Source organism: Lathyrus oleraceus, chromosome 5 (assembly GCF_024323335.1).
Source record: "Lathyrus oleraceus cultivar Zhongwan6 chromosome 5, CAAS_Psat_ZW6_1.0, whole genome shotgun sequence".
Lineage (NCBI taxonomy): Eukaryota > Viridiplantae > Streptophyta > Magnoliopsida > Fabales > Fabaceae > Lathyrus > Lathyrus oleraceus.
Genome location: NC_066583.1, coordinates 510684626 through 510756714, shown reverse-complemented (window position 1 = coordinate 510756714; position 72089 = coordinate 510684626). Strand labels below are relative to the sequence as shown.

Below are 72089 nucleotides of genomic sequence, written 5' to 3'. Positions count from 1 at the left end.
TCCTCATGCATCGCAATGGCTTATTTTCACTCAAATATGGTCTATGAAGCATGTTGAATTAAAGCCTTGCCTTGATTCTTTATGAATTTTGATTTGTAGCATGATATCATCCTTAAGACAAATGAGAAATAATGTGACGTTTGGCCATAATTCCTTGAAGCTTAGCTTGCACAATGGAGCCAAATAATGTCAATTTTAGGTGCCTTGAACATGAGAAGCATTTTGCAAAAAGAATGAACTAATTTGAAGCATTACATCAAAAGTTATGCCATTTTGAATTTCCATGCACACCTTGTGATCAAATGATCATAACTTCTCAACCATTCATCATATGGACATAAATTAGGACTATTTGGAAAGGGGAGACAAAAATCTACAACTTTCATGTTCACAAAAAATCCATTTGAAACTTCTTTGACATTGACAAGTCAAGTTGAAAGTGGACCAAAAACTTGCCAAATTTGGAAACTTTGAATTATAGGTCATTTTCCATTTTTAGTAACTTTTGCCATGACCTTTGAATCTTCAAGATGGATGTTTAGAATGATGAATAGACCCCATTTGAACATGATTGAGGTGTCTCAACTCATTTCCCCACCTCATAGCCCTCAGTTGACTGCATAGTTGACTTTTGGTCCTCAGATGACCTTGAAATGTCTTGATTAACTTAAGCCTCTACCACTTGGTGAAATTGCTTCAAAATGAAACCCTAGCTCATGTAAGCTCCTTATAATAATCATGTGATCCTCATCCCAAGAAAATACCTTATCTCTTGCACAAAGGATCTTCTTGAAGCTCTTGACCTGGTGATTGCTTAAGCTACAAACAAAAGATGTTAGTGACATATTTTTGTGCTTTTGGTTAGTAAATAAAACAAGAAAAGCAATGATATACAATTCAAGCATGCTTGGTGATCTCAAACCACTCACAAGAGATCCCTACCCAAAGGGAAAGGGAGCCAAGATGCTCAATGATCCTTGAGGCTATGCAATGCAATGTTATGATGCCATGAGGGATCTTAGAGACAAAATTGGGGTCTTACACATGACATTCAGCGAGGAACTTGTGTCTACTAACAACCTTGACAATATAGTATCTATGCATTTCAAGGAGATATGTAGGGCCTTGTTCTGGTTCTTTCCCTCGATCGGCAGTTCATCATCATTAAAACCCAAAAAATTCCCAGTGGTCACACAAGCTATCACATCGTCAAACTGTTCTATCGTTATGTCTTTCATGATATGAGCGGCGCTCAATACTTTCAACAACAAATTCCTGTGTGCTTCTGAGTTGACCATTAAAGATAACATGGAGATTTTTGAAGGTGTTTGATTCAGTTGATTCACCACTTTATTATCACTCTTCTCGATTATCCTCAGAAACTCTTCAGCCTCTTCACGAGTGACTGCAGCTTTAGGAGACAGGTGCATGTCTTGCATTTCTTGATTAGGGATAGGGATCTGGACAACAACCTCCTTCCCTTTAGTTTTTGCAGAAGTATCAGCAGCTCTTGGCGCGAACACTCAGCCACTATGTGTCATTCCTGCCGGCCCCATAATTGAGGTAACGTTTGGTTCGTTGATCATCAAAGGTTGGTCTTCTTGCCCCTGCTTAAAAGCTCTGAGCTAATATATCCACGGGACTTCATTCTCATCTTCATATGCGAATGGTGCTGGAAACTCTATCACCAATGGGCTTATAGGTATTTCTACTTTAACCTCGTCATAGGGGATGTCCACCACGACTATCTCTTCCTGGCGCTTTCTTTTGACATGGCAATTTGTCTGTAACTCGCCTCGATCCAGCATTTGTTGTATAAAATTCCTCAATTTTTTATTGTTCTCTTCAACCTTACGGATCAATTTGCCTTGATCACTCTCCTCAATGGCACTAACGGAAGCATCGTTATGCGTTGGCATATGATTGGTGTTCACGTTCGGGTCTCTTGGAGTGAAGAAGACGGCCTTTGCTTCGATAAAGTCTTGTACCCGATTTTGAAATGCGAAACAATTCTCTAAGGTATGACCAGGTGCTCCCATGTGAAAATCACAATGGGCGTTAACATCGTATCCGGGTGGATATGGAAAAATAGTTGGTTTTAACTCCCTCAATGTTAGAAGGCCCTCCTTTTGCAGATATGAGAATATCTGGCTATAAGGTACTGGTAAGGGATCGAGTTGCCTTCTTGGAGGTCTTGGCTTGAATTGTCTTGGTGGCACGGTGTTTTGCTGTTGATGATGCTGTTGGTGTTGTGGTTGATACACCTGTTGTTGCTGCATTGGTTGTTGGTAAGGTATGGGTACCACAGCGGCGACTTGGCCATATGAAGCCTGTTGCTTACCCTTATAGCCTCTGGATATAACTTTCGTTTCACCTTCTCTTTTCTTCGGGAAGCCTCTAGAATACTTTTTCGGTGCGCTAGGGGCTGCCACAACTCCTGGAATCTTTCCATCCCTCAACCCTTTTTCTATGCGATCTCCGATTGTGACTAGATGCGCAAAGTCGGATGCTGCATTACTCACCAATCTATCAAAGAATGGGTCCTTCAAGGTGTCCACAAATATTCCGGTAATTTCCTTTTCAAACAATGGTGGCTCTACCTGAGCAGCCAACTCTCTCCACCGTTGGGCGTATTCTTTAAATGACTCATTTTCTTTCATGGCCATCCCTTGTAACAACATTCGGTCGGGTGCCATATCCAAGTTATATTTGTACTGATGGAGAAATGGGTCAGCCAAATCCTCCCAGCTTTGAATCCACCCCTGCTCTAAACTCATGTACTATCTCAGAGATGCTCCACTTAGACTGTCTTGGAAACAGTGTACAAGTAGTTTGTCGTTTTCGGTATGAGAAGCCATTTTCCTGAAGTATATTACCAGGTGACTTCTTGGACAAGTTTGTCCTCTGTATTTCTCGAAATCAGGAATTTTAAATTTAGCCGGGATGACTAAATTTGATACCAAACGCATGTTTATGGCAGAAGCGCCGAAGATATTATTCCCTTCTATGGCTTTGATCTTCTTTTCCAGGGTACGGAGCCTATCTGCAGTAGCATCTGGAAGAATCTTAGGCCTTGGTTGATCAGGAACATAGAAAGCATCGTACTGGTCATCTCCCATTTCGGATCCATGATGAGTAGATGTATCAGAAGGCTCTGCACGATCCCTATCTCCTTTGCCTCCTACCGGTATCTGAACCAATCTCTTCTTGGTGGGGACGAAACCCTCATCTTGGGGGTTCAAACCTGGTGTGTTATCATTCCTTTTTTCCCTAGCTTCTTCCTCCTAAATCCTCTCTCTTTGAGCAATTGCGAGCATTGTCTCCAACAGTTGATCCATTTTCTCTTGGATCGTATTGATGTCTGTCCTCATGGTAATTTGGTTAGCCTCAACTTGCTCTAACGTCATCTTGTATCTGCTTCGCGTCTCGTATCGGTGTTGATTAGTCAGTGTGGCTGGATAAAGGGTAAAAAGGTTGGGTAAGTTTTTTTGAATTTTTATGAAGCGTGATGCATAATGAAGATGTGAATGTCATGCGTATTTTATTTTCAGGGAATCGTTCGAGTTTCATTAGTTTTTAGTAATTCGAAGAAATGATAAATACTTAGAATATTAATAATGGAGTAATTTTAAAACGTCATTCATTCAAGTACATAACATAGGAGTCCAAAAAGGGCCATAGTTCAAAATACATTGTTAAAGGAACAAAATATAAGACATAGGAAAATTAAACTGCAGGCTTTCTGGCTTTGAGCTCTTCTAGTTCTTCTTTGAATCTCTTTTGCAACCCTTTACAAAGTAGAATGAAACAGATTATGGCTGGAGGAGTGCTATCTTCCTTTAGCTCTTCAACTGCGTCTCTTAACTTCCATGGTAATTCTTTAGCCGCCCAATTACAGAACCCCACTAGCCCATCGAGCTTTGCACGAAACTTATCCCTATCTCCTTGCAAGAAGTCTATGGTCTTCTTAAAGGATTCACAATCTTTAATCACATTGTCTTGCTCCTTCAACCATATGGAGTTGTCTTGGTGTAATGACTCTAACTGGTTCTTGCAATAGCTGGAAGACTCTTTTGCGTCTCTTACTTCTCGACACTTCTCCTCCCATATCATGGGTGAAACCCTAGAAGCTTCGGTGGCTATATTCTTGAGTTGGCGCTCCTGATCTACTTTAGCCTTTGCATGACGAACATAATTGGTGAGTTCTTTTATCTGAGCCCCAAGTGTATCTCTTACCGTCTTGTTTTCCTTCGTGGCTAGATGCCACCAACGCTCATTGTCTTGACATTCTTTCTGAGCTCGTCGTAGTTTACCCTTAAGAGTATCTAGATAATGGTCAGCTTGTTCTAATCCCACGTTGATCTTTTTCCTCTTATGCTCCTCTTTGTTGAACTTTTCCACATGTGCTTGAAGTTCTGCATCCTTTCTCTCAAGCTCCCACTTCATGGTGTTTTTCTCATTGATTATTTGTTGGAGTTTTATCTTCAACTCTTCATTCTCTTTTTCTAGCTTTGCCATAGTGGTCTTGAGTTCCTCCATTTCTTCAATAGGGACGTGGGTGAGCTTAGGTTCAAGAAGAGGTACAGGTGTCCGAATGACGAATGGAATTTTGATCATCTCCACCCTTTCCTTTACCCAGTGAAAATATGGTTCTTTTGTAATCCCATTTGCTATCCCCAAATCAGCTTTCCCTTTTCGATTGCCATTCTTCCAAGCCTCTCTGATTCGTTGGAACAAGTTAGGATTCTCAACCCCAAAGTCAAGTAACAAGAAAGCTTTCAAAGACCTCTCCTCTAGAGGGCCTTCCATTGGGTAGCCAAGTTGTCTTAGTGATAGAATCGGGTTAGAATTTACGCATCCTTGAGTTCCAATAAGTCGTAGATTAGGGAAGTCTCCACAACTGAATATGACGTCCATGTTGATGTATTCTTTGGAATACCAAGAAAGATCTTCGGATTGGACCGATCCCAATCTCTGAGGCCAACTAACATCTGTCTGTTCATCCCAAACACTTGTCTTTAGAAGATGTTCTAGACCCCACTGATATAGTAAAGGAGCACAACAAGCAATCATCCCTTTATTCTTAGTGTATCTATGGCTCATGTAATAGTAAACATCAGCTAACAAGGTGGGCACTGGGTTTCCAATAAGGAAAATGCAAATAGCATCCATGTCTATGAAACCATCCATATTTGGGAAGAGGACGATGCCATAGATGGCCAGTGCAATAGTAGGGTAACAAGCGTCCCAACTTTCTGCTTTTAGGAGGGTATGAGCTCTTTCCAAGAGAAAACTTAGAGAAAATCATTTGGTATTTCCTTTGGTCTCAAGGTTGGGCTCTGCTTCCTTTTCATCCATGTGAAGCGTGCTAGCAATGATCTCAAGGGGCAAAGATTCATCTATCCCTTCAAATAGCGGCTTGTTCTTCATAGGAATCCTAACAAGAAACTCGAATTCTTCCAACGTTGGTGCTAGCTGGACGTTTGGGAATGTGAAGCATCTTAAAGGTAGGTCATAGAATTGGGCCAAAGTGATTAAAGTTGTATAGTCTACTCGTTGGTTGAGGATGTTGAGCAGATTGTCATAATTCTTCCCAAAGTTGATTCTGTACCCCGGGTGCATCTGAGAGACCAAGTCACGTAAGCTCTTTAGATCGGGATCTTTTAACTTGAAAGAGTAAATGTTTCTTTCGCTTGATTCATGTTTCTTGAATTCCTGCAACTTATGACACTCAGATTCCTTGGAAATAAAATAATATGAATGTTATGTTATGAATGATGTTATGTATGCCACAAGTAGGTCAATATACAGGCCATGAGAGTGGGTATCCTTGGTTACTAAAAAAACCCTTTTGGGAGGATGTTAAAGTTAAGAGGTTCCCAAAGTCATCAATCACTATTTAGGAAGGTTATTGTCATGACGAAAGCTCATCCGCCAATAACATCCCCAAAAAGAGTCTCTTTTGGGTGAGGCCTTCGTATGGTCCTAAAGAGGAAGACTCCTAGTGGGTCCATACTATACAACTCTCGAGTCCAAGGTTCTAATAAGGTTCTCAGAGTCATAGATCGAGGTTCGGAATACTATTGTAATGCAGTAATACGCTCAAGGGATCTCATTTGATTGGGGCTTTCGTATTAACCCAATAAGTCTGAGACTTTTCAGGTAAATACTACATAACCACCGGATATAATGGGTTAAAAGGTCCCTAGAGTCATTGATCCAACTTGAGAATACTATCATTGTGACGAAAACTCGTCGGGAAATAATATCTCAAGAGAATCTCCTCTAGGTGGGGTCTTCGTATCTTCCCACCAAGGAAGACTCCTTGTGGGTGCCCACTATGCAACCACCAACTTAATCTTATGGTTTTTCTCAGACTCGGGTGGAGAGCCTATATCACAAAGTATCACCAACCAGAGAACCCCAAATAAGACATAGCCAATAAATCACAAAACAATAATGATCATAGAATAATAATAACAAAATAAAGATAACAGACAGATAAACAAAATCAACACACAATACATCAACTGGACTAAATTAGGCTTCACTCTCTTTTGTTTGGAGCTAGTCCCCAGCAGAGTCGCCATCAGTCGTATCTCGAGAAATACGATTCCTCGTGATGGTTGCGGAAAAAATTATGTTCGAACAGAGTCGCCACCGAACTTTATTTATCCCAATAAAGGGATAGGAAAATATCGATAAAACCTCTTGAATAATAGAATAATGGTTGTCGCAACCATATTTAGGTTCGGGAGTTGATTACGCAAGGGGAAGGTATTAGCACCCCTTATGTCCGTTGTACTCAACGGGAACCTTCTAGTTCTAATTTGAGATTGAATGTTAGTTAATGTTGTTTGTTATCTTCGGGTTATAAATATATTGTAAATAGAAATTGATGGGATCCTTAGAAAGGGGAAAAGGGAGGTTTTTTATTAGTGTGCTCGCGAAGATATAACAATCTCCTGCCTATGTATCCTTATGGCGTAATAAGGAAATCAGAGCATTTGTAGTTCGGGGAACTACGGTTGGTTGACATCTTTTAGTGAACAACTGTTTAGATCGCGTTCTAAAGGCTAAACATCGGCTTGTCTACTCTCGGCGGAGGCTTAAGCATTGATTTTTTATGCGCATTAGAAGTGATTAAAAGGTGTTCCTTTTGAAAAGAGTTTTGGACACGCGAAGGTGACAAGTTGGATTGAGAATGATTTGACTTATGGTATGAGTTGGTGAAAAATGATAATCGTTTGACTGACCGAGTAAGAGAACTCGTATTCAAACAATTGGGGAGAGAAGTTGAAAGCTCAAAGTCATATCCTTTTTCATTTAGCTTATTATGAAGGTGTTTTGATTTAATCGGGGTTTGGAAGTTTGTAGAGGAATGACAATTATTTGACTAACCAAGTAAGAGAACTTGTATTCAAATAATCGAGGAGAAAAATTGAAGACTCAATGTTATCTCCCTTTTCGTTTCTTATTATAAAATGATTCGATTTGTTTGTGATTAGGTGGATTAGAAATTACGATTACTCGACTAACGGAGTAAAAGAATTTGTGTTCAAATAACCGAGGAGAGGAGTTGAAAACTCAAAACCATCTGCTTTTTATTCCTAAATGAAATAGTATTTAATTGTGATTAGGTATTTTAATTTAACTTTTATAGAGAATATTCAATGTGGGATTGAGGTTTAAAATTTGTATTTTGTGAATAAATTGAACTTATTTAGTGAATAGTTCATCTAATCGATTGATTAAAATCGAATATGTCTCATTGTAAGAAGGCCCAAGAGTAAGCCATGTGAGGTTGATAGCGACGCTTAAAAAGCGATCGACTTACAAAAGGTGTTTGGAAATGGGCTCGACTTTGAATCGAGAAATATGTGATTTATTTTTGAAATTGGTTTGAATGATTGTAAATTGGTGAAATTGACATAATCTTGTCACAATAATGCACACACATTCCACAAAAAAATAAGTAGTTATTTAAATTATAAATGATAGTAATAATAATATTATTAATTAATTAAATAATTAATGGAATATTTGAATTATAAATGATAGTAATAATAATATAATTAATCAATTAAACAATTAACGGACTATTTGATTTAAATAATAAGTAACTAAATAATAATGATACAACCAAATAATTGAATAATTACCATTAAGTATTATTAATAATAAAAACAATATATATATATATATATATATATATATATATATATATATATAGATATATATATATATATATATATATATATATATATATATATATAATCTTGAAAGAAAAGTAAATGAAATAAAATATTGTTTTTTATAGCTATAATATTCTAATATATATATATATATATATATATATATATATATATATATATATATATATATATATATATATATATATAAAACAATATTTTATTTCATTTACTTTTCTTTCAAGATTATCTGGTAGTTTCTACCTCAATGACGATGTGCTTTATAAGAGAAATTTTGACATGGTTTTGCTCAAATGCGTGGATAGACACGAAGCAGACTTGTTGATGACTGAAGTCCATGAGGGTTCATTTGGTATTCATTCCAATGGACATATCATGGCAAAGAGGATGTTGAGAGCAGGCTACTATTGGCTGACAATGGAGTCTGACTGCTGCAAATATGTGAAGAAATACCACAAGTGTCAGATTTATGCGGATAAGATTCATATTCCCCCGACACTTCTCAATGTGATTTAATCACCATGGCCTTTCTCCATGTGGGGAATTGACATGATTGGCATTATAGAGCCGAAAGCATCCAACGGTCACAGGTTTATTCTCGTAGCAATCGATTACTTCACCAAGTGGGTTGAAGCGGCGTCATATGCAAACGTGACCAGGCAGGTGGTTGTGAAGTTCATCAAGAATCAAATCATATGCCGTTATGGTGTGCCAGACAAGATCATTACTGATAATGGATCTAACTTGAACAACAAGATAAAAAAAGAGTTGTGTAGCGAGTTCAAGATTGCACATCATAATTCTTCCACTTATAGACCCAAGATTAATGGGGTTGTTGAAGCTGCTAATAAGAACATTAAGAAGATTATCCAGAAGATGGTTGTTACATACAAAGATTGGCATGAAATTCTCCCATTTGTTTTGCATGGCTATCGTACATCCGTCCATACTTCATTAGGGGCAACCCCTTTCTCTCTTGTTTATGGCATGGAGGTTGTACTCCGAGTCTTGATGGAAGCCAAGTTGACTGAGGATGAATGGGTTCAAAGTCGTTATGACCAGCTGAACTTAATTGAAGAGAATAGATTGGCTGCCATGTGCCATGGTCAGTTATATCAGCAAAGGATGAAGAAAGCCTTTGATAAGAAGGTCAAGCCTCGTGTGTTCCGAGAAGGTGACCTTGTGCTCAAGAAAGTCTTGTCTTTCGCGCCCGATTCCAAGGGCAAGTGGACTCTAAACTATGAAGGTCCATATGTTGTCAAGAGAGCCTTTACAGGCGGTACTTTGATACTTACAACTATGGATGGGGAGGATTTCACTCGTCCTGTGAATTCAGATGTAGTCAAGAAATACTTCGCCAAAAATAAAAGCAAAATAGCTCGCTAAGTTGAAAACCCGAAAGGGCGGCTTAGGCAAAAATGAGCGTCTCGGTGGATTGAAAACCCGAAAGGGCGATCCAAGCAAAAGTTAGAGACATGAATATATATATATATATTAGGGATTTGGCAAGTACCTCACCTTGGGGCAATCTAGGCAAAAATTAGGGATTTGGCAAGTAACTGCATCCTGACAAGACTTTGCTCTACAACTGTCATCTGTCAAAGATTCTCGCTCAGTCATCGTCAACTGAAGCTTCGAATACATTGGATTCAGAGTTGGTGGAGAAATGATCATTATGTTCAATGTACCCCTTTTCCAATATATATCACCAATTTCAAATTTGTAAAGATCCATGGAGTCTTGCCATTTGCAGACTACCATTCCATCAAATAAATTTGAGCCTTTATCCAATTCTTTGCACTCTTATTTGTTTCTATTCAACAAATATTTTACATGTTTTAATTGATAATTATCATTGTTTTAAATAAGTAAAATTTTCATAAATTGTTTTTAAAACAAAGTGAACATTCACAATGACAAAAAAGGATAATTGGGACATCTTCAGTGCTCTCCCAAGGATAGTATGAGCTCCAAAAGGGTAAGGCATTTGTTCATATTCCTAGCATACTTGTATCCTCTTCACTTTCTTTCAAGATGTCTCTTCCGTGAGCGCAGAAGAAGGTTAAGCATCACCAATTCCCCAGAGAGTCTGGAGCTTTGGTCCCATTTTATTCAGAAGAGTATATCTCTAATATCCCACCAAATCCCTAGAGAGTCTGGAGTTTGGTTATAGCTTTCTAGCTCCCCTGTTGAGGCTGGATCTAGCATTTGTGTTATCAGTTATATGGTTGTCATCCCTTGTGTGGATTGACCTAAAATCCCTTATAAACTGATAAATTGACATGCTATCCTTTTGAGGAATGTTGTCATTCCCCCCATTCAGATTGGAATTCCCCCAGTGAGTGAGCAGGGAACCCCCAGCATGAGTGGAATCCTCAACAATCTGGTTTGTAGCTTATCCCCTGTGGACTCGCCTACATTAATCTCCGACGGGTTTGCCTTTTCATCATCCTCATCAGGGTTGATCCCCCATTTTAACTCCCCAATACGGTCACTAGTAGGTTATCTACAGCTGATTGCCTACAGGTTGTTCCCAGTTCAGTCGTCAGCAGGGTTTCCTCAGTGGAGTTGTCTAATCAGAGCCTATTTGATTGATTCCTCCGGAGCAGAGTGGGTGTTGAAAATGTTTATTTTTCTATTCCCAGCGGAATGGTGTCCTTCTTCTCCTCGGTAGAGATTAATTCTCCAGCAGTGCGAGGAATTTGTTAGTTTCGGAACTTATGATTTGGTGGTTGTTCCCCCCATAGAGTTTCATCTCTCTCCTTGATAATTTCCCCAGTAGAGTTGCTTCTACGGAGGATTTTTATCCGTGTTTAGATTCCCCAGCCGAGACTTTGCCTGATTGCAGTTTGGCGTTGGAACTTCTGAGGAAGATGTGTTGATCCCTTCCCCAACGGAGTGACTGGTTCTCCTTCCCCTGCAGAGATTGGTATTTCCTAGTTTTGTTGTCCCCATCAGTTTGGGAGTTTCCCCAGTGGGCCTGGCTTTCTCTTTTGAGATGTAGTACCGGATGTCTGTCCATTGATTCCTGGACCTGTTTGTGTTAGATATGTCTGTTTGTCAGCATCAATCATACATAAACCACGCATATACTTTAACATTCAGATATTCATGTTGCATTTTTTGCCATATATCTTTGTTTGTTATATCCTACTATTTGGTGATATATATTTCCCCAAGCAAATGTTGGTGTTTGATCTCTCCATATAAAGTTAGCCCCATAGGCAGAAAGTGTCTACCCTTTCTTCCATATTCCCCACTGAGTTATGTCCTCGTGGATGATCATTATTTCTGTTTCCTCCCAAAATATGTATTGGAATGGAATCACTCCCCTGAGTTATATCCTCATTGGGTTGAGTCTTGCTTCTTTGTGTCTCTCTAGTTCGTTCCTAGAGTGACTCCTCTTGATTATTTCCCCTACACTCCCCATAGTTGAGATGAATGATTGCTCAAGTAACCAGTAATCATCCATCTTTTCCTCATCAGAGTCTGTGGCCTTCTACCTAGTAACCGGTAGTTATAAATCCTATCTTTGTTGTTTTCTACCCTCATACCGGTAGTTGTAAACCCCATTTTTTATCCCCTTTGCAGAGTTATCCTTTTTGTTCATCCTGACCGATGACGGTTATTCTCTTATGTGGTTTCCTACCTCATATCCGGTAGATGTAATCTCCTCTTTGTCGGTTATCTTTATCCAATATTCGGTATTGATATTCCTGCACCTTTTGAGTATATCTCCCAATAACCGGTGATATATCTCTTGGATAATTGCTCTGATAAAGCAATGTATCCCCGGCGAGTCACCTTTCATTTACCCCTTTGTTGGTAATGATCGTTTCTCCCCTTTGATTGGTCATCTTTTTATACGCATTATTTGGTATCCGATGTCCTTTCTTTTCGGTCGATTTATCTTTTATTAACCCAGTAACCGGTTGTGGATAATCTTCAATGCGAGTATGTTATCTACGTTCTGAGAATTTTTTTTTAAATATCCAGATTTTTAAAAAATCCAAAAATACACATTTTTTCAAAAAAATTACAAAAATGGGCATTTTTTGCCCTATTTTGCACTTGGGCGCCACCCTAGTTGGCGCCTACCCTTAAGGGTAGGGCAAGTCGCCACTAGGAGTGGCGCCTACACTCAAATTCTTTTTTTTTCTTTTTTTTTTTAATATGTTTTATTTTATTTTATTTTAATTTTATTTAATTTTTTTTAATTTATTAATTTATATTTATTATAAATTATATTAATTTATATTAATACATATATATAAATAAAATTATTTACAAGATATATATATATATATATATATATATATATATATTAATTTATATATATATATATATATATATTAATTTATATACATATATATATATATATATATTAATTTAATTTATAAGTAATTAATATTATTTATAAATTTTTGGAAAAAAAAATTAATTTATATACGTGTAAATAAATATTTATATACATGTAAATTAATATATATATATATATATATATATATATATATATATATATATATATATATATATATATATATATATATATATATATATATATATATATATATATATATATAAAGATATGATACACAATATCTTTAAAGATAAAGATAAAGATATAAAGATAATAAACAGAAAATATTTTTATTTAAATAATACACAAGACAAATATTATAAAGATATGATTAAAATGCATTATTAATTTGGGATTTATCACATATGATGCGGTCCCTGGTACGATCCGCACGGGGGAGGTCTAACTACTCGCCTAGACGATTCACGTGGTGGTGGTGCTTCCCTATTACCACCCCTAGTCCTAACGCGTCCCCTTTCCGTTTGCCGTTGTGGTTGGGTCGAAGTCCCTTCAGTGCTGTAGGAAAGACGGGTCCCCTCTGCGCCCTCAAAGCTTTGTCTCGGTGGGAAAAACTGACTACTGTTGGGTGCGCCCTCGAAATGTGGTCTTTGGTAATTTAGGGTTGAATCGGGTTGGCCAAAGAACAATGTTTGTTGTGGTGTGTAGTAGTCTTGTTGGTAATCCTCTTGTATACCCGTGTCGGGGCTAGGTGGAGGACTGGAAGAGCTCGGGACATTGTCGTGATGGAAGTATTGGGATTGGTGGATGTGGGGGGATTGATATTGTGGTAGGTGTTGGGACTGTTGATGGTGGTGGGAATGTTGAGGTTGGTGTTGGTAATCTTCATGGTATTGGGGTTGAGTTTATGGTATGTAGTGTTGATTTGGTTGGGGGGTGGACATGTGTTGTGGTGGTTGTTGTTGGTAATACGGTGGTGGTGGTTGTTGTTGGTAATAAGGTGGTGGTGGTTGTTGTTGGTAAAATGGTGGTGGTGGTTGTTGTTGGTAATACTGTGGTGGTTATTGTTGTTGGGAATATTGTGGTGGTTGTTGTTGTTGGAAATATGGTTGTTGCCTCCGGGGATCGTCCAAATAGAACGGGTCAGACACAATCATTTATGGATTTGTATTTGCTCTATAGCAATCCACATATTCCCTTGTCAGCTTCATTTCGTTGGGCGCCACCGGAAATTGTAGAACATAGTGGGCACGGTCTTTCCACATTTTACGAAACTCCTTAGCAAATTCCTTCCAATGTTGGGCATACCACTGGTGGCTGACTTTTTTTAGATGCCAAGGTTCCAAAGACATTGGGGGGCCTGGGATTTCTTGATGCATTCCGAATTGCAGCTTGACACGGTCACTTTGGTGCATCTCCACAGTGGTGAACCGCATTATGGTCGTTTTTGCTGTTCAAACAGCTGCATCTTCGGGGTTGGGTTGATGTTCCAATCCCAAATATGGCCTCCAAATAAACTGCAAAGAAAAATGAAAATATGTTATTTATTGAGAATGCATGATATTAATAAATTAGTTAGAAGATGAGTGATTTAGTGGTAATAAATCTTGTGCTCGGAGACGATCCAAGAGTTGAGGATAAAGTATAATTTTATTTTTGGGGGTAAGACTGTAATCCAGTCCGGTTGTAATGAACCTAAACAAAAAAAGATAAATAATATTATTTACAAATATTTATAGAATAAATATACAAAATGAAATAACATCATAAATTTACCTAGTTGCGTAGGGGAAGGAGTAGACGTTAGGATTTTCTGGGGCTAGCCTCGGCAATCTCCACCACCCCCATGTTTGGAGCAAAAAAGCACATCCAGAAAATGTACAGTGGTCATTTTGTGCATTTTTACACAAAGAGCTATATAGGAATGCCAATACAGCAGAACCCCAACTATACGTGCTTAATCTATCAATGTCCTCGAGCAAACTCAAGTACATAAAGTTTATGTTATTTCCCGTGCCTTCGGGAAATAGCAAGTTCCCAAACAATAACATAATGTAAACCTGGGTTTTTATGACTTTTTCTTGTTCGGACGAATCCTCAGTCAAAGTTATGGAGTCGTGGTACAATTGGAGGCTCGATAGTTTAATACCCTGACCCCTTGCTTTTGCAGATCCCTCACCCTTGACCAGATCTACCCCCAACATTTGGACACATATTTCATTGGGCTGTTGAACATTTCCAGTCACAGGCTTACCATATATTCTAAGACCCAAAAGCATGTACACGTCCTCTAGTGTGACGGTACATTCACCAGTTGGTAGGTGAAAAGTGTGTGTCTCTGGTCTCCAACGTTCACACAGAGCAATATAAACAATCATTAGATTGGACTTTTAAAAAACAAATTACAAACATACGAAAGAGGCAATGTTCAAGAAAAACTTACGAATGAGGCAATGTTTGCCCTAGTGCCTCTGTGTTCTTGTCCCATGGTAAGAAGAGACATGATTGCAATGTAGAACGAAGCTTAGTGGATGAGAAGTTTCGCCGGAGTTCTCTGAATAAAAGTGTTAGTGGTTGATGAAAACTTGCAAGAATGACCTTCTATTTATACTCGTTTTCAAGTAGATTGAATATGAAAAGGTTGGCATGCATTGGTACAGATTAGGTTGCACTTGTCTTGTCTTGGGGAAGACTTGGTGGAACCTGATGATGCAAAGGTGTGACATGTGTAAGGCATGCATGGGAATCTTGCAGAATAGGTGTAGGCTAGGTGCGGGCTAGGTGGATAGGTTGGCATGCATTGGTACAGATTAGGTTGCACTTGTCTTGTCTTGGGGAAGACTTGGTGGAACCTGATGATGCAAAGGTGTGACACGTGTAAGGCATACGTGGGAATCTTGCAGAATAGGTGCAGGCTAGGTGCAGGCTAGGTGGATAGGTTGGCATGCATTGGTACAGATTAGGTTGCACTTGTCTTGTCTTGGGGAAGACTTGGTGGAACCTGATGATATATCTCATGCGCTCTTCAGTCAAAGTCTTTTTTCTTCCCCAATCGAGTAAGATTCGCATTTCCTTATGGAATCGAATGCCCATCCTGTAATCGAGTCAGCTTTTTCAGCCCTCCTTTCGGATGATGAGTGTCTTGGAAATATTCCCCAATTCGCGCCTTGGTTGGTCACCTATTATATGCCCAGTAACCGGTATCCCTGGTGTTCCTTCCTTTCTGTTCCTTATTATGACTTTTTGTCCCCTGTGGAGTCAGATTTTCCTGAATTGAAATGTATCTTTTTAGGTCTTTCTCAGATGTTTTGGTTGATTGATATCTCTCACCCTGATACCGGACTTAGATATTCATTCTCCCCGAGCGTGTTGTTCTCTCACCCTTATACAGGTGTTTTGATCACATGTCTCCTTGAGCTTATTACCCAGTAACCGGTAATACCTCATTTTTACTGTTTCCTCAGCTGATTCCTTTGTGGACATCCCCGTCTGTGTCCGGGTTTTTATCCGAAGCATCCTTGTGGATAGTTTTGCTGTATTGGTGTATTCCCCAATACATGCATCTTTGCATCAGCTCGAGTCTTTCCATTGATTTATTTTCCTGGAATCCTTCGTGTCTCCCAACAAGTTTTAAGTCGTGACCTGCTCACGCATTTATCCCTTTTTATTCCCCATTAGAGTCCCCAGAGTCTCAGTCCCATTTGTGAGTGTATTACTCCTATGGTTTTTCAGTGTCCTCTGATTTCTTTTCCCTTTGTGGACATATATCTCCACAGAGTATTAACTTTTGCATACATATATTTGCATCATGAGGTCTCTTAGGGACCAAAATTCGTCTCTTTGTTATTATTTAAGCCCATTCTATCTCGTCGAGACGAAGATTTCAACCTTCATATCTCCGGCTAGAATGACCTTAAATAGGGGTATTTCTAAGATGCCAATTTTGACCCTAAGATCCCTCATGGCATCATATCATTGCATTTTTGCATTTGCCTCAAGGATCATAGCATCTTAGCTCCTAACCCTTGGGTAGGGATTTGTGTGAGTTGGTTTGAGATCACCAAGCATACCTAAATTGTATATCATTGCTTTTCTTCTTTTGTTTACTAACCAAAAGCACAAAAATATGTCACTAACATCTTTTGTTTTGTAGCTTGAGCAATCATAAGATCTAAGGCTCCTAGGAGACCTTATGCTCATTGATATGGCCAAATAAAGTGGAAAGCAAGCATGAAAATGGTTCATAAAGCTATCATTCATCATATATGCCTCCCAAGTATCTCAATGTGCCAATTTGATCAAAGAAAAACAAGGGGCTTGAGGATTGTTTCCCAAGGAAACCTTAATTCAACTGTACATCAACTGTACCTTGCTCATGAAGCAACCTCAACCCATGATTAAATAAAATCAAGGGAAGTTCTTTCATTCATCATTTTATGGATATATGAGCCTATGTGAGTATCCTCAATCATCAATTCATCAAGATTTGAAGTTTGGACTTGAGAAGTTGATTAGTCAATTCATCTAACTATTTTGAAATCCACTGAGACCTAACTTTTGATGTGTTTGTCAAATGGAGATGACCTCAAGAGAAAAAATGTTCTTAATAACCATATGGACAACTTTAATGTTCATCAAAAAATTGATTTGAAGCTTGGAAGGTCATCATCCATTTCAAAACATTATAGGTCATTTTGACTGAAACCCTAATTTTGGGTCAACTTACCAAGGACCTAACTCTCTCATTTTTTATGATTTTGAGGTGGGATCAAATTCATTGGAACTTTTGAAACGTCTGCTTCATTTTTTATGTTGAACAAATTTCCATAATCATAAAAGAAATACATGTGATAACGCAAAACATTATAGGTCAATTTGGACCAAAAGCATTAAAATGTAAAAAAGTCCAACTTCAAGTGCCCATAACTTTCTTATCAAAAATCCAAATTATGCAACATTTGAGTCCAAATTGATTTTCTTGAAAAGCTCTACAACTTTTATGTTGAAGGTTTTGTCCCTTGAGGCTTTCATCATTGAAAGAGAAGGGCTTGAAGTTAGTCCATTTTGGAAAATTTCACATGCACATGTTTTGCACCTTGAACTTTATGACCGATTTTCACTAATTTCCCAATTCCAAATGGAGTTTTGTTCAACATAACAATTAATCCTCATGTCAAGGCCTTTCCAACCATTACCCACAAGGCTATGTTTTATTTTTGGAAGAGGCATTTTCGAAGAGAAGATTTTGGTGCAATTATGGAAACTTGGTTGAAATTCATTGCACACTCCAAATCCTTTTCATCTGCATGTCCAAAACTAATATCCTGATGTTAAGCTTGCCAAGCCAATAGGATTTGGGCCCTCCATGCTCCTGTACAGGCCCATGCATGGAGGCCCTTATCATTCATGCACATGAAACTCTCATGCATTGCCTTGCCATTTGCTATAAATAAGCATGCTCAACTCCACTATTCTTCAACCTGAAGGCGCCTGATATGCTGCACAATTGAATCCAAACCTCACTTTAAAGGAATTTCTCTATTTCACTTTCAATTTTCAGATCCAATTTTCAATCTTCTTGATTGTTCTTTGGACTTAAATTCCTTAGCCTCATCTCCTCTCCATCTCCAGAGCAAACTGCAACAAGAGTGGTGAAGGATTATGCTCCATATATCTACATTTCAGAGGTGGATGTTCAAACTTTTCTTCTTCGAAACTCATTGATTATTGCTTGTTTCTTGTGTTTCTTGGCTTGGCTGAAGTCCTCTCATCAGAGGCATTGGAATTGTGCTTTTAATTTTGAAAATCCATCGACTTCAGAATGAACACCATTATTTTCCACCTCTGATTTCTCTTCCCATGGAGATCTAGAGTGAAAAGCAATGGTACAGGGGTGATGTACATCACCCCAGCTTTCCTATGATATGAGGATTGCCTATTTTTATTGAGTTTGCCGGAGAAGACGGTGGTGTACACCACCGTCTGGTTGCCAGATCAAATATGAGCCGTGTGATGTGTTTTCTAGATTTAATCTCGTCCTTCCTTCGTTGTGACTTTATTAAGTGCAAGGTGTTTCTCATTGACCTGGACTCATGGTGAGCACGTGCCTGTGGACCATTAGATGTGCCAGGTCAATTAATGAGATCTCATCCAACGCACGTGGTTTTTTCTATTTTCTGATTTAATCTATTTTATTTCTTTTATTTCATTTTATTTCAAAAAAATTATAACTCTTTCATTTTAATTCCCAAAAATATGGGACCAATTGAATTATTTCCCTTTTAATTTCTAGCTTCTAAAAATGATTTTTAATATTTTTTATTTTATCATTTGATATTCTTTTGGGAATTTTCTCTTTTCTGGTTATTTTTAATTCATTTTAAATAGTTTCCAATATTCAAAAAATGCAAAAATATTTTCTTAACCTCTTTGAATGATGATGGATCTATGAAAAATATTTTCATCAATTTATTAATTGATTTGAGATTTATTTGAGATTTTAGTTCAATTAGGTTATTTTTTATTCATTTTTTAATTGATTAAAAATAGTTTCTGGTTTCTAAAAATGCTGAAAAAAAAATTTCAAACTTTGTTTGACCTTGTTGAACTTAGGATGATCCATTTGGACTTTTCAAAGTTGATTTGATATGGATTTGAAGTTTCACCTTTAATTGATTATTTTAATTCAAGTATTATTTTAATTTTGAAAAATACCAAAAATATTTTATTTGTTTCTTGACTTCTAAGTTTCCATTCGCTTCTGTTTACTATTGTTTGACCTTGATTCCATCTATCTTTGGTCAATGTACTTTGATTACTTCATTTGAATTTCCATTAATGTGCATTCTCATTCATCTTCTTCTTCATCTTTTTCTTTTTGATCAATGAGTTAAAGATTGGTGGTTAGCCTTGATATATGGGAAGCTTAACCTTCCTTGATTCAAATCTAATTCATCTTGATCATAGATCAAGTGAATGGCTTTGTATTCGGGATAGGTTGCTTCTTGATCAAGCAAAGAAACTAAATCAATACAAGATCATTCCCATTTTCTTTTGGCATGGAAAGTTGTAGGAGATTGGTTCACTAATCAAGGTCACTAACTTGTGTTTGTTGCCTATATTTTTATTGACCAACCTCAGATAGGTGTGACTACTACATTAGTCCACTTACGATTGCTTAACATAGCGCTAAGTTGCCTTATAGCACACTAACACTAACTATTGACCATTGAATTTTAATTCAAGTCACTTAATTCTTGCAATTTACTTTATGCAATTTAATATCTTGTACATATAATTCATTTTCTTTTGCCCATTGCTCACTTGCGCTCATGTTTATGTTAATGCAATTTGCCTTTTGCTCACTTGAGCACATAATTGTGTATATACTATTGTGTTTTTGTTTTGTTTTGGTTGTTGTGAACCAAATGCAAACGGACAAAAGGAATTAGACTCTAGGACATTCCCTATGCAAAATGGAGTCAAAGAGCAACTAGGCTTCATGCCTTTAGAGTGCTCTAAATGTCAAAGAGAAACTAGGCCTCATGCCTTTAAAATGCTTAATGTTGAAGACTTTGAAAGGACCTAATATTTAATCTCACTCTTGTCCATTCTTTGTTTGCCTTGTGGAACTTTTTAATGTGTGTGTTCTTTTGCTAGGGATTCCAACTTGAGCCTAATTGAAGAACCATTGTCACAAGCATCCAAAATGAGAGATACAAAAGCCATTGGAATATTATTAGGATCTTGTTTAATTGTGTGCTTGATTGCTTGAGTATTTGCTTATTTGCTTGATATTCCAAAGGATGGGAGCTACTTGGATCATCACTATGATCTCAAGAAGGGAACTCCGCTTGTGGTTTTATTTCTCTTCCTTCATCTTTGTATGTTTAGGACTCAGCCATTCTTCTTCTTCCCTCCACTCTAACCCAAGCCAAAACTTTTGTGCAAACATTAACATTTGTTTTCAAAATTAGAAACCTAAGCACTATGCTTTTGATTTTCAAACTTTCTTTTCACAACACTCATTTTGAATTGAATCCTTAAGTTAACTTTGACCATATTTTGTAAATACTTTTCACTTGTAAATATAACTCACTCAAATGTTTTTTTATGGTTTCAATGACCATTTCTTGCCAAAGCTTTTCATAACCTTAGCTATTAGGTTTGAGTTATCCTTGAGGTTGATATAATACTCACCTATATCCTTAGTGATGGACAAGGAGTCTTCCATGCTTATTATAGGGTTAACCCCCTCACTAGCATGTTGAAGCTATCCTCACATGGTGGATTTGTGATTTTAGGTTGAGTTTTCTCCCTTGGATAACAAAAGACCTTAAGACTTTTGGACCAATCAATTCACTAACTTGTTTTGAGATTTTTACCCCAAACTACGAGGTTTTGATCCTAATCTTTTAAGATGGTACGTAGAAAATGGGTTTATCCATTCAAACACAAAATTATAAATAATTTGTACATTCTTCTCTCATCTCCCCAATCATGTTTGCACAAACAATTTTCACAAATACGAACCTACCTTACAATAAATTGTGAAAAGGGCTCCCTAGGAGTACCTAGGATGTTTTGGGTGCTTAAAACCTTCCCATTGCATAACCAACCCCCTTACCCCGATCTCTGACATTTTTATTAGTTTTTGATTCGATAAAACTTCTCGGTTTTTGTTCGCTTTCTAACCTTTCCTTTGGATAAATGGAAATACGGTGGCGACTCGAATTGTATGATTTACTTTTGATTTAGTCAATAAATCTAAAGGTAACGAATACCCCACTACAGATACCAATTGAAATTCTGTTATCAGATATGAGATGTTGAAGGTAATGTCGCGACACTAATATCTGAACAACAATATAAACAGGATAAAAAAAAAAGAAATAATTGAACAAGTGACACAAGCAATTGTTAACCCAGTTCGGTGCAAACTCACCTACGTCTGGGAGCTACCAAGCCAGGAAGGAAATCCACTAAGTAGAATTAGTTCAAATACTCTCAGTAAACAACTTCAAGTTACAGTCTTTTCACCTAATATCTACCTATGTGACTTCTATCTAAGAACTCTTTGATATGAGACCCTACCCACTCCCCCTCAATCACAGCAGTGATATAAAACCAAATATTACAAGAAAGAAGACATTCTTCAAGGACACATACTTGATCTTGCTTAAAAGCTTCAACCAAGTAAACACACACTCGTGCTTCAAAAGATAGAATGGACAAATTACAACACAAAATTCAGTTCAATTCAAACATCAATAAGATGAATGAATGGCTCACAATACACAATCTTACACAAGACTAAAACCCTAAAAACTCTCTCACTCTTTCATTCGTTTCTTGGTGTCTAAACCAGGTTTTACATGGCCTTTAAATAGAAGCTTTTGAATGGGCTTAGGCAGCATAAAACCCTAATTCTATTTTCCTTGCGTATCTTCTAAGAAACAGCAGCTAATCATCCCTTATTGGAAAATAGATCATTCTGGTTTTAAATCAAATTACTCCTTGAATAGCGCATTCAATCTTCACATAATCACACACAGATTTGCATGAAAAGCATAATCTCAAGATACATAACATTCAGACTGAATGTTCTGTGTACTCATGTCTTAACATCGAGTCTGACATCTTAGCTAAATCCTGTACAACCATATTTAAACATCCTGCAGGAAGCTGATATCACATGTCAAGACAACACGCGTGACAACTTGTGATAATTCTAAGTTTGACCCAAATTGATGCCGAAACATAGAACCAACATAATGAATGATTTTAATTTGATAAAAGTCCTCTCATGACCAATTTGTGTTGATCTCATCTCCCCTCCCTTTTCATCTTCAATCCCATTGTATCTCATCCCTTTCATTGACCAATGAAAACTCAATATCCTAAGGCTAATTGGTTCATCAATAACTTTGTGTTAGATGAACCAATACAAGTATGAATGAGATTAGGTCCACCTTATGATCATTTTCTTTTTGTGTGTGGTATGTTTTAGGAGTATGGTTCATTATACCATATATCGAACATGCATTACCACAAAAAAAATTATTTCCCGGCCACAGATAGTTGTGACTTCTACATAAGTCCAATCACGATTGCTTAACATAGCGCTAAATTTTGACCCAAAGGCATAGCATTCTAGTAAGTGAGATTGTAAGTGTCCCCCCTTTCATGGTATTGTGTGGAAACTTGGCCTTTTTTCCTTCCTTTGGAAGATGTCTTGGTTCAAGGATCCATGCTTGTGAATAGAGGGTTGAGTGTTCTCCAAAGAATGACTTAATCAAGTGAGAAGCAAAACATCAATAACATCTAATCAACTAACATTTGACTAACTCTTATTATTCTTGCTTATATTTTCAAGTAATTTACTTTATGCAATTTAAATTCAAGCCATTCACCAGCATTTAAATTGTTGTTTATGTTTATGCCATTTTCACTTTGCTCACTTGAGCCATATATTGTGATTGCATATATTTGTTTGTGTATTTTGTTTGTGCTTGTGGTCTTAGGACCTTAAAATACTTAATAAATAACAAAAACCCTAAAAAAATGTTTGTGTGGACTGTTGGATTTGATCTGAGCTTTGGACTTAGAATTAGGTAACATTCCCTATGCAAAAGGACTTGGCCAATGCTAACATTTCTGAAACCAAGTTATTGTGATTTGAGTCTCCATCGGATGCAAGTATTGGGATCCACATGAATTCATCTACTACATGGTCTTGATGCAAAAGTTACTTTGAACTTATGTCTGATGCCTTATTCTGAGCCAATCAAGGAGTAGTTCATCTGATACATGAGAAGATGAAGAAGAAGACTGTGAAGTTGCTTGCATGGATGTGGGTATCTTTTCAACTCTTAACTTTTAAATTTTTGCTTAGGATTAGTCTCTTCATCTCCTCCAATTCTCTTAAATTTCAAAATCTCTCCCCCTTTTCAAAATCTTCTTTTCTTGTGATTTCTAAACCTAGACTTTATTGCAAATTAGAAACTTTGGCTTATGCCATTGCATTTTAAAAATCTTTTCTTAAATCAAACTTGTAAATGAACTTAACCATATTAACTTAAAATTTCAAAAAGACAAAAAGAACTAACACTCATTAAAACTCTTTTGGCCCCTTTGTGCCTCTTTTAAATTTAAATTTTTGTTAAAAACAATCCACTCACTTTGAAATTAATACCACAAACTACGAGGTTTTGATCCCTCATTTTATATTGGTACGTAGGCATAAGTTCGAAGGTCTTGGCAAACACAAAAATATAATTAATAAACTCTTTTCTCATCCCCACACTCTATTTATTGCAAACATCTTTTATACCAAAAACACATACACACATAAAAAAGGGCTCCCTAGGAGTACCTAGGATACTTTGGGTGCTAACACCTTCCCTCTGTGTAACCAATCCCCTTACCTGTAATCTCTGGCATTTTATTAGTTTTGATTTGAAAACTTCTTATCTCTAGGTTTTGTTCGTACTTTTCCCTTTTCCTTTAGAAACAATAAAAGTGTGGTGGCGACTCTGATTTTATTGACGTTAAGTTTATCCATAGCTTAATGGTCATGAATTTACCACTACATGATACACAGATAGGACATCTGGCAAAATTAACCTGTTATGCAAATGATGCATGTAATGCAATATTTTTATTGTTTTTAATTTCAAGGAATATATGAAGTCTCATTTTCAAATATATATAACAATTAATACTAACAATTTTATCATAAAATCTCTTTTCATTCATAAAAATTGGAAGGATTACACTAAGTATAGTTGAAAGATATGTAGAATTGAAAATTGAGGAGTATGAACTGAGTTGCTTCAATTTAACCTCAAAGCAACTCAATCTTGTTCCCTACATTGGTAGGTCTTCAGACAACCAAAGATTAAGCAAAATGATGGAGAATTGAGGGAGAATAGGAGAAGAGAAAAATCTGAAAATTCACCTTCAATTTGCTTTAATTGAGCTCGATCTTCCTTTCAATTTGTCTTGGCTTGCTTCTATATACTTGCAGAAGATGATATTGATGATAAAAAGGCTTAGACTCATGGAGTTTCAATTCCAAAACAGAATGAGAATTAAAAGTCGATTTCTAAAGAAATCTTCAAGATTATCCTTTCAATGGGGTTTGGGGAAGAAGGGGGTTAAAGCTTGGGCCAGAGCATCCTCATTCTGAGCTCAAGGGAGCTGTATTTATAGCCATGTTCATTACTTTCCACACACTTCCAAACTTTGGCCAAAAATAGTAATGTTATGTGCATGCTTGTATGTGCGTGTGGTAGGCCCATGAAATGATGTAAACAAGTCCAAATTCCTTTTCAAATGATGTTGCAACTTTAACAAGGGACCATGCAATGTTGAAATGAAAATTAATCACAATCTATCCAAATGAGGCCATGCATTACACCCATGCACAAGTCCTTTAATCTCGGTCCAAATGAGGTGATCTTGGACTTTTTAGAAAGGTGACATCAAGGGGAACAACTTTAATGTTGAACACTTTTTCTAAGTACCAAGTCAAATATCCACTTATCCCACCTTGAATATCTTTTGCTATGAGCTTCAAATGGAAAACGCGTTCCTTCATCAAAGTTGTAGCTCTTTCATCCCTATTCTATTTGGTCACAAATTTGACCTTATTTGGATTTTGCATGAGGGAGTTATGCATTTTAGAAGTTGAGGAAAATTGTTTGTTCAATGATGATAGCCCAAAATGACCTATAATGTTTCCTCTTGGCACATGCCCTTGCAAGTTGATTTTTACATTTATAAAAGAATAAAAGCTGAATAAGACATCTTTAAATTAATCATGAAACTTGTATGGCCTTCATCTCATAAAGATTGAGCAAGTTATGGTCCTTGGAAGTTGACCTCGTAATTAGGGCACAAACAAAATATCCTATAATCTTTCACCACAAAAAATGACTTTCCAACAAAACTAGATCTTAATGCAAACATTAAATTTATTTGAAATGTAATAAGTAGTAACTTTTCTCTTTGACTCATTTTCATATGACAAAAATTGTAGGAGATATGGTCTAGGGAACCCCAGTTTTGACCAATCGTCTTTCTCTGGTCAACCACCTTGAACCTATTTGCAAACTAGAAGTTTTATTGATATTTGGGACTCATGGAGGATCATATATGTATAATATGATGCAATATGAAGTATCCCTTGAAATATTTGATCAAATGTTGAAGAAACTTGTTGAGGAAGTCACACAAGATACCCAGATGAATCAGAGTTTTCAAGGCAAAAAAGCTTCAAATTCTTGATGATTTCTTGATCCAAATGATAAATGAAGAACATAGGGATCCATATATGATGTATAAAACCATTGTGAGCCATCCCCTTATTGATATCCTTGTACTGAGGGCCTCAAACCCTAGTTGTGAGCTTGATGAGGCATTGGTGGATACACACACTACCTACAAAAGAAACACATCTATATATAGACATATTTTTGATATTTTGGTTAGTAAGCAAAGAAAAATAAAGTATGATGCAGTTAAATGTTCTTGGTGATCTCTCCCAATGCAAACCTAATGAATGATGGGTAAGGAGGATGCCAATGTGTGATCCCCCAAGCAAATGATGAGATAACATGAGGGATCTTAGGGTCAAAATTGGGGTCTTACATGTATACCCAAGAGATAGGCCTACTCCTCCAACGTAGGCATAAGCTGATAATCGAGAAAGATGAAGCATTAGTAAAGAGGATCATAGAACTGAACCAACACGCTCAAGAGTCCTTTAACAACCTTGGTAGACATCACAAACAGAAGCTTCCCATTATGTTATTTGAAATCCAAGGGATCAACTACAAAGAATGCTAGTTTCCTTAAGTTTTTCAAATTTGGACATCTGAAACCATATTCCTTAGTGTTCCTTCACCCATAATCCATGGTCTGGAAATATTTGCAAACACGACCTTAGTTCCTTGAATTTTATTTTTGTGATAAATGTTATGATGTGCATGTATGCATGAATGCAACAATCACACACAAGGGATCACACACAAGGCAAATAAAAAAAAGGTCAAGGGATGGATCAAGTTATCGTCAAGATCAATCAACCATTATGGTGGAATAAGGTTTTTCACCTTATTAACACCCTAGATCCATTGATATTTATGGTAACTGATCAGATCAACCAAGAATCAATGGGTTTATTACGAGTCACGAGCATGGAGTCGGGTTAATAACCATCTCAAAGGAGTGTACTAAGGATAACAACCTGTAGAGCATGTTCTAAAAAGTTCCCAGAGTCGTGATCCCATCTATCGTATACTATAGGTTTGGATGACTGACTCATCAACCCAAAGTATTCTCAAGAGAAACTCGTCTGAGTGTAGTATCACGTAACCACTGTTATCAAGTCTACACTTTAATAGTCTTTGCATTACGTCCTAAATAGGCCAATTAGGGTTAAATTCTCTACGGTTCTCAGCTTCTCAGAATCTCAGGTCGGAGAAAGTAGTACATATCCACGACCTACTCATTTGGCACCAGTAACTCAAAAGGGGTTTCCACTGAGTGGATGGATTCTCAAGCCAACTCGCTAAGGAACTACTTCACACGAGTTGAACATGACTATACCATCCTTCTATCTTATCTTGCACTCAAGTTTGGATATAGAACTTATCTCACCACACAGAGATCACGAAGCACAACACACAGAAAATACCATACAGACAATATATACAAACATATAAACATCAATAATAAACAAATATAATACACACAAAAAGCAGGCTAAACCCACTGAGGACAGTTCCCTAACAGAGTCGCCACTTTTTTTTCTGTAGCGGTAAATTCATGACCACTGAGCTATTGGTTAACTCAACGTCAATAAAACTAGAGTCGCCATCGCGCTTTTATTATTTCCAAAGGAAAAGGGGGAAATTACGAAGAAAAAAAACCCAAAGATAATAAGTTTTCAAATCAAAACTAATAAAATTCCATAGATTATAGGTAAGGAGGTTGGTTACAAGAGGGAAGGTATTAGCACCCAAAGTGTCCTAAGTACTCCTAAGGATCCCTTTTTGTGTGTACTTGTTTTGGTTGAAAAGATGTTTGTTTTAAAAATAGAATGATGGGGTGAGAAAAGAATTCATTATTTACATTTCATGTTTGATAAGACTTTTGGTTTTATGCCTACATACCAACATAAATGAGGGATCAAAACCTCGTAGTTCATGGTAAAAATTTCAAAGATGGGTGGATTGATTTTAACAAAAGCTTAAAGATCTTTTGTTATCAATGGGAGAATTATCAACCAAACATCCACCGATAATGAGGGTTTTATAATATTTAAGAGGGAGGGCTCCAACTTGGATTAAATCAACAAGTATGCCTCTAACCCCTAGTAAATGGAAAGTATTACACTCAACATATCAGGGAATGGGAGAATTACATATGAACTAAGGATAACTAAAATCTAAATGCTTTCTTTTTGAAAAGCTTAAAAGGAAAAAGGCACCAAGTGGCCAAAATGATTAGATGAGGTTATTAGTTCTTTTTGGTCTTTTTGAAAATAAAGTCAATATGATTAAGTCTTCTTACAAGTTTGATTAAGAAAATAGTTTGAAAATAAATGGCATAAGGCCAAGGTTTCTACTCATTAAAGCAAGTCTAAGTTTAAAAACAACAAGCAAAGAAGTTTTGAAATAGAGAAGGTGATTTTGAAATTAAAGAAGAAAGAGGTGGAGATGAATAGGCTATCTGAGACAAGTTTAAGAGTTCTGAGTTGAAAAGATCTAACCCATGGGAAGCATCCACAAGACAATATTTCCTAATAGAAAACCATTTCCTTTGGATTGTCAAGCAAACAACAAAGCCATAATCATCCAAGCAATTAATAATAAACCCAATGTTATCAAATAAAGATAATCAATCATCCAAGTTAGCACTCCAAAGCAAGCAATCTTCATTGCCCTTTATGTATATCAGATGAAAAATCCCTTGAAACATACTCAAAAAGAAAACATCAAATAATAAAAATAAGATCAAAATAACAATCTAGACAAAGAGAAAGAGTGTATTAGATAAACCCAAGGGAGTCTCTCAAGCTTGTGTTAGATGAATGACATTGCTCATGTTTTTGGTCTCAAATTAATGGCATTGGCCAAGTTTTTCTTTCATACCTCAGAAATGTTGCCTACTCTAAGTCCATAGGTCCATATCAAGTCACAGACAAAGGTCCAACAGTCCACCAATGTATTTTTTAGTGTTTTTGTTTTTATTAAGTGTTTTAAGGTCCTAAGACCACAAATAAAATATCATCACAAACACGAATATATCACAAGAACAAAATATAATGACTCAAGTGAGCAAAAATGAAAATAACTGAAGCACAAACATAGGCCCAAGTGGGAAAAAAGCAAATGAGTGAAGCATAAATAATTTTCATGAATGTAAATGATAAGGAATGACAAAGTGAAAGAATTTAAATTGAATTAGAGTAAATTACAAGAAAACTAAATGTTAGTTATCAAGTTAGTATGTTAGTTTGGGCCTTAAGGCAAATTTAGTGCTATGTTAAGCAATCATAAGTAAGCTTATGTAGAAGTCATACCTATATCAGGTCGGTCAATAATAATGTTGGTGTTAATGCATGCTGAAGACCAGGTATCCAAGACCACTCTCCTAAAGCATACCACACACCAAAACAATAGAGGATGTGCCTATCCCAATCAATCCTATGTTGATTCATCTGACACAAGGTCATTGATGAATCAACTAGCTAATGATCCATGAGAAGTCATTGGCCAAGAGATGATTGGGGAAGAAATGAGATGAAAATGGAGAGATGAAATGAAGGAGATCTCAAATTAGTCAAAGGATGAACCTCACTTGATCAATACCATTCATTCATCTGAGGGATGAAGTTCTTAAACTTCATTAACCTCGCAAATCCAATGGTATTGACCAAGTCAAGGTCCAATTCAACCAAGACCAAAGCCAAACAGAAGTAAGGTGAACATAAAGTCAATAAAAAAGCTTACTAAAGCATTAAATCAATTAAACTATTTTTAAAAAAAATTTAAGAACGAAGAAAAATAAGTTTTCAATGATCAAAGATCAAAAACCTAAAACCCCTTCAAAACATCCAAGAAATGACCAAGGGATTTGTCATAGGTCAAGTAACGCCAAAGGACCATTGCATAATTTTTTTGGTATTTTTCAAATGTCTGAAGTAATTAAAAACTAATTAAAATAAGTTAAAAATCACAAAATTCCCCAAAAATATCAAAAGTAATCCAAAAATTAATTTTACAGCATATATGGGAAGAAGAAAATATTTGTGAATTTTTGGTGTTGGTCCCATAATGTTTGGATCAATAACGAATTTATGGTGAATGTTTAAACAAATGGATATTTAAAAATCAATTTAGAAAAAATTAAATATAATGGAAAATCAGGAGCCATCAGATCACCACTCATTAATTGAGGTGGCAGATCTGATGATCCAAAACGCGCGTTCCTTGTGTTCCCTCAGATTAAAAGAGGGAAGAGAAATCCAAGGGCTAGGGTATTGCCTCGCCACCATCGGAGCCCTAGCTCCGGTGGTCTTCTCCGGTGAGGGTCACCGGACTGTCAAGAACAAACTTTCCCAGAAATTGATGGATCTAACATCATTTCAAAGGAAAAATTGCAAGGATCACAAATATGACCTTTGTTTGTTTCATCTCTCACTCTATAATTAGACAAGTGAAGATCAAACCAGAGGTATTCAACCTGAGTTGCTTCAAATCAAGCCCATAACAACTCAGTCATGTTGCCTACATTAGTAGGACTTCAGCCATCACAAAATTCAGCATAGATCTAGATTATTAAGGGAGAATCGGAGGGATGAAGTTTTGTGAAATTCACCTTCTCTGAGTTGCTTCTGAGCTTTCTTCTTGATGTAATTCTTTGTGCTTTCTCTTCTTCTTGCTTGCAGAAACTCAATGAAGTTGAAAATGGAATGAATCTTTAGAGTTTTTGTTCAGAAACTTGAGTTGAACAAAAACTCGATTTCTCAAGAAATCTTTAAAGAATTCAATGGTGTGAGGTTATGGAAATGGCTAGCAGAGCTTGGGCAGTCTCCTTTTTCTTTCTGAGAAAATGGTGTTTGATTTATAGGCCAAGCAATTGATATGTGCACCTTTCCAATTTTGAATGAAAAATGAACAATTCTTAGTGCATGGGTGCATGGGTGATATTACATGCCCAATTAATTATTAGAATCCACTCTAACTCGTGCAAGGAGGTTTCTGAAATCATCACACAAGGCCATGCAAAGTTGTGCATTGTTTGGAGCTCAAACCTTGCCAAAAAAAAGCCATGGAAGGACCTCATATGCAACTCCCTAATTTCTCATCCAAATGATGTGATCTTTGACTTTTTAAAAGCCTTCATCATAAGGAACAACTTTGATATTGCGACCTTTTCAATTTTAAGCTTTGAAAGTGGAGAAAACTGGCCTTGAAGGTGGAGGTATCAAACATACTTAGAAAATTTTCTAAGTTATAAGCCAAATCACCTCTCTTTCCCACCTTGAATAACTTTTGATGTGAGCTTCAAATGAACTTGTCTCCTTCTACAAGGTTGTATATATTTCAATTAACTTAAATTTGACCACAAGTTTTGCACCATTTGAAGTATGGATGATGGAGTTATAGATTTTAGAAGTTGAAGAAATTTGCTTGTTCAATGATGAGGACCAAAATGGACCTATAATGTTTCCTCATGGTACATGACTTTTAAAGGAGAATTTGATCTTTATCAAAGAATCAAAGTCTTAGAATACATATTTAAATTAATAATTAAACTTTAACCATCTTTATATCATGAAAAATGAGGAAGTTATGGCTCTTTGAAGTTAACCTTCTATCTAGGGCACAAACAAAATGACATATAATCTTTCACCATAAAAAATGACATTCCAAGAAATATTAACTCTTGAGGAAAACATGAAATATGTTTACAGTGTCATAAAGAATAACTTTTATCTTGATATCATTTTCATATGACAAAAATTGTAGGAGATGGGCTCTAGGAAACCCTAGATTTGACGAGTTGACTTTTCTGGTCAACTTCATTGAATCAACTTCATAAAACTAAGTAGCCCTTGATATCTTTGACCAACTTTTGAAGAAACTTGTTGAGGAAGGCACATAAGATACCTAGATGAATTATGGATTCCTTGATAAACAAGCTTTAAACTCTTGATCAAAATGACAAATAAAGAACATGGGGATCCATATGTAATTTTTAGAACCAATATGGGACTTTTCTTGCTTGATCTCTTGCATTCAGGTTCTCAAATCCTAATTGTGGGCTTGATGGGGCACAAATGGATACACACACTACCTATAAAAGAAATAAAGCTATACTAGACATATTTTTGTATTTTAGTTAATAAACAAAGAAAATAAAGTATGATACAATCATATATTCTTGGTGATATCTCCCAATGCAAACCCAATGAATGATAGGTGAGGAGAATACCAAGGTGTAATCCCATTGCCAATGCAAAGCTATGAGATGGCATGAGGGATCTTAGGGGTCAAAATTGGGGTCTTACAATTTCTTTATGTTGATGTAAATTACTCAACTTCTAATACCTTATATCTTCATTGATCTTTTTCAAACAAACTTGCTAGACAAAATAATCCTTCTCAATTGTTCTAACTAAGAATGATTGAAAAACTCTCAACTTTGTTCTAAGGCACCTTTATTCGGATCCACTAAAGTACTCCATAGTATATTGAGAAAATATTCTCGTATATGATAAACACTAATCAATTATTCGACAAAGAAGTGATCCGCTCTCCAAATACACATAACAAAATTTCACATAAAAATGTTAAATTCCCTAATGTACCATGGATCTATCACTCACACTCAATCTTTAGAGTTGAGCAATGCAATAATGGTTTCTAGGTATAAAGTTGAATATGATAACTAGTATTTAAAGTATCTCACACAACACGACTACAGGCTCTCACAATATCAATGTTATAGGAAGTGTTTCACACGGTTGCATCAAGAAGATAATGCGTTTGTCAATGAAGAAACTCTCATGGTTTCTTCCAAGATTCTTGACAAGGAATGTTTTTGGTTCTTGATGAATATCATGGGTTTTAATCAATCTAATTGAAATGAACAACAATTAACTAACTTCTTAACCCTGAATGTTTCAACAAAACTACCAACCAAATAACTTTTATCAAAGAGACAAAGAAAGGTTTAAATAGGTTCTAGAGATAAGGTAGAGAAATGTGAGGTAAAACACAAGATGATTTAAGTCAAATCATGATTCGAGTCACACAAAGCATGGTTTTGAATTATAGTTCATTTTTTTTAAAGAAATCTTTTATTCGAATAACATAACTTGTGATTTGAGTCAATAAGTATTGTGATTTGAATCACATATTTTCCTTATTCGAATCAGGGAGGCAGAGGAAAATATTAAACTTCTAAGCAACAATTTAATTTTAACCATAACATGTTTTATTCTAACTTCTGTTTCAAGCTACACTTGATATTTTGACTTACATCAAATTGTAAAGGCTAAAAATACATTATCATGGGGTCAAACCCAATAGATTAAATATAGGAGTGTCTCACGGTACATGTCTAAACAAATGAAATGATCAACTTACAAACAAATTATAATTATGCGATAAATCAAATTATACACACATATCAAATTTAAATGATATCAACTGCAATGCAATCTCAATAGAAAATTACACCATGTCTTATTAAATATTGGCCAATTAAATTGGTCAAATTTACTATGCTCTCGCAACATTAATTGGTGGCATTAATAATATCATCGGGGAACAATGGTATGTTATAGGGGATTCTGGATCCTCAAGTTCATTAAAGAAAAACATTATTCCATAAAATATGATAAGAACAAATAGAAATCAAAATATTGATGATCTTATTCAATGAATAAGATATAATGTTGAGGGAAACATGTTGATATTATCACAAAAAGAGTCTTAAACAAATACAAATGCAACTTAGGATGTGTGATAGATTGGAAATGCACAATTTATATCGAGTAGTAAAAATATTGTTTCATAGAGACTTGTTACCATTATTGATTACTTTTTTTTATTAGTTAAATAACATGATTTAGTTAATATAAGAACTTTTAGATAGTTTAACTATGTGCAAAACAAGCCTTGGAGTTATGATTCCTTACCACCTTTAGATTAGTATAAATTGCATTCCCCTCTCTAGAATGAAAATAAAGTTTTATAGAAACAATAGATATGATAACTTGTATCTTCTTTCAAAGTATATAAATATGTCATAAACCAATGAATCACCTATTTTGATGGATCTTTATGTTAATAGTGAATTTTTCAATTTTTCAATCTGAGATCTATCGTGGCTTCAACAAGGTGGACTTTAATACCCCCTCCGTCTTATACTAAGTGTCTTATGTGAATTTTGTGTGATTCTAAAGAAAATAATTAGATGTGTTGATTTTAATGATAAAATTAGTATCATTTACTTAAATACCATTATTTATTATAGATATTGAAGTAGTTGAAAAACAGTGAAAATTAGTAAATAGAGTTATATTAGTGAAAAAAATAATAAATGTTGTATTAATATTTTAAAGAGACATTTATTTGAAGACATGAAAAAATACAAAAAAGATACTTTTCATGAGACGTAGTGAATAGTTGTTTGAATCATTATTTATGGATACATAAATAGTATTGTTGGTAGGGTTTCTTTATGCTGTTTTATTTTATTTTTATGTATATATATATATGCTTTTTTTTCATTTCTTATACCTACATCACTTCCTTTGTCTGTACTTTGATAAATATTTAGCTCATTCTTTTTATTACATTATTATTTGTTATTTAAAATAAAAGCTTGACTATTATTAATTATTTGAAATTTTGATAATACTATAAGTTTGCTAACTTTTCAAAATATTTATTACAGCTTTTATAGTTAGTATTTGTTCAAAATATTTTCATACATATAATTACATATTTATACTTTTATGTCTTAAATAACAAAATATTTTTATATACATTGAATAATTAATAAATTTGGACGATATACATTACATATTCAATAAATTTAAAAGATAAATTTTTTCTTATAAGTAATGTTAGAGAAAATATTTGTAAAAAAAAATCTAGAGAAATATTAGTATTTATTACAAACTACAAATAAATAATATTTTATTAAATTTAAATAATAAACTTATGCACTTTTCAAGTCTATATAATAGAAGTGAGTTACTCTTATATACTATTACAAAATATAATATATAAGGTAAGATTAAATAAAAATGACTTTTAACAACTATCAATCTTATCTTTTAGGAGTTTCATGCGTTGCTTTGGTCTTAGTCTCAGGTAAGCAGAAATTTTGATTTTTTTTATTAAAAAAAAATTCTTTTAATATCTCTGAGTTGTATATTTCATAAATAATTTACTATAATTATAATTGAAAGATATACTACATATTCAACAATAAAGTAATTATCTCTTCGATTAAATGTGATTATATTGTCTGCAAATATAATCATAGTTTGAAACTTAAATTTCAATATTAAGTATGAATTTTTTTTATGTCTATTAATAAAAATTATGATTATATTATTTTTGTTTAGGACTGGTTACTAGTTTGAAGACTCAAACAGTTGAGCTTCGCAAAGCATCCTGCTTTATAGGGGCTCCAGGTAAAGTATGTTGTTTTGAGGATTGTTCTCCAAACTGCGGTCAAGATTGTATTAAAAATGGATTTATATTAGGTGGAGTGTGTGTTGATATAGCTATTGGAGAAAAATGTTGTTGTATTAAGTAAATAGACAAATATTTATGCGGTTTTTGATTGTGTTATTAAAATAAGGAATGAATAATATCTTTGAGTAATTAAAGAATTGTAAGTTTAACTAATGCAATTGAAATTAAAAATTATTAGTAGTATAGAAAATATTTTTCATCAGCCTCGTTAAGTCAGCTCAATTGATACCGGATAGGTTTAGGATCTTGTATTCGAGGTCTGGATTGTACCTCTAGAAAGTAAAGGAAGAAAAGGAGTTTGTTATTAATTGTTTTCTTTTTCAGGTACAAAACGTACATCATATATAGTAAGATACACTTAATAGAATGATAATACTCAGTCAATGGCAACATAACTACTCATATATGTAAATATAAATAATAGAATTTATTAAAAGATAACTTATTCATTTAGTGGATATAGTCATCACATCCCTGTGGCCTTGAAATGTTTCTTTTGGGCTTCACATGTGTTGGGTTGCTAGGCCCAATTGGTTCTTTGGGTGGTGGTGTAAATTTTTTATCATTCCCATCTCACATTGTCCTCAAGGTGATAGGCAGCTTAGAGAGAAAGTCATCCCTCCCATGTGGTGTCTTTGGGGGCAAGGCATGTCCATTAGACCAATACGATACAGCGAAATGGAGTGGAAGATGAGTCCCATTTGTAATCAAGGACGGTTAGAGGAATCACAACTAGTTTGTCATCCTTAACTAGTGGAGGGAGTGTAGTCGGAACTATCAGGGGACCGTGATGGGGTTTCAGCAGAGAACAAAGGAAAACAATGTGAACACGAGTAGAATATGGCAGTGTCAACTGATCCCAACCATGTCAATAGTTGTTGTGATCTAGAAAGGATTGTAATAATGCTTGCCAAGTTTGTGGTAGGTAATTTTTGTTGTAGGGGATTGTCTGTAAGGGCAGAGACGTACATATATCCAATAACCAATCAAATAGTGTATGTCGCGACGATGTGAGTCAACAACAGCTTTCATTTTTTTTTGGACATGAAGGAGCTTCTTGTGGAGCTCTATTAACATCTCTCATCCCTAGAGGACAAGACTCTATTAATAGCTTCAGCTGTTGTGGTCTCAACAACATAGTGTGGAACGGAAGGTGGTCTCAATAAGTTTACCATAAAAATGACACTCTAGTCTATCTCTAGTTACTCTGACCTTAGCATAAAAAGCCTTGACATTATTGGATTTTATTTCTTATGCAGACCAATAAATTTCAACAATCCATGATTTTAAAATTGTTGAAGAAAATAAATCTTAATTTCATATTCAACATCCCTGTTAACATAATACTCAGCTTCTATCGGTTTGTTCATAAATTTCTCAACATACATTTTATGGTCATTTTCAAATGAAAATGCTTAGTCATGATAATTGAAGCTAGCGGATATTTATCCAAATGCATCGCACGCTCGAACATACAACAGAGTCACCATTGAACTTTATTTATTCCTGAAGGAAATGGAAAACATTGATAAAACCCGGGGGGAAAGAGATATGATGGGTAAGGAAGTCGGTTATACAAATGGAAGGTATTAGCACCCCTAACATCCATGGTACTCCGTGGGAACCGTTTTGAGTGTTCTTGCTCGAATAGGTGTTATATCTAAATATTATTCGCAAAAGAATAGGGGACAAAGAAAATAGAATAAATAAAGTGCTCGGTGAGGATTGGGCCCCTCATGCCTATGTATCCTTATAGTGCAATAAGAAATTCAGAGTTTTGTAGTTCATAGAACTAGTGGCAGAAGGTGAAAAGAATTGTGATCCAGGTAGGGTCTGAATCAAAGGATTGTATGATTTGAACCCAAAAAGGGATGAAATAAGAGTAAAACTGGCGTTGACCAATATATGGACTAGCCGGAAGCGTATGCAACTATATGGTATAGCCGAAAACAAGGAGAATTAAGTGTTAGGGTACGAGTCAAACAACTCTTGGTTCACAAGGAAATGCAAGATGGAGCTCAAAGAGATAGTTTATTTGATTCAAAATATAGGGCATATCACATGGAGTGAATGAAGGTAAAATATGAATGCATCATGGAGATGGATGGAATGAATGACCAAAGTTATTGAAGTGAAGGATTTGGTAACAGTGACCGAACAGGTGTAATTTGGAGCCAAGGTCAGGGTATATTGGAATCCATAGGAAAATTGGATTTATACCATAGAGGGAAACATGCTTATTGCCCGAAAAAGAGGGAATAAAATGTTTGGGTGCTAGCCAAACAACTCTAGGTACAAATGCGGACTGCCGTTATATCGTCTTAAAAGCGTGTATATGGAATTCCAAAGAAAATTGTAATTGATTTCAAAGAAACAATATGTCACTGGGGTGAACGGTTTATGTTTGGAGGTAGTTCACGGATCATGAAAGATGTGAATGGTGCCCAAAGGAAGAAGGAATAATTAGAAAAATGCTAGCCAAGGATTCACATCACTGTGCCTACGTATTCTCACTGTGCACTAAGAAAGTCAGAGCATTCGTAGTTTGTGGAACCACGAGAACAAAGGAAAGCAGAGATTGAAAGAGATGAAAATTATGACTTACACCAACAAAATGGTAACATGGGAACCCACAAAGTGAAAGTGAACTTTGAACACAAGTTAACTTTGATCAAGAAACCATCAAGAGTTTGGAGTTGGTTTGCCTTAGAAATCCTAATTCAACTGGGTATCTTGTGTAACTTCTTCAAAACGTTTCTTCAACAATTGATCAAATATTTCAAGGGATACTTCAAATTTCATCATCTTATGGATATATGATCCTCCAAGAGTCCCAAAAGTAAAGAGAACATCAAGCTAGCATGTTGGTTCATGGTGGTTGACCAGAGGAATTCAACTAGTCAAAAATGGGGTTCCCTAGACCCAATCATTCTTGATCAGTTGTCGTTCAATGGCTTGGAGAAGGTTTCGTCCTCTCAAGAGATTACTAATATGCTTTACATAGATGTATCTAATGTTGTTGCTCATATGACTACCAAAGATGGAATTCAAGGTTTCCTATCTGATTTTATCATTACCCAAGCTACTTTTTTGGGAAGGCCATGAGTGATGACGCTTTTGAGGCCATATTTGTACTCCTCGTCTATGGGCTAGTGTTATTTCCCAACATCGACAATTTTGTGGATGTGAACGCTATTAGTATTTTCTCTTCTCTTATTCCCGTTCCGACTCTATTGGGTGACACTTATTTCTCTTTGCATATGAGGAATGCAAAGGGTGGTGGTGCCATTGTGTGTTGTTTGCCTCTGTTGTACAAGTGGTTTATTTCGCACTTGCCTCAGGCACTCACCTTCAAGGAGAACAAGGGATGTCTACGGTGGTCCACGAGAATTATGTCTCTCACTAATGATGATGTATCTTGGTATAACCGTGTTTATGATGGTGTTCAGATTATTGACTCTTGTGGTGAATTCTCCAATGTGCCTCTCCTTGGTACATGTGGTGGAATTAACTACAACCCTATTTTGGCTCGCCGTCAGCTTGGGTTCCCCTTAAAGGATAAACCTAAAAACATTCTGTTGGAAGGTGTGTTCTTTCCAGAGGGTGAAGATCCCTAAAACTTGAAGGGTAGAATGGTCCGTGCCTGACGCAAAGTTCATAAGAAGGGAAGGAGTGAGCTTGGTCCGAAGAATTGCATTGCTTGGGAATCCTACACCTCTTGGGTGAGGAAGAGAGCTCTGGAGTATCGCATGCACTATGATTATCCGAGACCTACCCCTATGGTTATGGTTGGGCCTTCAACCCTCCCTAACCAAGGAGTAGAGGAGTTGAGAGATGAAGACCGGTCGCGTGCACAGGTTCGTGAGCGTGAGGAACTACTTCAACAACTCAAAGATAAGGATGCAGTAATAGATATTCTAGAGCATCAGGTTATTGATGAGCCTGATGATGTGGTTACTTCTCTCCTTCCTCACTCATCCAGGTTTTGGAAGAGGAAGTACGATCGACTCGCCAAGGAGAAGGCCGATATAGAAGCAGCTTATGAGAGAGAGGTGAAGAGGCTTCGTGCAGCTTATCTTCCGATATCGAGGGCTTTGGATGATTGTTTCTAGGGCTCCATAGGATGTTCATTCTCCTTTTCTCTTGTATTGTATTTGGTTACCAAAACTGTACTACTTCTTTGGTGTAAAAAATTTCCAAAATATTATTGCTATGAGATCAATATTTTCAAACATTTGCAAATAGATCTCTATAAAGTTCCTCAAATAAAAACAAATCATATGCACAAACATCGCATGCATCATATGCATAAGCAGGTTTTGTTCTGAGTTCTTGATCAGTGGTCTAACTCTTTGCTCTTCATTTATTTTGAAGACAAGCTGACGCGCCGGTATAATACCAGAGCAAATCTTCCGAGGATAATGGAGCATTTAGAGCAAGAGAACGGGGATTTGAAATAGGAGATTGTTGATTCTAAGTGTTGGCAGCAATTTTGGTAAAACAAAGAGTGTTCACAAGATGTCATGTGTGATGTCTTAACATAAGATATCCTATGTACCTGCTGGAGTTCAAGAACATGTGCAAGCAGGATTGTTTCAGAATGCCACATACAATGTCATGGCTTCTGATATTGGTTGTACCTGCTGGAGCTTAAAAGACATGTTCATGCAGGATTGTTTCAGATGACATACACAAAGGTCATGACATCTGATATGGTTGTACCTGCTGGAAGTTATAAAAGGAATTATTGGATTATGCAGGATTTTTCTAGGATGTCAGACCCGATGTCATGACATCCTGTACACAGAACATTCAGTATGAATGTCTAGTGTTTTATGATTGCACAATTAATGGCAATCTTTGAATGATTAAAGATCTGATTAGCTGGCGCATTCAATCATGGATTACAACCAGATTTACTTATTGTCCAAGGAGATCTAACCAACTGTTATAAAAAGATTTGATTGGAAAATAGATTTAGGGTTTTCAAGATGTCCAAGCCCAGCAGAATACTTCTATAAAAGGGGACTTAGAAAAACTGTTTGGACACACAACCAAGACTGAGCGAAATATAGAGAGAGAGCTAGGGTTTGTGTCTGTTTAGTCGTGAGACTTGTAGGTCATTCAAGTCATCCATTGATGATTGAATTGGACTTATTTGTGGTTGTAATTTGTCACTCTAAAGCTGTTAAGCAAGAGTGTGTATCTTCTTGATCAAAGTTGTGAAGCAAGATCAAGAGTGTGTCTTCTTGATTAAAACTGTGAAGTAAAATCCAGAGTGTGTAATTGAAAAGTATTTTCTTTTCTCAAGGGATTGTTGTTTAAAATCACTGGTGTGTGATTGTAAGGGAAGTGAGGGGGTTCTCATATCTAATAGTGCTTAGGTAGAAATTGCACGGGTAGAGATTAGGTGAGAAAGACTGTAACTTGTTGAAGTGTATGGATAGTCTTTGAACTAATTCTATTTTAGTGAATTTCCTTCCTGGCTTGGTGGCCCCCAGACGTAGGTGAGTTGCACCGAACTGGGTTAACAATTACTTGTGTGAGTTGTTTTATAATTCTGCATCTTTATCCATTGTGTGTTAACAAATATTAGTGTCGTAACATTATCTTCGACATCTTATATCTGATACCAGAATTTCAATTGGTATCAGAGCATGCATCCTGCTCTGGTTCTGGGTGAGATCCAGGGACAATACTTTCTGGTACAATGGGGAGAGATGGAGGATCTGTTCATACGCCACCAATTTTGGATGGTTCTAACTATGACTATTAGAAACCTAGAATGGTAGCCTTTCTAAAATCTCTTGATATCAAGGCTTGGAAAGCGGTGTTAACAGGTTGGGTGCATCCTATCATTACTAAAGAAGGAGAAGCCACTGTTGAGAGGAAGCCTGAAGAACAATGGTCCAAGGAGGAGAATGATCTAGCCCTTGGAAATTCCAAAGCCTTGAATGCCATATTTAATGGAGTAGACAAAAATACTTTCAGGTTGATAAACAACTGCGAAGTGGCCAAAGATGCTTGGGACATTCTCAAGACCACTCATGAAGGCACCTCTAGGGTAAAGATGTCTACACTTCAGCTGTTCACCTCCAAGTTTGAAAACTTAAGGATGAAAGAAGATGAAAACATTCATGAATTTCACATGAGTATCCTTGAAATTGCTAATGCCTCAGGAGCCCTGGGAGAAAAGATGACAGATGAAAAACTGGTAAGAAAAATACTCAGGTCACTCCCTAAGAGATTTGCAATGAAGGTGACTGCAATAGAATAGTCTCAAGACATTTCCAACATGAGGGTAGATGAGCTAATTGGTTCCCTCCAAACCTTTGAGATGGGATTGAATGATGGAATTGAAAAGAAACCCAAAAGCATTGCCTTCAAATCAAACACAGAAGAGGAAAACAATCAAGATGTGGATGAAGAGTGGGCCAATGAAGTTGCAATGTTGGGGAGACAGTTCAACAGATTGTTAAAGAAAATGGATGTAAGATCCAAGGCAAATGTCAAGAACATCTCACCTGACATCAGCAATGGAAGGAGAGTAAGGTCAGATGAGAAACCCAAAGAAGGAAAAGAAGTAAAGTGCTATGAGTATGATAGGTATGGACACATTAAAATTGAATGTGGAACCTACCTCAAGAAGCATAAGATGAGTCTTGCTGCCACTTGGTCAGATGAGAGTGATACAGAAGAGGCTGCAAATCTGGTGACTGCACTAACAGGAAAATGGGGTTCTGATGAAGACTCAAGTGATGAAGAAGTGACTTTTGAAGCTTTGGCCTCCACCTACAGAAAGCTGTGTCACAAAAGTGTAGAGTTGTGTAAACAGGTAGAAGGCCATAAGAAGGGGATAACTCAACTTGAGAATGAGTAGGGAAAACATTTGGAAACCATCTCCAAATTGAAAACAGAAGCTGTGACTCTGAGGGTCAAGCTAGATGAAAGTCAACAAGTTGAAAGCCAGAAGATAGCACAGCTGGAGAATGAAAAAGCAGAACATGTGGAAACCATCTCCAAACTAAAAACTGAAGCTATGCTCTTAAACTCAAAACTATAAGAGATAACCAAGTATGTAAGGATGCTGAACAATGGATCTGACTCCTTAGACAAGATTCTACAAACTGGACTAATCACAGGAGCAAAATCTGGAATAGGGTACCATAAATCTAAGGCTGAAAGCAGTTACACTAGTTGCAAACCTCAAGCTAAACCTAAATGCAGCAACAGTAAGAGCAGTTCTAAGATGTCACATCATCAGAAGAGGACACAGCAGAAAGGAAAACACCAAAGATGGAGATGTCATTACTGTGTGAAACTTGGCCACTCAAGGCCCTTCTGCTATAAGCTGTATGATTACCCTACCCTTGTTTATCAATAGACTCACTATCAACCCAGACCCAAACAGCACAGGCCTATCAACAAGAAGAAATGGGTTGCTAAGACTAATGATACAAGTCTAATAGCTCACTTTCCCCTCAAACAAGAGTGGTACTTTGATAGTGGATGTTCTAGACACATGACTGGAAACTCAGACTTGATAACTGACCTTCACCCTCATGACATAAGCCATGTAACCTTTGGTGATGGAGCAAAGGGTGAAATAAAGGGGATAGGCAAGCTTGAGCGTCCTGGAGCTCCTAAACTTGACAATATTCTACTTGTCAAGCGCTTGACTTCAAATCTAATAAGCATCAGTCAGCTATGGGATCAAGGTCTGATTATCATCTTCACTAAAACTGAATGTCTGATTATTAACAAAGACAATGAAGTAATTATGGAAGGAACCAGGACCAAAGACAATTGTTACATGTGAAGCTCTTAAATGAATGACTCCTCTAAGATGAGTACAGTTGCTGGAAGAACCTTCAAGGGTAATCAAAGACAAGTCTGTGGGAAAGGGCAGACAGGGATGCCAAGACCTAACCTCAATGAAGAGAAGGCCATGATGGCTCAAACATCTGAAAAAGGGGAACATATGACTGGTTATATGCAGTCTGAACTGGTGAAAGCTTTGTTGGAACTGGGCCACAAAGGACTATGTGTGCAAAGAAGATTGAGACATACAGTAAAACGACACCTGCTCCAACACATTTGGAAGATGAAACTGATGCTTATGATGAAAATATATCAGATGAAAGCAACAATTCTCAATCAGGTTAGATGAATCTACTGATAATTATATACAATGTCACACTCGATGTCATGACATTGTATTATGACAACATGTTTGATACAACTATGTCCAAAGATCACAGTCAGCATAGCTGGACCAAGTACATTATTTGTTGTCATCACTCAATTAGAAAATATGTGGAAAACAAACTCATAATCCTACAGCATGAAATGCAACTTACTAGCAAGGCTGCAAGGGATGTGTATAATGACCAACTGAAATATGAAAAGAAATTAGGGGCATGGTTTCTTGAGAAAGTATGGCAATTAATGTGGAGTGGAAAAGGTAACAAAAATAGTGTCTGCCCAATGAAAAGAAAAAGCCACATTAATAATGAATCATCATCTAGTATTGGAAATAGTGGCTATTTCATTTGCACGCTCTGCCTGAACACAATTCTTTCCATCTTCATCAAACTACGCAGAAAACCTCGCTAGGGCAAAGAAATTTCTCTCAAAAGTTCAACAACATGTCTCAACATCCATCATCATCTAGCTCAAAACCCCTTCATACAAGAACTCCCTCCATGGAGTTTTTAGATGAAGATTTGATGGACGTGACTCCTCTGCGTATGATGCCAGGTGACGTCCCAGGCTCCTCTTCCACGACGGGAGCTAAGCAAGGTAACACTCCTGAAAAATCATCTGATAAAGAGGACATGCACTTCACTGATCGCACCATAAGAAACCTAGTTACTAGAATACTGAATGAAGAACATGCAGCCAAGGATATTTTTACCCCTCTGTCCAGAAGGGACCCCTCTCCTGAGGTGGAAACTCAAGCGAAGAAAGATGATGACTCATCTAAGACAGAAAAGGAAGCAGCTGCTGAGGGACTATACTCTCTTGGAAAAAATTTACTAAGCAGGTCTCCTAATAATTCTCAAGATATTGGAGAAGAAACGTTTGAAGAAGAAGATGACACTTTGGTCAATTTTGTGAAAACAAGTGTAGCCAATAAATTGAGAAAAAGGAAGAGTATGGCTGAGATAAGGACATCCAGGAGAGAGAAAAAGGTTGTTGGTATAGGTCCCTCCAAGCCTTGGAGAAAAGTAGAGGTCAGAAAGAGGAAAGAAAGTAGTGAGAGCTCTGAATCTGATGAGAATGTCGAAGACGATGTCCCAGACATCTCCTTTGTTAAAAGGAAGGCTGTAAAGAAGTCTACAAACAAAGTGGCTGCTGTTCATCTAGACAAATGGAGGTTTGTCACTCAAATAAGGGTAGCGGTTGAAAGAGAATTGGGAAAAGAGGTTGTTGAAGTAAAGGAAGTAATGGAGTTAATCAAGGCAGTTGGTCTTATGAAAACTGTGACTGCTCTGCCTCAGTGCTATGAGGGGCTAGTCAAAGAATTCATTGTAAACATCCCTGAGAAGATTTATGGAAAAAGCAATAGGGAGTTCTGCAAAGTTATTGTTAGGGGTAAGTGTGAAACTTTCACCAACCATCATCAACAAGTTCCTAGGGAGAGGAACTGATTGAGGGGTAGATCTAGAGACTACAGACAATGAGGTCTGTAGGATTATTACAGCTGGCCAAGTTAAGGAATGGCCTAGTAGGAAACACCTATCAGCTAGTAAACTAACTGTCAAGTATGCCGTCTTACACAATATTGGTTCAGCTAATTGGGTACCTACTAATCATATATCTACCATCTCCATTGTTCTTGGAAGAATCATTCATGCCATTGGAACTAAGATAAACTATAATTTTGGAAAGTTTGTGTTTGATCAAACCATCAGACATGCCTCCACCAATGCTGTGAAGTTGCCCATTGCATTCCCATCCATCATCTGTGGCATTATCCTGAGTCAACAACCAGGCATCCTAAGTGCAAGTGACATTCCAAGCAGGAGAAAGACCCCTCTATCAATTCACTATAAGCTTTTTGAGGGAAGTCATGTCAATGATGTTGTCATGACATCTTCCAGAAGGGAACCTGCATCTCAAGGGAACTTAGTTGACCAACTAAGAGATACCTTCAAGGAATTGGAGAATGGTATAAAGGTGGCCAAGGCAAGAAAAGAAGCTTTGGAAGCTCTTTTTTGTAGCCTGGAAAAAGAGGAGATAGAAAAAGCTGGTAAGGATTCTGATGCAAAAGCACTGAAAGCTCTGATGGCTCTGAAGATGAAGATGAAGGTGAAGGTGATACTTCTTCCTCTGATTGATGGTTCCTCCTCTTGTTTGTTAAAGAATGAAGACTGTGAAGTTGTTTTGTCTGATGTTTTGGGTGATGTTCTGCTGCTGCTATATGGAGTTCTTGGTTTTTTTTGTATTTTGTGGTAGTCCTCATTGATGCCTGTTTTGTAATATTTAGGGATCTTAAAGAGTTCCCTGGGTTTGTTCATTGTCTCAGCTATTACAGTTGTGTATAATGATGGTGTGTATTGCATGAATATTATCTTTTAACATGTTTAATGTTATGACATCTGTCCTAACATTCTCTGATAGACTAATTGACATTTATTTTGTCTAATTGGTCACCTTTGATCCATTTTGACTAAAAAGGGGGAGAAGTGTTGATAAAGTGTTGATATGGAAGCAGTTGTGAAGTTGTGAGGTATAGCTGATCTGAAGGATAACTATTATTGAAGTAAGTGCACATGTGTTAAAACAGAATGTTGTTCTGATTACAGATGTCAAAGGGGATGTCTGATATGGTGTACAGGTGCTGATGTTGTAGCAGATGTCAGAATGACATTCTGGCTGGTACATGTGCTGGAGTTACAGTAGCTATTATTTGATGAATGCACAGATTTAGGGGGAGAAGAAGTACCCTTGTGCATTGTGCATTTGTGTGTCTTACTAGTTGCATCCATAACTAGTAATTCTGTTGTTGTTGCACAGATTCAGGGGGAGGAGAAGTACCCTTGTGCATGTGTGTATTACTAGTAGTTATATCTAGTAATTGTATTTGCTTCTGCTGCATATTAAACAACTGTTATGTTGTTTAACTGCTGATAGTTTACCTTGTGAACAAAAAGGACAGATATATGTTTTAGCCAAAATTTGCCAAAGGGGGAGTTTGTTGATTCTAAGTGTTGGCAGAAATTTTGGTAAAACAAAGAGTGTTCACAAGATGTCATGTGTGATGTCTTAACATAAGATATCTGTAGCACCTCAAATTTGAACCTTCTATTTGTATATACATTTCATTTTTAGGTCAATAACCATTGCATTAGCATTGCATAGTCCATTACATTGCATCAGTCAGACTAGTTAGGAGATTCAATTGTGCAAGGCAACAAGAGCATTGTCCATGAGATCAAAGCCCTAGGGTGATTCCCATGAGTTCATATGATTCAAGGATCATTTTGAAGTGATTTGGCCAAGTGTTGAAGGCTCAGAGCTCATAAGTCCATGTGCAAATCATCTGAGATCCACAAAAGTCAACAGAAGTCAACTGCACAATCAATGGTGAATTTGAAGGTGGGAAGTGGTTAGAGATGCTTCATTCATATTTAAACAAGTCTCATTTGACATTTCAAACATCAACATTGAAGAATTTGAAGTCAGATCAAGACTTTCCAAAAATAGCAAGTGACCTGTAATTTGAACTTTCCAAAAATGGAAAGATTTTGGATCAATCATGGCAAGATCATGGATTTCTCATGTGTGGTTGAGGAGATATGGTCCAATCATGGCAAAGTGTGGTTTAAACTTCAAATGGGCATAACTTTCAAACCAAAACTCCAATTTGGGTGGTTCTTTTTGCACTTTGATCCTTGTAACATGTATTTTCCAAGCATACTATCACTTGGCATGAAATCTCATTGCATGATCATTGGTGCATTCATGAAAATTTCATAAACTCATTTTGGTTGAACATTTGCATACCAAATCAATTCAAAAGTGTGCGTGGAATCATTTTAAGGCATTTTGGGCTAGAACATGCACTGTTCACGTGCATGGGGGTGCATGAGATGGGAATTGCATTTTTGCACTTACACCACAAAATGGATTAAACTCTTTTGCATTGGTCCTAAACAGTTCCTAAACATGATTAGCATGGAGTATAAATGCTTAAACCCTAATTGTTTTCACAATTAACAGATTTCAGATCTAGATTCAAGAAAATTCTCCAAATTTTTCTCTCACATTTTTTCCAAAATTCTTCAAACCTAAACACTTTTCATTGATCCATTCATCATCATGAAGCATAATTGAGCACATTTGGACGTGGAAGTAGAGGAAATCGTGGCACTCTTGTTCATGTTCATAGCTTGAAGGTTCCATGGCAGTTGAAGATTGAGCTTGTTTCTTGCATCATCGAGCTTCCAGTTCATCATCATTCATCTCACAAGCATCATAGGAGAAGATTTGAAGTGTGGCAAGGCTTGGAAGCACGTGGTTTCAATTTTGTTCATCAACAGGTCAGTTTTTCGACCTCTTTAATTCTCCAATTCATTATGCCTATTGCGTAGATCTTTGAATGGTGGTAATTCTGGTACAAATTTGGAATGATTTGGTTCTGTTTTTAGCAAGCTACATGCGATTCAAGTTTTGATGATGATTCTTGATTCCTTCGATCTGTGTGTATGTTGATGTTTTTGCATGAATTAGTTGTTGATCCTTGTTGTATATGGGATGGCGAGTTGATTAGTGTAGGTTTTAGCAATTTCTGGAATATTTTTTTTGGAACCTGGAAATTCCAGATGAAGATCATGAAGATCTTCATCATCTTTGCATGAAGATTCATACATTTTCCAGTTTTCCTACGGATTTAGCTGGGAGTTCATAAGGATTACCTACGGATTTTCAAATGCCATGCATGCGCGCGTTTTAGGGTTTGATGGTGAAACGCAGTCGTTTTGCATTTGGCGTGCTTGTGATTCAAATCTGGCAGTGGTTCGAATCCGGTTGAATGCATTTTCCAATTGCCTTGTATTTTCTCTATTCCATCATTATTCCATGCTTGCTTCATTTCATTTTTTATTTCTTTCATGAACTTAAAAAATTCACCATAATTTGAAAATTAATCCAAATGACCTCCAATTTTTTGCATTGTATTCCTCATGTTGTCTAGTTTTTTATGAGTATAAATTGGAAAGTTGTGCCTGGCCTGAAAAATATTTTGTCCTAGGGTGATTGCACATGTATACATATTTGACCTTGCCTTGGTTATCATGTTGTGAAATGCTTGTCTTTGATCCAATGCTTCTGAAATTTTGCATGTTAAAACTAGACACATTGCTTGACATTTTGGTGTTGATTTGGTATTTTTATCAATTGTCAATTCTGTTTTATGAATGTGCTAAGTTGGTGTGACAATTTGTGTCACACCTTGTGATGTTCAACTTGAATGATGTGTTTGCCATGCCAAATGATCTCTAATTGCCCTGATTTTTTGTGTGATGCATGTCATGAATGTTGAGATTGATCATGAATTTTGTTAGAATTATTTGAATCATTTCTGATTTAATTGAGATTTTTCATTCTGGTTGATCACATTTGAGCTTTGAAATTGCCTTGAACTTCAATTGATCATGAAATGCTTTTGGTTAATGATTTTGATATGGGACCTTTTGAGGTTTGTTCTTGATTGAATGAAGATGATTCATGTTAAATTTCATGTTCTGTTTTGAATTTTTGACCCTCCTTTGACCCTAGACTTTGACCTAGTGGTTTGTGGCTTACATGTGGGCTTTGATTTCAGGTTTAAACTTCCAAGTCCATAGTTGATGATGCTTCCACACTTGAGCGTTGATGTTTGCTCTTGATTACTAACATTTGTGTGCTTTATACGTTGATGTTAACTCATTTGAGTTTGCCTTGTGGCTTGCACATTGTGAACATTGTCTGTCTGTTTGCTATTGCTTGTTGATTGTTTGTCTGTACAGTTGAACTGATTAGTTTAGATTTTTCACAGGTACCTAAGTTGCTTTGAGTTCTTTTGAACTTGCTTTTGCTTGGTTTGGTTGCTTAACCATTGAGGTATAATTCCTTTGACTTCATGTAGTCTGGAAGACCTGTCCTGTTATGTGGGCAGGCACCTGTCTGAAGCCCTCCTTAAGAGGCAATGCTTGTGAATGTTTATTTTTGTGCCAAGCAGGTAAAGACCTCTTAAGAGGCAATTGGAAGATAAAAGGGATGTGCAATCCATCCCCTACTATTCAGTTGTGTCATTCACCTTGCTCACACACCTTGTGTGGATGCATTGTGGATAATAACCCAAGATCTTTGTTGTGTCAGTCATCTGTGGAGAAGAGTTCCTACATTCTGAACTCCCACACTTTCATTTGTCTGAAGCTCTCCCAGGCCAGGGATAAGAGCTGTGAGGTTTTACCCTCACTTCCCATTTCATCTGCTTCACCCTAACTCTCAATGTTAGGGTTAAGAGCTAACTACACCCTTTTCCAGTTGGCTTGTGTTTCACAGCCTAACCTTGTATGAGCCCAATTGTTTGCATTTAGTGTGTGTGCTTGCTCTCTGTGTTTGTATGTGTTTGCCTGTGCTGTTTAGGATAGCTTGCTCCCTGTGCAAGTTAGATAGAAACCTCAACCTAGGGCCATTGTGGATTACATGATAACTATTAGGCTCGAGTCAGTCTCCCTTCTAGTTGGTCATTTCCCAGTCTCTGGTTAGGTTAGAAGTTCTTTCCCTGTGTAGGGGAACTACGTCGCCATGATCCTCATACCAGATGAGGTACGTAGGCAGGAGATGAGCTGATCTCTCAGGGCGCCCCTTTTTCTTTTTCAACCCCTTTGTGTGTGTTGGAGTCTGACGTAAGTCCAGCGATTGGCAGTTGGTTTCCTGTGTCTTATTTCTTTGTTTGGAGTCTGACATAAGTCCAGCGATTGGCAGTTGGTTTCCTGTGTGGGTGTGTGTCTGTTGGTTCGGAGTCTGATGTAAGTCCAGCGATTGGCATTCGGTTTCCAGGTTTGCCTGTTTGTGTAGAGTCTGACGTAAGTCCAGCGATTGGCAGTAGGTTTCCTGTTTGTGTTTTGTTTGGCGTGCGTTAGCCGAGCTACGAGTGCTCTGATTCTTCTCTGGTCAGAGAAGATACGTATGCATAGGATGTGACATCCTAGCGAGCACGTTTCCCCTGTCCCGAACTACGTCGACTCTGATGTTTGTGCTTGACATACTACGTAGGCCCAGGATGCGATATCCTACCGAGTTCGGTTTCTTTTGTCTATCTGTGTTTCCTTCCAGCCTTGTGCAGTGTTTGTGAGCAGTTTCTAGCAACCTTATCCTTTCTTTTGTGCGTGGATCCCGTCGAGTACGACGGATGCGTAGGGGTGCTAATACCTTCCCTTCGCATAACCGACTCCCGATCCCATCTTTCTCTGGTCGCGAGACCATGTCTTTCCAGGTTTACTTCGAGCGTTTCCTTTCCCTCTTTTGGGATAAATAACGCACGGTAGCGGCTCTGTTGTTTCTTTTTCCCCACCGGTTTTTTCGCGTAATGCGACAGTTGGCGACTCTGCTGGGGATTATTAGAGAAGTTGACCTCTTGCTGGTCCATCTTCCCTAAGCGAGTCTCTCCTAGCGCTCTCTAGGATAGGGTTTGGTTGCTTTTGCTGTTTTATTTATTGCATTTATTTGTTTATATTTGCATTTATGTTTGCATTCATCATATATTCATCTGTGCTGGCTGTGCTGTGTTTGTCTCTCTGTTGGGGTGGGAGTTACATGAGGTAAAAGGCCCAATACCCAGGCTATGAGTGAACTCTAGGACACCTAGGAATAGAGTGATTCTTGGGAAGCGGGTGGTATTGCGCCACTTAGCAAAACTTGATATCACGAGCAGTTCAGATCCTGATGGGGTATTTTTATCGGTACATACTTCGGGTGTGTACATGATGATATTCTATGAAAGGGTTGTTTATCCTGCGTTTCTCTTGACCTTACCCTGGCCTAGATTACACCCGTGAGTGGGGAGGGAATGATCATTATTACAGGTACCGTTGGTGACTTGTTGGTGACTCTTTGGTTCTGTTGGTGACTTGGTTCAGATGACTTTGGGTCTCAGATGATTTTTTGGTTCCGAATTCAAGCCGAAGCTTTGAACCTGTGCTCCGTGATACACAGCCGGCCAGTCGTGTTTGCATCATTTGCATCATAGCATGTTTATTTTCAAAAAAAAATGCAAAAAAAAAAAAGAATGAAAAAAGTGAAAAAGAGAAAAAAGAAAAAACTAATCTCCTCATGCATATCATTTCTCAGGTTCATTCAGGAGTCTATTCACTGTGAGAGATGGCATCCGTTCTTGAGTTGAAGCAGAGGACTTGTTCCTACAGTTTTCACCGTGAGCCTTTGACGTCTTTGATAGAGTTGAGAAACTTTGTGACCGGCGGTAATCAGAAGGTGTTTGCTGATCAGTATGGGGATTTGTTGACACTATTGAAGATGGTGGTAGATCCAGTACCGTTGCAGACTCTTCTACAGTTCTATGATCCAGAGCTCCGTTGTTTCACTTTCCAGGCCTATAAGTTAGCGCCCACTCTTGAGGAGTATTCTATTTTGTTGAATGTCCCGTTCCAGTATCAGATTCCTTTCTTGGATGTTCCAAAGGAGGTTGATTTCAGGGTTGTTGCCAGAGCTCTTCATCTGAGTATCAAAGAAGTGAGTGACAATTGGAAGTTGAGTGGTGATGTTGTGGGGTTGCCCTTGAAGTATTTGTTGAGAATGGCTAGAGAGGAAGCAAAGAAAGGAAATTGGGAAGATTTTCATGCTCAGTTAGCTATCATGATTTATGGGATTGTCTTGTTCCCAAGTATGCCCAACTTTGTGGACTTTGCTGCAGTCATTATCTTCATTGGAGGAAACCCAGTTCCTACTTTGTTAGCTGACACTTACTATGCTATCCACAGTAGGCATGGTAAGGGTGGAGCTATCAGATGTTGTCTCCCATTGCTGCTCAGATGGTTCTTGTCTCTCCTCCCAGTCAGTGGACCTTTCGTGGATGCTCAGAGCACCCATAAGTGGACTCAGAGGGTTATGTCTCTTACATCTTATGATATCAGGTGGCAATCTTACCGGATGGATGTGCGTAATGTCATCATGAGTTGTGGAGAGTTTCGTAATGTGCCACTTGTAGGGACTAAGGGTTGCATCAATTACAATCCGGTTCTTTCTCTTCGCCAGTTGGGGTTTGTGATGAATGGAAACCACTTGATGCTGAGATAGTTGAGAGTGTGTATTTTGAGAAGCGGAGTGACCCTGCTAGATTGGAGCAAGTAGGAAGAGCTTGGAAGACCATTGGTGTCAAGGATGGAGCTGTTCTGGGGAAGAAGTTTGCAGTTGCTATGCCTGATTACCTTGATTGGGTCAAGAGTAGAGTTGAGACTTTGTTGTTGCCCTATGATAGGATGAAGCCATTGCAAGAGCAACCACCTTTGATCCTTGCTGAGAGTGTGCCTGCTGAGCAGTATAAGCAAGCCCTGATGGAGAATCGTCGGTTGAAGGAGAAGGAACAGGATACCCAGATGGAGCTTTACAAAGCCAAAGCTGACAAGTTGAACTTGGCTCATCAACTCAAGGACATGCAGGGTGAAGATGTTGCTAGATTGAAGAGCAAGAAGAGATCCTATGAGGAGATGGAGACCTTATTGAATGCAGAGCATCGTGAGTGCTTGAGGTTGCAGAGAGCTGAAGCCAGTTATCAGAAGAAGATAAGAGACCTGGAGAAGCAACTCAAAGACAAAGACATCCAACTAAAGAAGGAGGTGGACTTGAGACGTGCATCAGAGAGCCAACTTGGAGGAGAAGTTGTGGAGCTCAGGAGGCAACTGAAGGAGAAGATCACCCCTCTGCCAGAGTGTTCAGAATGCGACCTGTTGATAGACCAGTGCCATTATCTGAAGACGCTCATTCCTGGAGGACATTTGTCTTAGCTCGTATCTCTGTTGTTTATGTTAAGAATCACCTCCAGGCTTGTTGGATGGGATTCATTGTTGTACTCTGATCATTTGAACCTTTGTTGTTTGATCCTTGTTGCTCATATCTATAGAGTTGGCTGTTGATGTTTCACCTTGTGCTCATTATCTTGTGTAGGTTGCTTCTTTGTTGTTCTTGTTGCAGGTTGCCATTTCTTGAAAGATGAATTAGGCTCTCAAATGCCTGAGAAATGAACATATCATGTGCATCATACACATCATAAGCATCATACACATATCATTTTGCATTATAGGTGTTCTTGATCGAGACTTCTCACTCTGGTTCCTGTGTCAGGCAGGATAGCTGATCAACGTCCGCACAGCTACGCAACCAGACTGAATCAACAGAGGAACATGGACCAAGTGCAAGCAGAGTTGGCTGAGATGAGGGCTAACATGGCCCAATTCATGACCATGATGCAAGGGGTCGTTCAAGGGCAAGAGGAGCTGCGTGCCTTAGCCCAGAGACAGGAAGTTGTACTCCCACCTCCCAGTCGCGCTTCGCCAGTGGGTGCACCTATGAATGATAATGCTGCTGTTGTTGCTCCCGTCAATGATTATGTTGTGGGTGATGATTTGAGGGGTATTCAGATCAATGGACAGCCTCTTGCTGCAGAGACTATTAATGCCAGAGGGACCCGGGCTCCCGTCCGCCATCCTGCTCTGCTGGTTGACAGGCAGGAGGACATCTTTACTCTCCTCAGTGAGGATGATGAAGTTGTCGGAAGAACTGACGAGAGAGATAGGAAGGTGGATGCCCTAGCTGAGAAGATCCGGGTCATGGAGTGTCAGAACTCTTTGGGTTTCGATGTGACTAATATGGGTTTGGTGGAAGGGTTGAGAATTCCCTACAAGGTCAAAGCGCCTTCATTTGACAATTACAACGGTACTTCTTGTCCTCGCACCCATGTGCAGGCTTACTACAGGAAGATCTCTGCTTATACCGATGATGAGAAGATGTGGATGTACTTCTTCCAGGATAGCTTGTCTGGAGCTTCCTTGGATTGGTACATGGAGCTAAAGAGAGAGTCTATCAAAAGTTGGAGGGATCTGGGTGAGGCCTTCTTGAGGCAGTACAAACATAATATGGACATGGCGCCGAGCCGGACTCAGTTGCAGAGTCTATGTCAAAAATCTGGTGAAAGTTTCAAGGAGTATGCCCAGAGATGGCGTGAATTGGCCGCAAGAGTACAACCCCCTATGCTGGAGAGGGAATTAACTGACATGTTCATCGGGACATTACAAGGTGTATTCATGGACCGGATGGGAAGTTGCCCATTCGGTAGTTTTTCTGATGTGGTGATCTGTGGGGAGAGGACAGAGAGCCTTATTAAAGCTGGGAAGATTCAGGACGCGGGTTCCTCGTCTTCATAGAAACCGTTTGCTGGGGCCCCTCGCAGGAGAGAGGGTGAAACCAATGTTGTGCAACACAGAAGAAGTGTGAATAAAGAGCAATATCGCCAGGTTGCCGCTGTAACCATCCCAGCACCTCAACAACGTCAACAGTAACAACAGAGAGTTCAACAACCACCACCACAACAACAACAACAACAACGTCCGTATCAGCCTAGACAGAGGATGCCTGGTCGTCGCTTCGACCCGTTGCCTATGACCTACACTGAATTGCTGCCCGAACTGCTCAGATTGGGGTTCGTTGAGTTGCGTACGATGGCTCCGTTGACAAAAATACCACCGGGGTATGATGCCAACATTCGTTGTGACTTCCACTCTGGTGCACTGGGGCACCATATTGAGAACTGTCGGGCTTTCCATCATAAGGTCCAGGACTTAATTGACGCCAAAACTATCAATTTTGCTCATGTGCCTAATGTTGTGAACAATCCTATGCCTCAGCATGGTGCGCATAGGGTGAACAATGTGGAGGGTGATAAAGCTTTGGACTTGGTTGTCAGTATTGATGAGATTCACACTCCGTTGTTGGTTGTGAAGGGTCGTCTGTTGAATGGGGGCGTATTCCCGGGCTGTGATCAGAACTGTTCAGATTGTGAAGGTTCAGAGATGTGTTGTGACCAGTTGAGGGTTGGTATTCAGAATCTGATTGACGAGGGTTGTCTGCAGTTTTCTAGGGCCGTGAAAGAACGTGGGGTGGTGTCAACTGTCACAATTTATTTCAAACCGTCTGAGGGACGTGGCCAGATGACTGTCAGTGCATCTACAACTAGTGGTACTCCTGTTACCATTTCTGCTCCTGTAACCGTCAGTGCTCCAACTACCATCGTTGCTTCGGGAAGAAGGCCGGTTGAGAGTAGTAGGGTTGTGCCATGGAAGTATGACAACACTTACCGTAGTAACCGAAGGGCTGAAAGTCAGGTCAGGCCAGTTAATCAAGCTCCAGTGACTATTGGGTTGTCGAGTAGAATTCCTGTGATTGCAGGTCCAGTTGTGGATAATGTCGGGGGACCAGGAGGGTTTACCAGGAGTGGTCGTCTGTTTGCATCCCAACCGTTGAGGGATAACAATGCTGAGACATTCGCCAAGGCTAAGGGTAAGCAAGTTGCTGTTGAGGAAGAATCTGCTCAGAAGGAGTCGCCTGAGGGCTCGTTTGAGAAAGATGTGGAGGAGTTCATGAAGATTTTAAAGAAGAGTGACTACAAGATTGTAGATCAGTTGAATCAGACTCCGTCCAAGATTTCTATCCTCTCATTGCTGCTGTGCTCTGAGGCACACCGTAATGCCTTGTTGAAAATGCTGAATCTGGCATATGTGCCTCAAGAGATCTCTGTCAACCAGTTGGAGGGCGTGATTGCTAATGTCAGTACCAGGCACGATTTGGGGTTCACAGATTTGGATCTAACGCCTGAAGGTCGTAACCATTACAAGGCCCTGCATATCACCATGGAGTGCAAAGGCGCAGTATTGTCACATGTGTTGGTGGATACTGGCTCGTCTTTTAATGTGCTGCCTAAGAAGATCCTGAGCAAGATAGATGTTGAAGGGGTTGTCCTTACTCCGAGCGATCTGATTGTTCGTGCATTTGACGGATCCAAACGGTCTGTTTTTGGTGAAGTCACATTGCCGGTGAAGATTGGCCCGGAGGTGTTCAGTATTGTCTTCTATGTGATGGATATTCAGCCAGCATATAGTTGCTTATTGGGGCGTCCCTGGATTCATGGGGCTGGGGCAGTTTCGTCAACTCTCCACCAGAAGTTGAAGTATGTCTGGAACGGTTAGATTGTGATTGTGTGTGGCGAAGAAGACATTCTGGTGAGTCACCTATCCTCTTTCAAGTATGTAGAGGTGGATGGCGAGATCCATGAAACTTTATGCCAGGCATTCGAGACCGTTGCTCTTGAGAGGGTGGCTTTTGCTGAGCAGAAGAAGCCAAGTGCCTCAATTTCATCGTACAAGCAGGCTGTGGAGGTTGTCAACTCGGGCAATGTAGAAGGCTGGGGCAAGATGGTGGATTTGCCTGTCAAGGAAGACAAGTTCGGTATTGGTTATCTACCTCTGCAGGCGGAGCAGATTGAGCAGAAGGGGCCGAGTACCTTCACCAGCGCTGGGCTGATGAATCATGGTGACGTCTTTGCAACCGGTGGTGAAGACTGTGACAGTGATTGTGATCTGGACAACTGGGTTTGCCCGTGTGCACCAGGGGAGTCGATCAACAATTGGACGGCAGAAGATGTGGTCCAAGTTACTCTTCAAACAGAGTAATTTTCTTTTGTTTTTCATTTTGGCACAAAACCCTACGTTCTGCCCAAGGCGTAGTGGTTCATTGTAGGGCCTCATCATGTTTTTCCAATGAAATCATTAATAAAGGACGTTTTGCAAACAATTTTGTGATCCCTGTCTTTCTGTCTTTGTTTTTCATTTTTCAAAAATAAAAATGGCAATGTTTTTGTTTTTTGTGACTTTCTTGAACTCTTTTTTCTAAAATAAAGCATTAAACATGCAGAAGTGATCTTACGGACTCCACTATGAACAGTTCTGTTATGGCTCAGTATGATTTCAATAATCCCATCTACCAAGCTGAAGAGGAGAGTGAGGAAGACTGTGAACTCCCCAAAGAATTGGTCAGATTGTTGAAGCAGGAGGAAAGGGTCATCCAACCTCATCAGGAGGAGTTGGAAGTGATTAATCTTGGTACTGAGGACGCCAGAAAAGAGATTAAGATCGGGGCTGCTTTGAAGGAAGATGTCAAGAGAAGGTTGATTGAGATGCTGAGAGAATATGTGGAGATATTCGCCTGGTCGTATCAAGATATGCCTGGGTTGGATACCGATATTGTGGTGCATAGGCTGCCTCTCAGAGAAGATTGTCCTTCAGTAAAGCAGAAGCTTCGGAGAACTAGTCCTGACATGGCCGTCAAGATCAAGGAAGAGGTTCAGAAGCAGTTGGACGCGGGTTTTCTGTCAGTGACAACTTATCCCCCGTGGGTGGCCAACATTGTTCCCGTGCCGAAGAAGGACGGCAAAGTCAGAATGTGTGTCGATTACCGGGATTTGAACAGAGCGAGTCCGAAAGATGACTTCCCATTACCTCACATTGATGTATTGGTTGATAACACGGCTCAATCCTCGGTTTTCTCTTTCATGGATGGTTTTTCTGGTTATAATCAGATTAAGATGGCGCCAGAGGACATGGAAAAGACGACATTCATTACACCTTGGGGCACGTTCTGCTATAAGGTGATGCCATTTGGGCTAAAGAATGTCGGTGCTACCTATCAGAGGGCTATGACGACTCTTTTTCATGACATGATGCACAAAGAAATTGAAGTGTACGTGGATGATATGATTGCGAAGTCGCAGACAGAAGAGGAGCATCTGGTAAATTTGCAGAAATGGTTTGACAGGTTGAGAAAGTTCAAACTGAGGCTGAATCCGAACAAGTGTACGTTTGGAGTGAGATCCGGGAAGCTGTTAGGCTTCATTGTTAGCGAGAGAGGGATTGAGGTTGATCCAGCAAAAGTAAAAGCTATTCAAGAAATGCCTGAACCGAAAACTGAGAAGCAGGTTCGTGGGTTTTTAGGGAGATTGAACTACATTGAAAGGTTTGTATCTCACCTAACTGCCACGTGTGAACCGATATTCAAATTACTAAGAAAGAATCAAGCAATCAGGTGGAATGATGACTGTCAAAAAGCTTTTGACAAGATAAAAGAGTATTTGCAGAAACTTCCAATCCTTATACCTCCCGTTCCTGGGAGGCCTCTGATAATGTACCTGTCAGTGACCGAGAACTCGATGGGGTGTGTATTGGGGCAGCATGACGAGTCTGGTCGAAAAGAGCATGCCATATACTACCTTAGCAAAAAGTTTACCGACTGTGAAATCAAATATTCACAGCTTGAGAAAACTTGCTGTGCTTTGGCCTGGGCTGCTCGCCGACTGAGGCAGTATATGTTGAACCATACTACCTTATTGATTTCTAAGATGGATCCAGTAAAGTACATCTTTGAGAAGCTGGCTCTCACCGGACGTGTTGCCCGTTGGCAGATGATTCTAACAGAGTATGATATCCAGTACACGTCGCAGAAGGCCATCAAAGGTAGTATTCTGTCAGACTACCTTGCCGAGCAACCAATTGATGATTATCAGCCGATGATGTTTGAATTCCCTGATGAAGACATCATGTATCTTAAGATGAAAGATTATGAAGAACCTCTTGTCGAGGAAGGACCGGATCCTGATGACAAGTGGACATTGATGTTCGATGGGGCTGTGAATATGAATGGCAACGGTGTTGGGGCAGTGCTTATCAATCCTAAAGGCGCTCATATACCTTTTACTGCCAGATTGACTTTTGACGTCACCAATAACGAGGCTGAGTATGAGGCTTGCATCATGGGTATAGAAGAAGCCATCGATCTGAGAATCAAAACTCTGGACATTTATGGAGATTCCGCTGTAGTGATTAACCAGGTCAATGGAGATTGGAATACTAATCAGCCACATTTGATTCCTTACAGAGATTACACTAGAAGAATACTGACGTTCTTCAAGAAGGTGAAGTTGTATCACGTCCCCCGGGATGAGAATCAGATGGCTGATGCCTTGGCTACTTTGTCTTCTATGATCAAAGTTCATTGGTGGAATCATGTGCCACATGTTACGGTAAATCGACTCGAGAGGCCTGCGTATGTGTTTGCAGCCGAGTCTGTTGTTGATGAGAAGCCGTGGTACTATGATATCAAGAACTTCCTCAAGAGTCAGGAGTATCCTGAAGGTGCGTCATAGAATGATAAGAAAACCCTGAGAAGGTTAGCTGGAAGCTTTTATTTGAATCAGGATGATGTGCTGTACAAGAGGAACTTTGACATGGTTCTGCTCAGATGCGTGGATAGACACGAAGCAGACATGTTGATGCAGGAAGTGCATGAAGGATCTTTTGGTACCCATGCTGGTGGTCATGCAATGTCCAAGAAATTGTTGGCAGCCGGTTATTACTGGATGACTATGGAATCCGATTGTTTCAAGTACGCTCGGAAATGCCATAAGTGTCAGATTTATGCTGATAAGGTGCATGTACCACCAAGCCCTCTGAATGTCATGAATTCGCCTTAGCCGTTCGCGATGTGGGGCATTGACATGATTGGGAAGATTGAGCCTACTGCTTCTAATGGACATCGCTTCATCCTGGTTGCGATTGATTACTTCATCAAGTGGGTGGAAGCAGCTTCCTATGCTAACGTTACCAAACAAGTGGTTGCCCGGTTCATTAAGAAGGAAATTATTTGTCGTTATGGGGTTCCCGAGAGAATCATCACTGATAATGGTTCGAATCTAAATAACAAGATGATGAAAGAGCTTTGCAGAGATTTCAAGATCGAACATCACAATTCTTCTCCTTACAGACCGAAGATGAATGGTGTTGTAGAGGCGGCAAACAAGAATATTAAGAAGATTGTGCAGAAGATGGTCGTGACGTACAAGGATCGGCATGAGATGCTGCCTTTCGCTTTGCATGGGTACCGTACCTCAGTACGTACGTCGACCGGGGCAACCCCGTACTCCCTTGTGTATGGTATGGAAGCTATCCTACCTGTTGAAGTGGAGATCCCTTCTCTGAGAGTCTTGTTGGATGTCAAGCTTGACGAAGCCGAGTGGATTCGAACAAGGTTTGAAGAGGATCCTTCCTCCCGGTACAGATAACAGGGGAAAATGGACTCCTAATTATGAAGGTCCATATGTTGTTAAGAAGGTTTTCTCCGGTGGAGCCTTGATGCTTACAACTATGGATGGTGAAGATTTCTCGTCCCCTGTTAACTCAGATGTAGTAAAAAAATACTTCGCGTAAATTGACCCGCTGGACAAAAAGAATAAAAGAGTCCAGGCAAAAAAGGGCATCCCGGCGAACCAAAAAAAAAAGAGAAAAGGTTCGGGCAAACGTTAGGGATAAAAAATGAAAAGAATTTGTACACCCGGTAAGTCGAAAACCCGCAAGGGCGGCTTAGGCAAAAATGGGTATCCCGGTGGATTGAAAACCCGAAAGGGCGATCCAGGCAAAAGAGGGATTAAAGCGAAGATTACAGTCTGAGTTATCTGTACTTTATCGCGCTTCATTGTCTACCATCTCGAAGGATGGGATCGGTCCAATCATTCTTCTCAGAAAGCAAGGAATTCGGGAGAAAACTGATGATATGTGAGTTATAACAAAATTGGGAAATAGTGGATGCCGTATTCACATTGCCATTAGGATAAATTTTTCCTTTTATGCGCAATTACCTCTTTCTAGGAATTGCTTCCCGATGTATTCGCCTTTTCAGGCCCATTTTCAATCAATAAAAAGTCGTTATTCAGATAAATTGCTCTCTTGTTTTTATTTTTACTATTTTGTTTGCAAAAACGTCCGAATTTTTGATAAACATTGCATATAAAAACGTGAAGGCTAGACAATAACGTGCACAAAGATAAAACATTTGAAAATAATTTTGAATGTTGAGGACACTTGAGCGTATCTTGTCCATGCAACCCCCTGGGGCACATATGTCGTGTTGTTTTGCAGGCTGTTACCTTTGATTCTTGGCTGAAGCAGAAAAGCCACGGTTCATTCAGGGATGTGTCAATACTGTCCAGTAGTGTGAGAGGGATGTTCCCTCCAACAGTTGAAGCAAGTTCGGGATTTGTTTCTCCAGCATAGTCAAGATCAGGGATTCCCCAGCAAGCTTGATTGAGGATGTTTCCCCAAGCAAGTCTTAAGGTTATCAGAACTATTTTCCCCTGCAGAGACGTTTGTGAATGGTGTCCCTCAGTAGCAGGTCCAAAGGTTGTTCTATCCCCGGCAGGTCTAAAGTTTTAACTTCCCAGTAGGCCTGGAGGTGGTTTATCCCCAGCTAGTCTGAAAGCTGCCAAGTTCCCGACTGAGTCTGATGATTTTTAATCCCCACCGAGTTGAAGGATGTGGTATCCCCAGCGGAGGTGTCAGTGGAGTTTTTTTTTCCCAGCAGTCTGGTCTGAAATACTGCTATCCCCAGCGTGGTCTGGTATGTTACTTCCCCAACAAAGTTGTGCCTTTTCCCATCAGGGTGTCGCAACCTGAAAAATACAGTGCGCAAAAAAAACAACCGGCGAAAGAAAAAGACAGAAGAGTCGCCACCGTGCGTTATTCATCCCAAAGGAGGGAAAGGAAACGCTCGAAGTAAACCTGAAAAAGGAAAGGACAAGACGGGGTCTCGCAACCAAATCTTGGGTTCGGGAGTCGGTTATGCGAAGGGAAGGTATTAACACCCCTACGCATCCGTAGTACTCTACGGGATCCACTTTTGTAGTTCTTGTCTAAATGGTGTGAGTTTATCTTGTGTTGTTTAACAAAAAAAAATGGTTAAATGAAAATGACTCGCGCGGATGTCGCATCCACTGCATACGTATCTCATCTGAATATGAGAATCAGAGTCTTCGTAGCTCGGCTACCTATGGGTTGGGGGGATGTCTGCTCGCTAAGACATCGCGTCTTATGCCTGCGTATTTCATCTGGCCTGAGAATCAGAGCAAAACGTAGTTCGGCTAACTATGGGGTTATGGATTGGGTTTTGGACGAACGACGTCACTACGCAATCTACCGGATGCTCGACCTTTGGAGACTTACTCGCCTGTAGTAGAAGGAGTTAACGTGTTGCTTTGGGTTTTAGGGTTTGGGATGCTCAAGGGCAAAAAGGCAGTCCTTGATGAAGGAACCGCGCTACCTGCAGGGATACGAGCACATACAAAACAAACATGTATAAAGTAAATGTGCCAACAAGGGGCTCAGAAGTAAATAAACAAAAGAAAACAAATGCCTCCTATCGAGGTCTTCCAGCTAAGAAAGCGATAAAATACGGAAAAGAGGTAAAAGTACCACACAGATGAAGATCCGAAGTAACAGCGATTAAAGGAGTAAGAAACCCAGGGATCTCCCAAGCTAATGCCATCAAAGAAAGTGGGTCAGTACAGGTAATCGGAATGAACCTCCAGGGGTTATCCCACAAATAAAGTGGGAAACCACGCAAGTTATCCCTGCAAAAGTCATGTGAGCCCTCACAAAAACTCAACAAAAGGGTTAGTGAAATACTATAAGCATTTTTTTCATGGATAACAGTATGGTTTCAGAAACCTCAAACCCTGTGGCATACACTTCAGAAATCATGTGATTAAACATTCAAGGCATAGGTTTCACCCATTCATAATACATCACACATTTAGAACATTCAAATTGAAGGCGTAAAATAATGGGAATAGGGCAAACCTGATTGGAGAGCTTGATTGAAATTGAGTTGCACTCGTGAGGCCCTTTAGGGTTTGGAGGCTGCTCTGAGTTCTCTGTCAGGTTTCTCTTCAGGTTTTGTCCATGGTTTTGTTCCAAGGAAACCTCAGAGTATTTTTCTTCTCTCCCTTTTTCTCAAGTGAAGCCTTGGTATTTATAGATTGAATTTCATGGTTTTGTGGGCTCAAATAAGAGAGACCCAAGTCCAAAATTTTTTATTATATTTTATTTATTTTTTTATTATTATTTTGATTTATTTTGATTTATTTATTTTTTTTGTAAAAAATTATTATTATTATTATTATTATTTATTTTTTTTTCGTTTTATTTTTCATTTTTTTTTCATTTTTTTTTCTGGATCTAATTCTGATTGACATGATGAAATGCAATATGAAATGCTAAATGAATGCATGAATGAGGAGGGAAAATTTTGGGGTGTTACAGCTGCCCCTATTCAATCATCAGCTAAACCGAGTAGGATGAAAGCGAACAGCTTATCAGACAAACGGGGTGAGCTGTGATTGAATACCAAAGATAGACCGAAAATTTGCGCTCCGAGAACACCACAAAAACGCGGAAATACACCGTGCTGTTTATTTTTCTTCCGATCCTCTGGCTTAATCTGGAGTTTCGATCCTCTGGCTGAACCTATACTTAATTTAGTCCTCTGGTTGGATATTAATTTTCATCCTAGGGATGGATACGATTTTGATCTTCTGGCTAGATCTTCTTCGATCTTCTGGCTAGATCTCCTTCGTTTCGATTCTTTGGCTGAATCTATTTCCTTTGATTCTCTGGCTGAATCTACTTCGATCTTCTGGCTAGATCTGAATTTTTTCGATTCTCTGGCTGAATCTATTTCCGATCTTCGGGCTAGACCTGACTTCGATCTTCTGGCTAGATCTTCTTCGATCTTTTGGCTAGATCTCCTTCGTTTCGATTCTCTGGCTGAATCTATTTCCTTTGATTCTCTGGCTGAATCTACTTCGATCTTCTGGCTAGATCTGAATTGTTTTGATTCTCTGGCTGAATCTATTTCGATCTTCTGGCTAGATCTGGATTATTTTGATGATAAATTCCCATCATTAGGATCCCGCATCTGAGGCATGCGCTGGTTGACCCTCTTTTGAAATCTACACCCAACCTTCATATTAGATATGCAGCTTCGAGCATATTCCACTTTTGGGCTTCATACATATTCTTCGGGCTAAAACATGTTGTAACAACTCCTCAATTAGACTTAGGCTTGCTGGGGAAATAAAGCTTGTAGGCGACTTCACTGGGGAATCTTCAAATTGAGCCTTAGGCTGGCTTACTGGAACACGATTCTCAGGTTGAATCTTCGAAATGACCCTCAGGCTGGATCACTGGAACACGATTCTCAGGCTGAATCTTTGAAATGACCCTCAGGCTGGATCACTTACGCTTGATCCTCTGGCTGGATCTCATGACCTTGGTTGTAAAGTAATTCTTCAGTCTGCTTGGAAGAACCTATTTATCAGCTTATGTGTATGCTTGATATGATATGCATGCAAATGCAAATGTTATGCATGGTGTAAAAAGAAATCTGCTTAGGGAAGCAAACTCCGGTAGGGAACAGATCGCTGTATCAATCCTTGAATGCTCTGTGGGGAATGATCCGTCTGCTGGGACCAATGAGCCACCAAAAACAAATTGGCTGCTTGAAGAGTTGACCTTGCGGGGGGAGTATCAACTATGGAAACTTTTCTCGGCGAGGCTCTGTGAGGAGAGTCTGTGGGGAAAACACTTCTTGGGGAAATGTCGTAGGAAACGACCTTTGCTGGGGATATGAACTTGCTAATCATCCTCAAGCTGGGGATTAGAACAAATCTGTTAGAAATAATCTGCTGGGGATGAGATGAACACTGAGAACACCACCCTCTTGTCCGTTGGGTATGCAACCACTCCGCTATTGCTAGGAAGATACAGTCTGACACTGTCAACTCCGCTGGGGATATATAGTCTGGATACTGTCAACTCTACTGGGGATAGACAGTCTGGATACTGTCAACTCTGTTGGGGAACATGCTCTGCTGAGGAGAGACTTTGTCAACCGCTTGGGGATGAGGATTCATAACTTGGCATCCGGTTCCTGTGACCTGCAACCAAAAATACACATATGCCTCGGGGGAATTACTCGGTTTGAATTCACCGTCCGGGATTAAGCACATTCAAAGCAATTTTAAATGTTTTCCTGTGCAAATCATCTGCAAAAGCCACCATTATGTTCATATGCAATATGTTTTATCAAAAATTCGAACATTTTTGCAAACAAACTGATAAATGAAAAATAAAGAGGCTCTTTAACTGAATTATTCGACTCTTAATGGGGAGAAAATTTGTGCCAGGAATAGGCGAGGGTATCAGGAAGCTGATCCCTGAAAAGAGGTGATCGCTATAAAAAGAGAACTATCCTAATGACAACGGGGATATGGGGTCCCACTGAGTTTCGACTCTGCTATGACTCGTATGTCCTCAAGACGCTCTGCTCATCTTGCTTTCTGAAGTGGATGATTAGTCGATCTTTAACCTTCGAAGATTGCCGGATTGAATGAAACGGTGATATAACACTGATGAACTCAGATCACAGTCATTCGCTTATTCCCTAACTTTTGCCTGGATCGTCCCCTTTTCGGGTTTTCAATCCACCGGGATACCCATTTTTTGCCTGAGCCGCCCTTTTGGGTTTTCGACTCACCGGGTGTACTCTTTTTTTATATCCCTAATTTTTGCCCGAACCTCTTTATTCTTTTTTTTCTTTGGTTCGTCGGGATGCCCTTTTTTGCCTGGACTATTCTTTTTATCGTCCAGCGGGTCTATTTTATGCGAAGTATTTTTTAACTGCGTCTGAGTTGACAGGGGACGGGAATCCTTCGCCATCCATGGTTGTTAGCATCAAAGCTCCGCCATAGAAAATCCTTTTAACCACGTACGGACCCTCATAGTTCGGTGTCCATTTGCCCCTGTGATCTGTGTTGGGAGGAAGAAATCTTTTGAGTACCAATTCACCGACTTGATACCCCTGAGGGCGCGCTTTCTGACCAAATGCTTTCTTCATTCGTCTCTGACCGAGATACGTCAATTCTGGGTACGTAGTTCCAGCATAGCACCTTAATCATCGAAGACAAGGTAAACAAAGCATCAGCAAATTGGTTTTCTTCAAAAGAAAGTTAACAATCTTCTCGTGTAGTCTCTGTAAGGAACCAGATGAGGCTGAGGTGTATACTATTTCCCGTTGGTTTGATTGATGACCAAAGCTGAATCCCCGTATACATCCAGGGTTTTAATCTGTATATTGACGGCTTCCTCAAGTCTTAGGATACAAGCTTCGTATTCGGCTTCATTGTTGGTGCAGGGAAAAGTTATTCTGGCACCAAATGGCATATGAACCCCATTCCGGTGTGATCAACACTATACCAACTCCGCGACCATTGACATGGACCGCCCCATCAAACATCATAACCCATTTGGATTCAGGGTCAGGCCCCTCCTCTGGGAGTGGTTCCTCTCAATCTTTCAATTTGAGAAACATGATGTCCTCATCAGGAAAGTCAAACCTCATAGGTTGGTAATCATCAATCGGTTGCTCTGCAAGATAGTCTGACAAGACACTTCCCTTGATGGATTTTGTGAAGTGTATTGGATGTCATACTCTGTCAGTATCATTTGTCACCTAGTAACCTTTTCGGTAAGTGATGGCTTTTCAAAAATATACTTGACTGGATCCATTTTTGATATCAATAGAGTCGTGTGAGTCAACATATACTGTCTTAGTCGGCGAGCAGCCCATGCCAAAGTGCGGCAAGTTTTCTCGAGCAATGAGTATCTTTGTTCACAGTCGGTAAACTTTTGCTAAGGTAGTATATTGCATGCTCTTTTCGACCTGACTCGTCATGCTGACCGAGCACACAACCCATTGACCTTTTTAACACAGTCAAGTACATGATCAATGGTCTTTCCTCTCGGCCTGTAGACTTGCCCCGATCTTGATCTCTTTCTTGTCGTCTTCGGTACCAATGTTGATGGTCTCAACCACCTCCTGATAAGGTGTAATAGCTCGGTCCTCCTGTTTCAACAATCTGGCTAACCCTTCAGGCAATTCACAATCTTCCTCAGCCCCTTCTTCGGCTTGATATATAGGATTGTCGAAGTCATACTTGGCCATAGCAGTGTCGTTAGCAGTGAGATCCGAGTGGTCGGCTCTGCATGATGGAGGATCATGCTTTACCTTAGAATGAGAGATTTTTTTTGAAAGAAAGGAAAAACGAAAAAAGAAACATTGCCATTTTTTTTGTAAAAAGTAAAAAAAACTGAAAGAAAGAGAACACAAAATTGTTTGCAAAAGCCGTCCTTTATTGATGATAAAAATAATTGCGAAACGTAACTAAATGGATGACCCTACAAATGAGCCGTTACACCTTGGGCAAAGTGTAAGAGTTTATTATGCATGTAATAAAGGAAAACAATAAAAATCACTCTTTCAGCAGAGTAACCCGGATGGTTTTTTCAGACGACCAATTGTCGAGCTTTTCTCCCGGGACACACGGGCGAATCCAGTTATCTAAGTCACAGTCGCTGTCAGCCTTGTCTTCATCTGCAGCATTGACGATGTGGGGGGAAACCAAACCCCCGCTGGAGAGAGTACCGGTTTCATTCTTCTGAGATCCCGGAGCATACCCCAATCCAAACTTGTCTTCTTTGATGACTGGCTCCACAAATTTGCCCCAGCCTTGGGCATTACCAGCTTTAACCACTTCGACAGCTTGCTTGTATGAAGAGATAGAAGTCCCGACCTTCTCAAACTCAGGTGAAAAGACAGCTTCGGGCGCGACCTCATTGATGTTTGTAGTTTCGAAGCCCTGACACAGCATCTCATGCATCTCGCCATCCATCTCTACATACTTAAATGTAGACAGGTGGCTAACAAAAATATCCTCTTCACCACATACAGTGACGATCTGACCTTCTAGTTCATATTTGAGCTTCTGGTGGAGGGTAAAAGTAACAGCACCGGCAGCATGAATCCAAGGTCGACCTAGCAGACAGCTGTAGGCAGGCTGGATATCCATCACATAAAAGGTACTCTTGAATACCTGCGGTCCAATCTTAACTGGCAACTCAAGTTCGCCAAAGACAGCTCTCTTAGAGCCATCAAAAGCCCTCACAACTAAGTTACTTGGCCTCAGGATGGTGTCATCACAATCCAACTTCGTTAAGGCTTTCTTTGGAAGAGCATTTAGAGAAGAGCCTGTATCAACCAAAACATGGGAAAGCATCACCCCTTTGCACTCCATTGTGATATGCAAGGCTTTGTTGTGATTCCTGCCCTCAGATGTCAGGTCATTATCGGTGAAACCTAGCCCCCGGCTAGCGTTTACATTGGAAACTACCGACTCCAGCTGGTTAACAGTTATCTCCGGTGGAACATAGGCCATATTCAGTACTTTCAACAAGGCTGCTCTGTGCGCCTCAGAGCACAGCAATAGTGAGAGAATGGAGATCTTTGAGGGTGTCTGATTTAGCTGGTCGACTACCTTGTAGTCACTTTTCTTGATAATCCTCATAAACTCATCCACTTCCTTCTCGAATGCGGTCTTAGGAGGATCTTCCTCAGTAGTAACCTCTTCGGTGGATACCTGTTTCCCTTTAGCCTTGGCAGCTGCCTCGGCTTCAGTATTCGCGCGTAATGTTGATGGTGCAAATAGGCGTCCACTGCGAGTGAAGCCACCAACCCCTCCAACATTGTCTACAGCGGAGCTACCAATGTCAATGTCTTCTTCGTTAACTTTCTGCCCCTGGCAGTAGATATCAGCCCCATAGTGCCACGGGATAGCACTGTCTTTCTCATACGGAACAGGTCCTGGTACCGTGATGGTGATTGGACCAACCAAAGTCGGTTGAGGGCTGTCAGAGTAAATTGCGACTGGTGCTGAACTTTCGATGTTCACCGCTGCTGGTTCTATACTTTCTGGGAAATATATTGTTGTCGGAGCGAGTCTCTCGGGAACATATATTTCTTCAGGAGTGAAATAAAACGTCACCGTCGATACATCATTCTTCACTGGACGGGCCTGATCGAACTGAAGACAACCTTCATCTATCAGTTGCTGAATACCCCTTCTCAAACTGTCACATCCGTTTTCGGCAGCTTGATAATTTATGCATTCTTCCCCACAGCCCGGGAAAATATATCCTTTCAGAAGTCGGTCTTTAACCACCGATAGCGAAGTCTTCACCTTAGTCACATCAGAAACCAAATTCAAAGTTTCCCCACTATCAACAGCATTAATCCTCTGCCCGCCGTGAGCCGGCATCGGGTTCTGGATAACATTAGGCACCGGAGCAAAATTGATAGCCTGGGCATCTCTCAAATCTTGTACCTTTAACTGGAGAGCCTTGCAATTATCTGTAGTATGGCCAGGTGCGTTGGAGTGAAAAGCACATCTGGCGTTGACATCATAACCTCTAGGCAAATTATTGGGATCGATTGGTGGGGCCAGAGTTCTCAACGTAACCAGATTCATGTCAATCAACTTGGGAAGTAATACTGAATAAGGCATTGGGATTGGCTCGATGACCCGGTCCGTCTGCCTTGGACGTTGTTGATAGTGTCTGTGCTGACCTGGATTACCTCCTTGTTGTTGATTGTTGTACCTGGGTTGTTGTTGCGGATGATATTGCGGTTGAGGAACAGGTGTTGGAATAGTGACTGCGGCCACTTGATCTTGATAATAATTAGGGCGTCCTTTACTCCTGCCTCTGCCGGCATACACAACGCTTGCCTCGCCTTCTTTTCTTTGCTGACCGTTACCAGCAAACGGTCTCTTGGGACCTGATGGGTTGGAAACACTATTGTCTTGAATTCGGCCCATCTTCAACAGACTCTCGATTCTTTCTCCAGCAATTACTATCTCTGCAAAGCTGATTGACGGGCAAGCAGCCAATCTCTCAATATAATTGCCTTGAAGAGTGTTCATGAACATGTCCGCCATCTCCCTTTTAGACATAGGGGGTTGGACGGACGCAGCAATCTGTCTCCAACGCTGAGCATATTCTCTAAAGGTCTCCTTGGCAGTCTGGGACATACCTTGCAACAAGGTCCGATTTGGAGCCATGTCCAAGTTGTATTGATATTGCTTGACAAAAGCCTCTGCCAAGTCTTTCCAGCTCTTGATGGTAGTACGAGACAAATGAGAATACCATTCACGAGAAGCTCCAGTTAGACTGTCTTCAAAATAGTACATCCACAGCTTTTCATCTTCCGTGTGAGCTCCCAACTTTCCCAAATAAGATTGGAGATGAGTGCGTGGGCAAGAAGCCCCGTTGTATTTCTCAAAAGTAGGGGGTTTGAACTTGTGAGGAATCCTTACTCCCTGAACCAGACCAAGATTTGTGACTTCAAAGCCTAAGGAATTTTGAGACTCCAAAGATTTGAGCTTCTCAGCAAGCTCATCCATACGGCGAGTGGTCTCGAGGGCCTCGTCGTGCAAAGAAAATTGATCATACTGATAATCTTCAGTAACGGGGTGCCCGTTAATCCGAATTCCTTGATTCACATTGTACCTTCCGCCAATACCATTTCCAACATTCCCTGTGTTGCCAACATTACCCGGGTTTCCATCAGCATTTGCGTTACCCGCGTTACCAGTGTTCACAGGGTTATCAGCGTTCCCAGGGTTACCAGGGTTTCCCTCAGCATTTGGTATCTCCACCTCCGGATCGGGTCTCGGTTGCTCAACCAATTCCCTCAGCTTTTCCTGGCCTTTTGCCATACCAGTCATCAATGTCATGAACTGATCCATCCTTTCACGCATATCAGCCAGCTCTTTCTGTACTTGGTCCATCGCTAGTCGTGGACGGTTTTCCTTTGTCGGGTATCTGTGAACTCGCTTGGGACCAATAACTGCCTGATACATGGAACAAACATTAGACACTGCGGTGACACCTGCAAAACAGACAAGGGTTAATATGCATGGTATGCGATGCACTGCTTGTTCAGTTTTAAGGCACACCCGTTTTGAAAGGGAATACCCTGCAAATGAATAAGCATGAGATGTTGGATGCAAATATGCAAATGATGTTATGCAATGCAAAAGCATGTCAATCAGAATTGATGGATCCGCTTGAACATCTGTCAGGTTGCACTTCCTGGAGAGAAATTCACTGAGGAATATAATACAAGACCAAAACTATGCTCCAGAAAACCGGGTTGGTTGGAGGTTAAGGTTTCCTGAATTTAGCCCACCCCTCACTGGTAGGTTCTGAGAACAGAAGTTCGTCAGCTTCAGCCCTTCAGTCGCGAATAATACGTTTACCACTGAAGGTTTGGCATTATTACGGGATAAAAGACCTCCACTGACTCCCCTCAACAGGACATCCTAAAGCAAGTTCCCAGTCTCGGGGTCCTCGATTTATCAACGAGAATGCGCCCACCAGAGCTAACATAATCATGTCTCGGAGGAGAGGCCTCGACTGAGTTCTCGGGAAATGGTCACCAGAGTCGACGATTTCTAAAGGAACACCATGTCGTTACGGAACATCCGTAGGACATAATATATCCAAAAGAAACCTCGTCTGGGTGTGGTTCTTCACGAACGACTTAACGTAGCAACATGCCACGCAAGCCTCATGATCATCCACTCTAAAACCTGTGTGTACACTCAAGCCTGGGTAATGGGCTTATCTCTCATAGAACATCCCATCCCAACAAACAAACAAACAGATCCAATAGATACAACAGATGCGTGCAAGCAGGTAAGCAAATAAATGTACAAAAGCATGAACACCCAATAAACAAGAAATCACACAAGCTAGGAAGGACTCGCTTAGGGAAGATGGACCAGCAAGAGGTTAACTTCTTAGTCCCCAGCAGAGTCGCCAGCTGTCGCAACCTGAAAAATACAGTGCGCAAAAAAAACAACCGGCGAAAGAAAAAGACAGAAGAGTCGCCACCGTGCGTTAGTCATCCCAAAGGAAGGAAAGGAAA

At 39.1% G+C, this 72089-nt stretch overlaps 1 long non-coding RNA gene across 1 annotated transcript; it reads left to right on the top strand.

Annotated features, from left to right (window-relative positions):
- The first annotated feature begins 34794 nt into the window (after positions 1 to 34794).
- On the top strand, positions 34795 to 35461 carry LOC127082932 (uncharacterized). Its single transcript, XR_007788265.1, has 2 exons — positions 34795 to 34934; positions 35192 to 35461. It is a non-coding gene; the product is annotated as an uncharacterized LOC127082932 (long non-coding RNA).
- Positions 35462 to 72089: the final 36628 nt, after the last annotated feature.